Genomic DNA, 72,089 nt, shown 5'->3' on the forward strand with positions numbered 1-72,089 from the left:
AATTAACTGCTTTGTTACAGTTTGAATATATCATTAATGTGTATGTTTTTCTCACGCAAGGAATGAATTGTATGCATCTGCAGGGCAGCGGTGTCTGTAGGCTGTTGGAGAGCAATATTTGCTTAATACTTGAGGGGCGTTCACACTTCTACAAAATTCGGGTGAGCACCGGTCATCTGTCTGGTACCTGGGAAGAGAGAATCTGGTGAATTATTTATCCACGTATGAAAGCCGTCACGGGAGAGTTACGCCTCATGTGATGAGGATGCCCTGGTTGACAGTAGGGGCGATGCACTGGCTGCAGCAGCCCGTGGGGAGCATCGCTGGCTCCCCTGGGAGACCCCATGGGAACTGGGGGAGATGCTCGCACTTCGCGCACCCTGGGCTGCTGGAGGGCTCGGCAGCACGGCTGTGGCCATCTCGGTGCCCTCAGGTGCTGCCTGCTTTCCGCAGCCCCCAGCTGACCCTCGGGAGAGCGGCAGGGCAGAGGGGTGCTTCCAGCAGCAGAGGGTATTGGAAGCCCAGCATCACCTAACCTTGCTCAGGGCTGCCCAGTGGAGAAAACGCTTGTTACACACTGCTTGAAACAAGGACCCGGTGTGGCGGTAAAAATGCCAAAGGCCTTTCTTGCCCCATTTACAGGATCACTCCCACCTGCGCCAGCAACAGAAAGGGGGATTTTTTTCCCTCTCTTTCTTTTAAAAGCCAATAAGGCTTATAATTGCATTTGAAGCTGCTTTTCAAAGCCATTTGTGTCCATGCCCGCTACGACTTTAAGCGATATTATAAGCGTATTAACCAATTAAGTGACATATTACCCAGAGGGACAGTCAAGAGCATGATTTCTGCTTGCACAATTGTTAGAGAAATCCCGGGCTGCAAAGCTGGATAGCAAAACCGTGCCAGGAAAGCTCTGCCGACGGTTCTGAACACGGCACAGCTGCGAGCACGAGCGCGGCTCAAGCTGTAGCTTGGACGGGGCCTCAGAGACTAATAGGGCTGGTTGGAGCCAGACATTGTGCAGTCAAGAGCTGAGCAAAACTCCGCTTTGTAGCTCTCTCCTAACCTGCAACACCACCTGCTGTTTCGATGCACGGTGTCTCCTCGACAGCAGGGATTGCTGCGGGTACGCTGAGAGCAGCAAAGCCACTTTGTCGTCTAACCCCCAGCGTTCAGAAGTAGGTCTTACTCGGGAAATGTGAATAAGGCTGTTAGCTGAAAAGTCGGTAGGGCTGAAAAACAAACAAACACGGAAAAATATGTATAAAATCTTTTCTCCATTCCCTTCTTCTTCTCTCCCCCAGTTCAGACTTGTGAAGTGCTAAACCAAAACCTAAGGGATCCTGCTGGCTACCTACAGGGAGGCTTTAACCATATTATTCTTCATCTCCGGGGTAAAGTGAGATGGCCCTTTTTAAGCCCTTTTCCTGTGAAAGTTCTTGTATCCTCCTAAATCACCCCGCCCCTGACTTTTCCGTCCCTCAGTTCCCACTGCTCCTTCGGTAGATGTTGCGCTGCTGCAGGCCCTCAGCTTGTCGGGAGCAGGTAGGTGGTGAGCTGAGGGAGCGTTGGTTCCGTCCCTTACTTTGCTTGGCGATGCACAGTTAAACAAACAGGAGTCGGGGCAGACTGAGGTGGCATTTTCATCTCCCTCTGCTCCAGCAGCCAGGGACCGTCCCTTTGTGGGCCAGCAGAAAGCCAGCAGGGAGCTCTATCTCAGATGAGCATCCCCATGACTTAATGCCTTCACCGTTCTGCTCCTGGGGTGATACCATTTATGGACTTTTCTCAGGACAGGGTCTAACGTCTCAGCCAAGTGCTAAATAAGTAACAGAAAGATGATTTCATTCTTCTGTTTAATTTAGGTTTCACAATCTGCAAGAATAGCACCCTGAGCCTTCTCCCCCCACTTCCCAAGCTGATTTTTATTGCTCTCCCATCACTTCTTTTTCTCTGGGAAGCTGGGCTATGATCCTACAGGAATAAAAGGGCTCTGCACCCATGCAAAGCCCATTTTCTTGGCACTATCAGGAGCTAAGCTGTTTGTCCACATCCAGCATTAGATTTACATGGGACAAGAGGAGCTGTGTTCTACAAAACAATGTTTTCACCAGAAGTCTGAGGAGTTTCCAACTTTGGGCTTTATTTGTATTTTAAATTTAGCATTTGCAGATGTTTTATAGGCATCCAACTATTTCAACAAAATGATCACTTGACAATATTATATTGCTGAGCCTTGAACTCTGGCCAGATTGCTTTGTTTACATAAGACCACCTGCAGCCATGGTATATTTTGTGACCTTCTATGGAGAAACAAAATTGTGAGTAGGGGAGCATTACTCAGGTCTGTTTCGGTTCATGAATGAAGCCCACTACAACGTGTACAGCGGGGTATGGGAAGGAGATGAATTAATCATGACAGGCTACAGAGAACGAAGTGCTTGCCATTCATTTAACAGTCAATCAAGTATCTGAGAAACTATAGGCCCCTTTGTGGTAGAGGAGCACACAACTCCACCCCAGTCCTACCGGCAGTGACTCAGTGGTGGGAGGCATAATGTCATGGATTATTCCTGTTCATTTGGCCTATTGCAAATTTCTATGAAACACCAAAGAAGAGGGGGGGGAAAAAAAAGGTCAAGTCCTGTGATGAGCAATGGTGAGGTGTGTCTTACCAAATGCTACCTGTAATGTGAACGTGCAAGTACATCTGCCCACCTCATGTTCCTTTACCTTTGTGTGGGAATTAAACACTGTCAAACAGGCAGGGCACTGCAGAATGGAAAGGGTAAGGCAGGAACATTTATTAGAGTTTTGAAGAAAACATCCTCTCTTCCTCCTGCAGAGGTACCAACCAAACTGCCTTGAACTAGTAGTACAAGGTGAAATGTTAAACACCGGTGTTTCTTAGTCAACAATGTATGACCTTGTTTCTGAGCAGCTGAACTATGGGTAGAGTTCAAGTGCCTCTCTCTAAGAGGTGATTGCACTCAGAACCAGCCAAAAAATGTTAAAACACATATAACTTGATGCTGCAAATCCTATTGCCATCTGGCCAGTTCGACCAGTTTACTTCTATTAAAATTCATGAAGAGCAAGGGAAGAAGCTCTTGATTACAGTTCGTTCATAACGAGAATTTATTCGGCAGTTCCAGTCTTGTATTTTTACGGTTCAGATAAAATAGATTATTCCCAACCTAAATTATTCTCAAATTTTGTTTTTCCTTACCAGCTCATAATCACTGAGAAAAACTATAGCCCACCCTGGTTAGCACATTTTTGTGTGAGGCAATGATGAAGCCATTTATCAGAATTTCCACTCATCTTTAGAGGGATGCTTGATAGGCCTGTAAACTCAAACCACAGCAGTTTGTTTATTTTTTGTCAAAACACAATATGTCATCCTTACTGCGTGTCTGATCTTCACTGCTTTAGCACAGTATTGGCCCTCATCCTGCAGTCCTTATGTAGATAAGTAGCTACAAAAGGCATCCAAAGCACCAGGACCCACAGGACTGCTCCTGAGGAGTTGTTTGCTGTGAAAAGCGGTGACAACAGCTCTTGCTCTTGCTTTTACCTCTGCAGAGGACTTGCTGGTACCAATGGGCAACCACAATGTTTGAGTCCAGTTGGGAGAACGTTTCTCCTGCTGTTTCCTTCCAGCCATCTACACCCACGCAGCGGTGTGAGACCCAGGAGCCCTGTGCTCCTTCCAGCCCCATTTTGCGTCTCAAGGAGTTTAGTTGAAGGCTTAGAAAGCATATTTGGAGTTGAAATGTTTCTCTAGGCCTTGAGGGCATTTTAATTCTGAACCCGGTCTGCAGGAATGCCTTGGGTACCACACAGAGAGTCCGGACGGAGTTAATTGGGTGAACCCATTCGAGAGGCTGGACATCACTTGGCAGACACAACGTGTGCCAGTGCCACCCTGTCTTTATCAGTAAAATCATTGGTCCTCAGCCCACTGGCCTCTTTCCCCTGAAATGATTGTTTCTTTGATTCATGACGTCAGTTTACTCTTTACTTGATCTTTTTACAAATATCTTTCTTACACCCCCTTAATTTCCTTTGCCATCTTAGCCTGGAAATGGGCCTTGATTGTTTCAGCTCACACGATCTGAGCAGAGATGAGCTGCAGCCAAATCTCTCGTCTTGGGCTAATTAATGACACAGTAGCACAGTTTCCCCGAACAAAAGTCTGTCACATTCCCCGAGTTCACATGTTAGCCTTTGTACCATTCGAGAAGTGACAAAGCACTACCCCAAACCTGTCTCTCCATCGCTTGCATTTCCCATTTAATCTGTTTCTCCTTCCTCTCCAAACTCTTTTCTCTGTCTTTCAGCAAGTGTGAAACAATTTCCTCTTTTCACAGGGGCCTAGTGGCAAGCAGATTAATGAACCCTTAACACAACACAGAACGCCGCTGCCAAAAAATGTATGAAATGCATTCAGCAGTCCCCACAGTGCACTGTGTGAGGGACAATTACAGAAAACAAAAGCCGCGGAGCAGTTCACTTAGGTTTCCAGCAGTCTGAAAGGTTTGGATCGGACCTAGGGAACTACAAAAATGACCCTGACTTTTCTTTTAATTTTTATTGGTCAGCACCGGGTATCTTTTATGACTTTAAATGTAGCAGAAGTCAGGCGCAGCGATAGGAACCTGCAGGCTCCTTCATTCCTGGTGTAACTGCTCTCCAGTTGATGATTTGACATCGGGGACAAATTTGACTTGCACTAGCCCCTGACATTAATGTGCTTCTGCTTGAGCTCTCTGTATTGTTCTGAACAGGAACTTAACGTTTTATATGTCAGAGGGATTTTAGGGGGGAGATCCTTTGGTTTCTCTCTGGCCTTTGCAGCTCCCTGCTAACCCTGCCCAATAGCTCTGTATACAATATTTGGAAAATAGCTTGCTTTCTGTCTTCCCTTCCTTTTCTTTTTTTCTTTTTTTCCCCTCTCTTTCTTTTTTTCCCTCTTCTTTAATGAGCCTTTGTTGGTCCAGCTTGCTCTCTCGGTCTCTTAACACACTTGTGTGTGGAACACTAACTCCTTGAAATGCGAAACAGATGGATGAAGTGTGGGACTCAGAGATATTTGTTTTGGAACAGCGCTGCACATCAGTGTCTGTGGAAGAATTTCCAGCAGCTGGGTAAGCCCGCTGAGAGTTCCCCAGTTTCAGTACAAAAGAGAGTCCCCCAAAGAACTTTTGGCGGTCCCTAGATCTCCCCCAGGGAGTTTTTGCAGCTCATGAAAAGCAGACTTTGCATTCCCATGTTGACATATGGTACTTCCAAGTTCAAGTGCTAAAGGTGAAGTTATTTTATTTTGGGGCGCTTCAGGCATTTTGTTTGCTTGTTTGCAAAATGCTCAAGAAGCGATGTGATTTAAAAAGCTGTATTAACAACATTTTGGATTTCGACAGCAGCTTCCACCCTAAGAAATAAAATTATGCTTTGTAGCCACTAATGACTGCAGCCTCCCAACGCTCCTGTGAAAAAAGCAGCTTGGTTAATTGCATTTTGTAGGTGGGAACACAGAAGGTGAAATCCAGGTCCCAGCTGAAGTCAAAGGGAAAATTCCCTTGATTTCAGTAGGGCCAGGATTCCACTGGCTGTGATTAGGAGGCTGAGTCTGCAAATCCTTACTCAGAGTCTGGCCATTACACAGACAAGCAGTCCATTGTAGCCGTGCACTCGCATAAACAAGACTTAGTGGGAACGGGTTCCCAGACCTGCGTTTTTATTTTCAAAAGTGGTCACTGATTTGGGATGCCTGGCTTGAGACGCCTGAAAAGGCTTTTTCACTGTCAGGGAACGTTCGTGCCTGAAATCCATCAGAACTAGACGTAAGGCAATACCTCCGAGAAGTCAATGTCAGTTTAGCAATCACTCTCATAAAAATTTGGCTTTTTTTATGTGACTGTGAAAGGCCAAGAATAGTAGATTCAGGATTTGTGATTCTTTGCCTTGGGACTGTATCTAAATTCTTTATGTTTATCATTTAATTTGGGGATATTGGGAGCATGTGTCAGGATTGCTATCCTTATCTACCATGTTTCAGAGTGTTCCCCCACCAAGGTTGGAGCCGGATCCCTAAGCTGGAATATGCCCATAGAAACAAGTCACCATGAAGCAACCCAAGCAGAGATGACTTGAGGTTTCTCAACTCTGCAATCAAAAATGTACCTTGCAGCAGCAATCCTCAGGCACTGTTGTCCCCTCATGGTTCCCAGAGGGATGATGGGAAGTGGCAACAGAGACCTGGGGGTGCAGAGGTGGGCTGAGGTGGGGGCTGTGGGAGCACATGAGTAGGGAAAGGGGCTTTGAAGGTTCATGGCACTGCAGAGGGAGCAGGAGGGTGGCTGCGGGAGGTGGATTTGCTTTCCTTCCACATCAGAGCTCCCCCCGCTCCCCTTCACTACAGCACCTCTGTGGTTTCATCCCTCAATGAGGTCTCCTTTTGGTGGCTGCTGTACTGCATGGGAAACCAATGTCTGGCCCTCAGAGCACAGCAGAAACACCCTAAAAGCTTCAGAGATACCTGGTGGCCCCAATGCAGGAGCCCAAGAGCACACCTATACAGCATGGTCAGATATGTCCATATGGACCTTGGGCTGGGTGAATCCCTGGCCAGATGTGCAACAGCACTGCTGTGCCTTTGGGGCTGGTGCCGGTGAGCCACTTGGCCAGGCAGAGAAGCTCTGTGGTGCACCAAGCTTGTCTGGACACGCCAAGGGACACGCACTGAACGTGCCCCAGGTTTAGCTATTCAGGGCATTGCTGCACTGTAGCAGTTTGCAGAACCACGGGTGGCAGGCAAGGCTTTATGACCTGGAGATCACAGAACTGGTCTTGCTTCCCTCACCGTCTTCATGCCCAGCAGCTCCCTATTTCTAAAGCAAGTTGTGATATATGGTGCGAACTTACAGCACACCAGCTACTCTGCGGTAACTTGTGCTTGCGTTTGGCCCCGTGAGGTAGCTGTGGTAAGCCCTTGCATTACATATGAAGTAGCTTAACTGTCAAAGAGCAAGGGTTGGACTGCCTTGCATCCATCGTGGCTTGCAAGCTCACACACTTTTTGTGGAGCAGCTGACGCGCTGCAAATTTGCACCTTAGCATTTCTTGTGTCGAGCCGTTCATGTGGCTAGAGCCATGGAGAAAGGACATGGGCTAAAGCTGGGCTATTGAAATTCAGTAGGGCAGTAGCTCACTCACACACACACACACACAAACACACACACACAAACACGCATACACACAGGGTTTCTTTCTGTGGATTCTGCTTTCCAGGAGATTAAGGTCAGCTGAACCAAAGCTGACAGAGAAACTCTGCCAAAACTGGCAAATTTTACCTGCTTTAGGGTCGAAGACAGACAAAAGTCAGTTATTGGCTCTGGTTTCTGGATCTCCATGAATAACTGTACTTGTTTCCCTAGCACCTTTACTGTGCAGATATCAGAGGGCCTCACGAACTATTACAAGCGCATTTTACGTGTGAATTCAACAGATTTAACACTTTTGCCTGTAACTCAGACCGCAGTCTGGTCTAGCGTTATTGTAATGTTCTTAAGGCCACACAGAGAGCGAGAACTGATGTCAGGGGGAGATCTTGTGTCCCCTGACCCCGGTCTGTGCTGTCCTGGCAGTCTCCACTGGTTCCAACCTGGAGCTGAACCTGGTTGAAATTTCAGGTCTATTTTTCCTGGTCTGACTTTGCTATGAAAGTACTGCACAGGCAGCGAGGCTGGATTGATAGGGGCCATTTATGATGAACTGGCTAGAGACTGATCAGAAAGTATCAATGGCAAAGGAATGAACAAGGAGCTGATGTAAGCAGCGTGCTGACAAGCAGTGACAGTAACGGACATGGTGGGGAAGGGGTCCTCCATACCAAGGTGCTTAAACTAACCTCTCCCCAGGGAGTGTTTATTTTACATTGAAGCCCATTGGAAAAACAAGGACCCCAAAAGCAGAGGTCTCTGACTGGGACATTGGTATTTCTGTGTCTACCTCTTGACTCCATCACTGTTTCATTTCTCCAACAAAAGCTCGTGGGGACTTGGCCCATCGTGTGCGGTGCTGGGCTCACCTCTAGGGCACAAGGTCTGCACTGTGGCTCCTTGGATGGAGGGAGGCTGAATGTGGGCTAACCAGGGTGCTGCCATCATGCCAACATTGGGCAGCAGCTCTGCTAGCCATTAAATTAAAATAAAGAAGGTGAGCTCAGTAGTTCTCCTCTCAGAGATACTGAGTGCCCCAAACCCTGAGAGGCTCTAAAGATTCTGTGGTTTGAGAGGGTGGTATGGTCTGGGCTAGCCATAGGTCCTTCACTGCCCCATGGCAGGAAGACCTGCCCCACTGTCATGAGGTTTCCAGCTCCCTGGGGCGGGCAGAGGTAGGAAGGGACCATTTTCTGAATGTGTCTACATCCCCTTGCCATCCGTACGGGGAGCCAGAGCTCTGAAGGAAGCTGTGATGGAAACCCAGCTAAAGCCTCCTTTTCTTTTGGCTCTTCAATAGCTAAGCTGGCTTCCTAAAGGAGGCATGCCTGCTCTCACGCAGCGCTCCAGCAGCAGAGTCCTGAGAGGCGAAGCATGTGGGCCCAGCACATTGTCTTTCATGGCTGTCTCGTGGAATCAGGTCAGTTATATTTTCATAGCCTAGTTTAGACTCGTGGAGGTGAGCCACATTGAATAGATGCAGTTCATCTTTTTGCCAGCTTCAAACTGGGCTGTTATTTATGATGTTAGTCTGTTAACATGAACTTATTTATAAGGCCAAAGAATGTGAATCTTTTAACAGGAGATGGAAAAGGTCCTTGGATTGGAATCAGTTTGGATTTGTTGCTTCTTTCTTTCCCTCTCTCTTTTAATAAGAAAAGATAAGAAAAGTTATCCACTTACATGATGAGCCAGGACTGGGATGCTGGAGAGCGCGGAGAATGACACCGAGTGCTTTCGTGAAGCTTCTTGGAGGATGATGAATGCAAAGCACTGCACAGAGCCAGCCCAGCACTCCCATTTTGTTCTTTCTTGAATGTTGTTGGTTTCCACGCCTTTATGGAAACAGTGGACTCGGTGTTTTCACGTTGCATTCTTCTCTGCTCTCTCTGAAATGGTGGGCCTGAGTTAGGGAAGCAGGCATGGGCAGGACCATCAACTTCTCTCCCAACTGCAAAATTATCCCCCAGGCAAAGGGAATAGCTGAAGTCTTTAAACCCTCCAAATGGTGGATTGCATGAGCTGCCGGTGCAATGGTCATAACCACATAACTTATGGCCTTAATAGCCAGGGCTACCTTAATAACAATGCTTTTATTCAAGGATCTTCAAGTATTTAAAAAAAAAAAAAAAAGAGTGAATTAACATCTGGGCACAACAGAGTTGATATCACTCCTTATTCTAGTTGTACGTATTTCATTACAGATGGGTGGCTTTTTCCAGGTTGCCCTGGTTCTGTTTGAGTGCTTAGCAGAAAATAATTGAAGGCCAGAGCACTGTCTCCTTAGATTCATCTTGAATGTTAATGCAGGAAGAGTTTTGTTGTTGACTCATTCAAAGTTGTGCTTCCACCCAGGGCTGTCACAGATGCAAGTCCTCTTGTGATTTCATTACGGAGATTTCTAGCATCAGGCCAAAGCTAAACTCTGAGGCAGAGCTTTTCTGAAAGAACAGCTTCCTATCCAACAAGTGTGGCTTCATCACTATGAAATGTTTTGCAGGGATGTGTCAACTCTTATGATGTTTTCAAAGATAACAAGTTGAAACGAATAATTGTGACACTGTAATTTTATTTTAGTGATGCTGAAACATTTTGTTACAGTAAGACAAAATCTTTCTTACCTTCAAAGATAAAAAGGTTTGCTATGTCACTGGCATTTCAATTAATTTTACTAGGACTCTTAGGTCATATTAACAACTGTTAACACTATGCTGATTGTTTTACATGTAATACTTAACAGACCTATGTTTGGTATCATTCAGATAAAATATCTTAATGGTGTTCATTAATTTTTTAAAAATAATTTCCGTTCTGTGAGAAATATCTGCTTTTGCTTCCAGAAGAGAAAATAATCACAACACCAGGATTTCCCAAAGGATGTGAATTCTGGTCCATCACTATCATCACTATCATCACATGAGGGACCCTCGCTCATGACTAGGACATGTGGAGTTGTTCCAAGTGCACTGCAGGCTCCAAAAGTCCCAAACTCCCAGAAGCCTCAAAAGCCCCAAGAGCTTGCAATCAAAGTAGAAGGCAAGGGTCACCAGATGGACAGAGACAGACAGAGAACTGCAAAGAAACCAGAAGACACAACAAGTCAGCCTGATGGCAGTCGTCTCAATGGTTTCCTCTTCAGCTCAAACTCAGATCTTGCAGACCTGTCTTCCTTATTTTGTCTTTAACACTTTCATGTCTGGTCACGACCAAGAAAACTCTCATCTGACCACTGTGCACCTTATGCCTAGGTCTTCCAACGGTTCTGGATAGGATTTTGATTCACCTTTGCCTTCACTTCTGTGAGGTGAGAAGCTGTTGATAAGAGATACGAGGCCCTGTGTGCAATTTTTCCCCCTCACATGGCTTTTCTATGAGATGTGAGAGGTTAATTCAGAAAAAGTATTACATACGTACAGTAATTAGTAGTAGCTGCTTGAAAAATGCCAGAACAATGTACATTTATTTCAAGTGGAAAGTTTGAACTAAAGATCTGTGTTTTATATAGATGTGGCATGCATGGCTGGCTAGTATCTAACCCATGACCAAAAGTTATGGGCTCTCAGAGAAGAATGAGGATGTAGCGTTGGTCAATACCATTAAACACTTTCATTTTCCTATGACAAATGACCATGGGGAGCTAGAGATTGTGTTGCCTTACAAGACACAAAGGTAATTTTTATGCTTGCAAACTTCTTTCCCTAGAAGGGATTATTATCAAAATTATTTGGCCAACAGTGAACAAAAAAGCTTATGATGGAAGAAAACAAAAATGTGCTTTACAACTGTGAAAGGCTCTATGGAGAGCAACAGGGTTGATGCTGGCAGCATTGCTGACAGCATCGGACGCTTGAACAGCAGGAAAACATGAACTTTCTTACTATGTGGGTGAGCCATGTCAAAAACCAGTACAGACTCTGAGGATTGGAGAATATTCACTGGCATTCTGTGTGTGTGGTTTGATGGCATTTCAAATGATATTTCTGTAGGTAACAGTACATTTCTTTTCCGAAACACTGTGCTACAGGAGCAGCTCCACACAGCTGATAGTTCATCCCCAGGTGGGATCTTCTGAAGGGTGTCCCATGGAAATGAGAGATGAAAACCCTGAATTTCGCTGAGGTTGGCTTTGCTTCTCTGTGCAAGTTTTCCTTACAAGCTGATTTAAGGCTGATGAGGTGGTGACAGTGGATGTATTTCTTCACTATGTCTTAAGCTTTGGCCTAACGCGACTTCGGTGAAAGCTCTATGTATGTGAAGGCTTGAATATCATAATCCAAACAAAATACACCACGGTAAAATCAGTCCTGGGGTTTACCATGCTACCCAGTTAACCATGGGTACAGTCTATTGTGTAAAGAGACAAAGAGAAATGCATCCATCCACAAACTGGAACTGCTGCTGCTTTTTTATTAAACAGCTGAATTCCGAATGCCAGCAGAAGCTGCTGTTTGAGTGTTTTATTGGGATTAAATGTTAAGAATAAATTAAAGATTGCTTCATTTTAAATCTACTACAGGAACTTGGCAGGTTGAAAAAAATCAATTTGTCGCCAGAGACTTTTGTTAAGTCAGTTATGATGAGAAAATGAGGACTTCTGCATCTTTAGATCAACAAAAGGAATAAATTATTGAAATAGCTGGAGTTCAGAGTGCTTAGCCCTTGCAACACTTTTTAGTGGGGCAATAATACGTAGCCATCAGCTGACTTGAAAGTGCATTTTCACCAAGAAACCCAAAGAGCAGTTGAAGTTAATCTTGGCAATAAGGATTTAGTCTTTTTTATTGTACATTGGTGCTTGGCTTGCATGCCATATCGCTCGATCAGGAAAAGCTAGATGAGCTATGTAATTACATGCAAATGTTCCTCAGGACTGACGCTTCATTCTGTCAGACTGAAAAAAAAAAAAAGATATATCTTGCTCTTCAGATGCGTTCATTAGAGAAATAGCAGCTTCTTATTTTTTTAAGGGTTTGTTTTAGGGAACTCTGTCCTCTGAAAACCAAAATCAGCCCTGGAGATTTGCACATTTTCTTTGAACGAGTGCCTTCTCCAAAAAGCGCATACATGCCAGCATTTGAAAGCAATTATCAGAGACATTTTAAGAGGAAATCAGGGATATGTTGTGGGAATGGAGGGAGATATTTCTCATTCCTCTTTACTTCTTGGGTTATGTTGCACAGACAGATCTCATATAGAATGAAATTCACCCCTGTGCAGACAGTCAGCACAAGGCAAATATGTTTTGCTTAAGCCTGAAGGCTTAGATGACAAATAGGTGGTGATCAGGTCCAATGTCAGTCTTCAGCACAAGTGTGAATGTTATTAATTGAAGATGTTGCATTGTTCTGCACCAGCACTATCCCACTAATGCATCCACCGCAACACTCAGACATGTCTGATGGCGTACAGGTTTTGAAATCCAGGAGTGTTAGATGGGAACATCATGTTGTCCCTTGTTATAAAGATAAAGTCTAGTTTTGGAGAAGACTCAGATTTGAGCTCTTCTTAAGTTGGGTTTTACTCAAGCTGAAGTTGTGATTTGAGCTTTTGATTGCACTGCATTAAAAGCTACTTCAGTTCCTGCTCCTCATAGGACGTGTTTCTGCTCTCAGACACGTTTTATTGTTTTTCAGTCAAAACAGACTCTTCTCAGTCAAAACATACTCCTTACAGATATAAGAGGAGGTTAATGGAGTTTTTGTTCTTTGTATTAAATGATTATTTATAGAGGTTCATGCTCTATTTCACTGCTTTATAAGGAAAAAATTCAGGGTTTTAGTTTTCTTCATTTCTTTCTCCTTTCTTCTTATTTGTTACAGACACAAAAGCATGGAGACATGGGTACCAGAATACCTCTGAATGTAACAATAAATCCATTTACAAGTAATACCAGTTGCAGTGAAGGTTACTAGCTCAAACTACCTAATAAGGCTTCAAGTTTGTTTCTTAGTGAGCAATGTTCTCGGTACTAGTGAGGCCTCACCTCGCATACTGTGTCCAGTTTTGGGACCCTCACTACAGGAAAGACATTGACATTCTGGAGTGAGTCCAGAGAAGGACAACGAAGCTTCCTTCTCTGGTGGTGAAGGGTCTAAAGAATAAGGCTTATGAGGAGCAGCTGAGGGAGCTGGGGTTGTTTACCCTGGAGAAAAGGAGGCTGAGGGGAGACCATATCGCTCTCTGTAACTACCTGAAAGGAGGTTGTAGAGTGATGGGGGTCGGTCTCTTCTCCCAAATAATAGGTGACAGGACAAGAGGAAATGGCCAGAGAAGGTTTAGACTGGATATTAGAGAAAATTTCTTCCCCAAAAGGGTTATCAAACAATGGAACAGGCTGCCCATGGAAGTGGTGGAATTGCAATTCCTGGAGTATTTAGAAGACAGATAGACGTGCTGCTTAGCGAGATGGTTTAGTGATAGGTTTTGTCAGTGTTAGGTTGGTGGACTTGATGATCTGAAAGGTCCCTTCTAACCTGGACAGTTCTATGATTCTATGATAACAGTAGACTGTGGTAGACTCTAAAGTTGAAGATGGCTGTAAAGATTTTCTGTGTCCTTAGATTTACCGAGAAACTCCGTAAGGCAGAAGTGCGAGCATCAGCTCTTCTCCGGGAGAAGCCTAAAGGGAATTAAATCAACTACAGAAGATGCAGTGCCAAGCGCCGTCAGAATGCCAGGACTCAGCGTGTCAGCTTGCAGAAGTCTTGGTCAGACACTTTCTAAGCCACCGCCTGCACTGGAGCCTGTTGATGGTGTAACCCTTGTAATTTAAGTGCTCCCAACCAGCCCCTCTGGGATCCAGATGTGACGAGGGAAAAACTCAGCCTTGCAAACCTGCCATGTGGGACAGAAACGTTCCAGACCTCAGACCTGACAGTCAGCCCCATCCCTGCCGGCTCTGCAGCCCCAGGATGCAAAAGTCCCCACTCAACAAGTGAAAGCCTCAGCTGGGACCAGGAGCCTGAGCTGTGCAAGTGCAGCAAGTCAAGCATGTCCCTGCCAGGACCACCTGGCCCCCTGTGCTGCCAGCATCACACAACAGAGGCAGGACATGAATAAATGGGAGGGCAAGGCAGAGGCAGAGTCTTCATGGCTAGGATCCATGGCTGCCATCGCCAGGGAAGCTCTGCCAACTTTAACAGTGGTGGGGACTGTTGCCGCTTGAGGTAAGTCCTAAGCAGGTAAAATTAATGGATAAGAAAGGTTCAAAGGACCTACATCCCACCCAAACTCTGCCCAATGTAGAGGCAACCAGCCATGTGGGGAATCATGGGTTTATCATGCTGATAACACCTACTTTCAGCCATCCCAGGCTGGGCTGGAAGGGCCAAATGTAGTCCAGATAATGCTATTTTAAAAATATCTCCATTAGCTTCAGGAATAATAGCATGTGAATGAAGAAATCAGTTTCCCGTGGTGAAGCAAAGAGTTTTTCTGGGAAGTCAGGGTGAGGAGGAAATAACTTCAACGAACCAATTGATCAGACCTAAGATAACAGGCATTTCAGTCTAGAGGACTTCCATTTGCTTTGTTAATTTGTCCTCATATCCAATAAAGAAATGGATAATTCAGCAATGAGTCATTATTAGGCATAACAAAGCCAAAAATGTATTTGCAGGCAATTTTTAGGCAGTTAACAGTCATTTGGAATAGTCTTCTCCCAGCAGATGCTCTCTCTATTTGTGTAATTTGTAGAAATCCCAGTAGGAAAAGAAAAGAAAAGAAAAGAAAAGAAAAGAAAAGAAAAGAAAAGAAAAGAAAAGAAAAGAAAAGAAAAGAAAAGAAAAGAAAAGAAAAGAAAAGAAAAGAAAAGAAAAGAAAAGAAAAGAAAAATTAGAAGTATTTATGAGGCAAAATCCTCTGTAGGAAGACTATTAGCATTGTTACTTTTTTCTATTGGCTTTTCCAGGTATAAGTGCTGCTTTTAGGACTGAACTTGCTAAAAGGCTGAACTATGTACCTTTAAGATAAACCACGGGGAATTAGTATCTAATCAAGCAATGGATTGTCCGAGCACTGTTTGTCCAAGTATGACACAGACAACACGTAACCTCTCAAGACATTTCTTTTATTTTTTTTCCCTTTAAAAGGTTGTGATTTCTTTCAGTAGTCAAGCCCAAACATTTCATATGATCAAATTAAGAAAATGTGAGATTTTGTGTAACAGGGTGGAATAAAGAAGTATTGCTACACAGACAAATTGTTTTAAAGCTTTCTAGGGACTGCACAATAGCTCTGGGATCCCTTGGGTAAAAATGAAATAGCTACACCTTAGGAATATAATGGAAAGATATTATCAACTGTGGTTTACAGGGGATAGAAAGAGGATCCAGCCGGACTTCCCACAGAATATGTGAATAATCTATGAGAAAGACTGAGCCCATTAAGAGTAACTGCACAGTATATGCTAAACCTTAATAGGTGTTATACCCTATTGGAAGTCATCTACTTTTCTTTTTGGATAGCCTTTTAATTTATGCTTTAATATAATCTTTTAAAAATAATTCTGACTGTACTGGCACTTCTGACACACAGACCGTCATTTCAAATCCTTTTATCAGCACATGTATCATTTTGTCTCATACTAGTAATAGGATGGGAGTCAAGGAATATCCATGATTTCACCTCATGCCTCTTAGCAATAATGGAGTTATGTGTTGCAATGAAATACTGTATAACTTGCTTATTCATTGAATGAGGCCGGGGTACTGAAGAAATTTGCTCAATGACTGTTTCATGTAAAGAACATAAACAGTCTTGGGATCAAGCCAAGGGCTCCCATGGCTCACCAAGCTCCTGAAGCCACAGGCTGCAGTCCTATCTATCTCCCCTGATATTTTCCTTCTGCCCTCATGAGCAGTGAATCTCTGCTATGTGGCTGCAGTTGGAGCACTTCCCCGCACGGGCAACGTGTTCACTGTGCTGCAGGGTGAAGAGGAAACCCAGCAAGGGTGTTCCAGGTCTTGGCCAGGCTCTTTCATTGTTTGCTGTGGTTGCAGATTGTGGTGGGAAGTGGCACTGCAGCTATCACTGCTGCAAGGAGCTGTGCTCAGCTGTCCGTGAGTGCCTCCAGGAAAGACGCCTGCAGTGGTGGGTGCTGTGAGCAAGACATGTAGGATGAGGGTGTCAGACTTACCCCTTTCCCCTTGCTTTCCCTGATAAATCAACTCACAATGGTGCTGGCTAAAGCGCTTCTTGGCTCAATGTGTTGACAGTGCCGAAGCACGTTCTCGCAGTCCCACATCTCCTCAGGCACTGGACAGGGCTTGAAGTGCACAAGAGAGGATTTGACCCAAGGACCTCTCCTGGATTTAGTATTAACTTAGCTAAGATGTTTTGTCTGTGTGTGTTTATTGCTACTTTCTGGCAGTACAGACTACAGAAGCTAAGGACTCCTGTGGCCTATGTCCTCCCAAACACCCAGTCATCCTCCTTTCCTCTTTTTTCTGCGCTCCTTTGAATTTGTACCTGCTTTTCTATCCCTGCCCTTCCCAGTCCAAACTCCCAGAACTTCCTACCAGCCTTTCCCCTGCTCCAGCCCAGCACTGCATGTCCCCTCCTGCTCTTTGATTTTCCAGTACTCCACGTTAATTCCAACTCTCACCATTTCCCAGGGCAGGGGAGATAATAGCCACAGAGCGCAGATGGGGAGATGCTTCTTTATTCTGTAGGACAGTATCTGTATGACCTGGTCAGGATGGGAGGACTGAGGTGAGGAAGAAACCATGTGGTGCGGTGGAATTATTGAGACTCAAACTTCAGCACCTAATGAGTCTCCATGTAAACTTTTGCAAGTTGTAACTTTTCACAGACCCACAACGCTGTCAAATTTGATCGAGTTTCCATCTGCAGTGAAAAAAAAGTAAATCTACCCATCTTTCACCAGTAAGAAAAAGCACGGGGTTATGAGTTCATAACCCCACTTCAGTGTATCTGTTCCCGGGGAGGACCCAGCATAGCTTCCTGCAGGAAAGGTATCCAGCAATCCATTTACTACAAAGGGAAAAACAAGGTATATCCTCCTAAGCCCACTCAGGGAAACGGCTAGGTCATTTTGGTTGACCCTTGACACAAGAAAAGTCAGCGTGAGGTGGGCATTTGTTGAATATAATCCACCCAAACCAGCTACATTTTGGGGAATCTAAAACCTACCAAAATCAAGGGTTTACAGTGAGAAGTTCAACAAACTCTAGCCATTGGCTTTACCAGCTGTACCAGCAGCGTTGTATCTCAGTTCTCACAGATTTCATTAAAAGTCTTTGCTCTAGAAAGTCTTAAATCCAGTTGATCGGACGCAACTAAAAAAAAAAAAAAAAGAAAAAAAAGGCAGTAAAAAATCAGATCCATGCAAGGTATTGAATATTCTCAGTAGGAATTAAAAGCCAGGGGCTTGTGGCCAGCTCCAGGATTTGGTCTTTTTCAATAATCAGAGCTTGATCAAAGGTGACTTTCTAAACCGGTGTTTGAAAACTTTGCCTTTGCCCCATGATGATGCGGAGGTATCTGTGAGGAAACATATTGGTCATGTAATCTTAGCTTGTTCTCATTTCCAACTGACAAAACGTATTGAAAGAGACTAAAAATATGTGGCGCAGTTTCTTAAGGCCTTGTTTCTTGGAGCTGATTGCTGTAATTTCTACAGGCCTATTACAGGGCTATGAATGAAGTCTAAGGGTTTCTTATTTAATCAAATGTAGGGCACCTGATGGTCTGCAGAAATATGCTGGGGGTGGCTAGGTGGGAAACGTAAAGATTTATTGCTTTCAAAACCGATCCATGAAGCCCACCAGATGTGAACATTAGGGCAGAAACCTGCACCAGGGAATACAACATGATGCATTGCAAAAAGAAGTCTCTGTTGAAGTCAGTTGATGGACAGTGTGTTCTGGAGCTCCACGCAAGCTTTAAAACAGGTGCCAGCAAAAAGAAAGGAAAAGCCAGAATCCAGCTGACAAAAGCAACAGCAATTGGGCAATGAGACTACTGGTAACCTACAGGAAGAAAGGCAAAGGGCAGTAGAAAAATATTGATTTATTAGTGTGAAGTGGAAAGTACACAGGCCAGGTCAGAACCACTTGCTTTCCCGAGGAAGTTTTAATTCGATTAGTCAATTATTTGCAGTGGGAGTAAATGTTTTTAGGCAGTGGATGAAAATGCAGAGCCAGTGGTTTCTGATTTTTAACAGTGCTTGCTTGCTAAGCATTCATTTTTTACTTTGATTTCGTGGCACTTGGATAAGAGAGAATGAAGGTAGCCTTTCAGATTTGAGGAAAACCAAATAAATTGTGCTTCCACTTGTTAGGACAAAATTTGTTGAAGCCGTGTGTAATGCACATCCCTTTGGAGCAGGCAGATGCTTGGCAGAAAGAAGGCAGAGCCGAGGAATAGTTTCCTACTGACAGAAACTAGTATCTCCCAGTCAAGTAAGGCCTAAACCAATCAAAAAGTGTGAACCATAGATACCAGTGTATAATTCCAATCTTTGTACAGTAATAAGATTTCATGATTACTGCTTTGAAGGCTGCACTCTGGTCAAGCAAGATAAGTACTGGCAATTTCCCTGAGCCTGAATTCAGTAAGATATCACATGTCACTTTCAACGATGCTCTCTGTGTGCTGTGTCGAGATCAAAACCTGGACTAGAGTGTATCACACAGATCGCACCGCTTGTTAGGTGATGGTGCAGTTAGGATGGCACAGTCTATTTCAATATCAGGAATATTCAGGCCTGGGACTTTTGTGGGTCTGCAGCTATAATTGCAGTGAGGTTTTGAAGAAGTCGCAAAGACTGGATTTTTGCTTGCTGTAAATTGTCACAGGGGGGTGAGGATTCATTCTACTTGCATATGGCAGAAAGGTTTAAGGTCCAAGAGGAAACTGTCATTGCAGTATCAGTAAATACTGATCCCACATGGATGCTACCCTGTGCTCAGTGTCCCGAATGATGCTCGAGTGCCACCGAGGTTGAGGACCATCTCCTCATCTTATTTTCTGTGGGGGCATGATGCATAGCTGGATGAGGTATCAGACTGCTCTGAGTGCTCGAAGAACAAAGTTGTTTTTGAATGGCAACATGGGAGTAAGCATTTCGACAATAATCTGCTTACCCAATTCTGTGTTAAATCTCTGGAACATGACAGAAATCAGCCAGCGTTAACCAGCCTATTACCAGCAATGAGTTTAAAGATATCCTACTATTAAAGAGGAGTCTCTTATAGTTAAAACTCTGTAAAAGTGTGCTCAGTTCCAGACTTTGCCACAGTCTTTCAAGTAAAATGAGACAAGTTGCTTCACCTCTTTGTGTTCCTTGGGTAAAATTGGAGTCTTACGTCTTCCATTCTTGCTTGCTTTGGGGGAAGGGTAGCGGAAGCTTCTCTTGTAACACTGAGAAAAAGGGAATGATCTGAACTGAGATTACTAGTTGTTGCCATGATATAAATAATAAGTACTTAAGCCTTATGAAAATGTTACTGAGTTCAGTTGCAATACATTAACACATTATTGAAACGTTAGGAAGGTTTTTCTTTGCACTACAGTGATTAAAGCAGATAAATAAGAAGCTGGACAATTTTTTGTGTGTGGTTACTGTGTCTTAGGGCTGCCTTTAATAGCTTCAGTGATCTTTCCATCGTTGTTAATAGGTATTTAATTGGGATTTATTTCCATGGAATTTTTGTACCTTCAGATCATTGTAGCACCGAGGGAATTTTATAGCCATGGGGATCAACACGGTCTCTCTAGAGGTTCTGTTTGATGAATGAAGTTGGAAAGACTTGACATATAGTTAGAGACCATTACCATTTAGAAACACTTACAGGAGTGAGAGGAATCCTTTTGAAAAGGACCCTCTTTGTCCTATGTTTTCTGCCAGTCATCTCTTAAGAAACAGTATAAGGAAGGCATCCAATATTTTCTTCTGTTTTTAATTGATCTGTCCTCAAAATCCTATATGCTTTTTTCTATTTCAGAGCAGTAAAGCTGAATGGAACCACCCATCTCTGGAGGAGATAGCTACTGCATTTTGTCCCTGTCTTTCCCCAGCTTATAAGAGAAAACATTGATCACAAAGAGAGAAGAAGAAGAGCTGGGAAATGGCAGCACTCACGTGTAACTCACGAGGGGTGAACGCAATTCTCCACTGTGCCACAGGCTTCCTGTATGACCTTGGCAAGTTACATGTTTCTCAGCACAGAAGTAAAAAAATGGGCTTTTTCTGCTAGGTAGAAGATCAAGTCAATATTTAAGACTCTGAATGAGTGATGTGTGCCATAAAATAACAAAGGCACAATTATCTTGTCCTGTGGCTTCTGCAATACGATTGCCCAAATTAATCTGTGTGGATGGATGGATTATCGCCACCTATGTACAAGTTTGGTGTCTCTAATGTTTCAAAATATTTGAAATTAATAATGCAGCCTTTATGACAAATCTGTATCTTAATAATGCCGTGTTTTCCCCCTCATTTAGCCTTCAGCTATCCCTTGCTAATAGAGTTGCGCCAGCTTGGCTGGGTCAACTTATTTTCTCTTGATTCCTTCCAGTCTTCAGAGGCCTTTCCGTCTGTCTTCTCTAGTGGTTCCTGTCTTATTCACGTGTGCAGGCTTGTGCACGTGTGAAGCCTAGAGGAAGGACCTTGGCATGAGCAGCCACTTTGAAGCATCCCTGTGCTCCTCAGTAAAACTTTGCTTGACATGCAGTTAAATATCAACTTCCACTTGGCAACTGTTCTTCTCTTTTTTTTTTTTTTTTTTCTTTTTTTCTTGGCCCTGTGGGTGAGCACTCAAGGTAGATTTCCTTTCTTTTAATTGTTTCCAACCTGTACCACTCCCTGCAATTGGGCCTGAGGATAGATATTCAAGGTAGCAATCTCCAGGCCTTTAAAATTACCCTTTCTTAAAATTATTTTCATATTAACCCTTGGGTTCTCTGCACTGGGATTATTGCATTGGAAAACCCACCACCTGGTGTGAATTTGGCTATGGCAGAATGGGCTCCGAAGTCACTGTCTGCACTTAGGTTTTAACTCTTAAAATGCTAATGCATTGTTATGGGTCTGGAAATGAGTGTGCTCACTACAGCCTCTTTTCTTACCCTTAGTATCTACGGTATTTCCTTGCTTTTCCTCTGCTTTTAGCAGAGACCCCATCAGGGTCTCTTCCTTTTCAATGTATCCTCCACCAGGACTTACAGTTTCTTTGTATTTCAAAAGCCACCATGCCTCTCCAACCAAATCTAACCCCTGAAGCCTTCATGTGTGTGAAACCACCATGAGAGCAATAAATCTGATTTGGCGTTTCCTCCTTAGGCACAAAGGCACGTCCCACATCAATACGGGGTGTGCTTTAGGCACACAGGGACGCAGGCCGGGCAAGAAACCAGCTCCCTGTAGCAGGAATGCACAAGAACCAGTTTTACCTGGAAATCCTTCCTTAAGGGGAAAAACAAATTCATAGCTTTGCAAAGGGCATGGGAGAGACACCAAAACATTTGGCTCAGGGCACAAGGTGGTAGGAAACATGGAAACTACCTTTTCCATTCTCAGAGACTGCAGTGACAGCTATGAATAGGTTGCAGTGGCAGGTATGTTATATATAGACGTAATTTCACAGCCAGCTTTTAGAGCATACCCATACCACAGCTAAGGCAGACCAGAGAACTGCTCGACTCAGTTACCTCTGTCTCCTCCTTTCTGTAGGAGTAATTTATCTGTAATTCCTCCATGCAGCAGTGCCCATCCCACTGCACCGTGCCCTCCCCAGGTCACAGACTGGAGCATCCAAGAGGCAGCACCCCCTGCAGAGCCGGATCCCGGGCTGAGCAGGACCACACAGTGGAAAGGGAGCCCTTTCTCAAAGTCTCCCAGCAGCCCTGATCTCAGAAGAAAAGATAAAATAAGGGCTAGGCCGCAGGTGGCTGAATTAAATCTGCAAGAAACTAACAACAGTCACTTGGGAAGGCTGCAGGAAGAAGAAATAAACCCAGATTCGTCAACGCCAGTCTTGTGCCTTAAGCACCACCAGAAATTGTCGGTGTTCTTGACCCGGCTCCCCGCAGTTGGACAGGACAGCTGGAAAGCACCCGTATCTTGCTTCACGGGGTGCAAGTTATGTAGTGGAGGAATCATTCACAATGCTTGTTTAGCCACACAGACGTTCGGTGTTCAGGGAGAACTTAGTCACTTGTGATGTGGAGCTCTGGAGGATGCACTGCTTTCGGCTTCCTGGATAGATGAGAGTCTTCTCATGAGGGAAGTCTTCGTTCTTACTCCTGGGACTGAGAAGAAGATAAAAGGGAAAAGAACACTTCATGTCCCTTCTCTGGTGCTGATCAGAAAGGATGCAGAAAACCATCTAGTCAGGTGAATGAAAAACATAAGCTGTACAGGCAGAGATACAAGGAAGAAAGGTTTAAGTGGTTCTTTGCTAAAAATTATGTTCTTGTTTGTGGGATAAAATGGATTTTTAAAGAATCTGTTTACAATTGGATGAATTATATAAGTATCCATTATGTAATTGAATAATAGCATAATCTTCCATAATGACAGGCAGAAGCCTTCTAATGTTTGGGACAGGACTGCTATTTTCTTCTTACTTGGATATCTTTCAGATCCATTGTTATGCAGTTCTTTACATGATGTTTCCTTTCTTCCCTCTTTGAAATTCATCCATGCTAACTGGCTGTATTTACTCTATTATTATGCTTCCTTGAAAATGTCTTTTCTTTATTACTTACGTCTTGATAGCATTCCAAGCGTACCATGCTGCGATGCTCTTTTTTCTTGCTACTGCAAGTTTGAGCCTCTGGATCCAGTTCTTGTACCTCTACACCTGTTAGAGCTTGCTCCAAATACGGGATAAAACTATCCTCTCCATGCAAGGTGAAACAAAGGTCTTTGAAGGACAAAGAAGAACTTTAGTGAGGCTGGTTATAGGCTTACAAGGGATTTTTCCCTTCAGTGGTTTGAAAGGACAAGAAAGGCAACTCACGTGAGTAGGCGTTTGCAAGTTCGGTTCCTGAATCAAATACTCCATTGGTTTTGAGTGTACGTTGCTGCAAAGCTGGTTGTATTTTTCTTTTAAATGTGTTTATGCTGGAAATTTTACTGCTAATATGGGGTTTCTCGTTTCTTTTTTATTTTGTTTGTTCCTTGGTAATGTGGCATAATGTCCAGACAAAAAAAAAATCTCTCAGTGAATTAGCAATATTTTTAACAGTGATGGCTTTTTTCATCCTCGTTTCAAACACTGGTATAAGGAGTTCGTCTGTAGAAGGGCAGTCTTGTGGATGGGATTTATGGGGGGGATGCATCGCTTTTCAAAATTACGAAAAACATCTCATTTTATGAAAAAACCACAAACCCCTTGGGAAGCACAAAGGCTTTCATTTCAAAACTGAACTGCTTCTGTCCACTTTTCTTGGAAAATCTTCAAGGAGTCTCAAGATTCTGAATGTTGATGTTTGCAATCTCCTGTAAAAGAAAATACCCCTCCCCTCATTTTTTTTAAACGTTGAATTATACACGTATTTGAATATTCACATTTCGGTGAGTTGCTGACCACAATGACATTTCTGTGCCCTGGGAGAAACGGTGAGCCTTTTTTTTTTTCAACTTCTATTTCACAAAGCCGCGTTAAACATTTTCTCACAGCATTTGTTAATAACGTAAGCAGGTTTATTCCACGATTGGGGATTTGTTTAGCCATAGGCTAAATTAGATTGGCCACATGTGGTGTTCAGAGTGCCACAGTGGGGTCCGTGTAACACCCTCCACGAGTAACACTGCGCCGCTGAAAAACGAGGGAGGGGGACGAGGGAGGGTTTAGAAGAGCTGATAATTTTGCAGTTTAGCTGGGTTTCTGGTGGCGGCGGTGGTTGTTGTTGTTGTTGTTTTGAGTTGTGTGTACTACGTTTGAAGAGAAAGCTAGGACTGGTTGGAGACTTAATAAGAAATAAAAAAATTGGAGGTGAAAGGGCTCACTGATAAAAGAGCTGCTTTCATTTACTGCTCCAGGCATCTGCTGTAAAGGAGCCAAAGCGAATGTGCAAGCATCAGAGACAGTCGCAGGAGGGAGGAGGCAACAGTCAGAGCTGTGAGTAACTGTACATAAACATAATTTAAATCAAAACAGCTGAATAACAATTTAGGACATAAAAGGAAAGAGAAAAGGTGGAATGAAGTAAAGAAAAACAAACCCCGCAAATCGACCACAGTCAAACGAGAGAGGAACGCAGAGGAGCAGCAAATGGAAGACGAAAAATCAAGCAAAGCCATCAGGGTCCAGTGGTTCATTCCTGTGGTACCCTGCGGTTCCCAGCTCAATTACTCAATAAGGTCTCATGCTTTCCAGGCCAAGAGGAGCCCTGAAGTACCAAATCTCTCCTTCAAGCTTCTCATCTTCAAACACAGGGCTCTTCACAGCTCAGCCTCCCCATACTCGCCTCTTTCAGTGCCACCTCCCACCCCTCTGCTCCCCCAGTGACCCACGGTGCTCACTTCTACCGCTGCCATCGGTCCCACTTGCCTGGAGCCACTCACAGCCTTTCCACACACGTCCTCCTTTCCCCCAGAAGCCCTCCCCAAACATTGCTTGCTCCTGCTCGGCCCCTGCTGGTACCCACCAGCTGGAGGTGGCCAGTCCCAGTGCATTATCACTCGTCATCTTGCCACCTCAGGTCACTGCTGCTGCCTCTTTCCATGTTCACACTGCTCCTTTTACAAAGGAGTTTTCATCCACAATTAAAGCTCCTAAGTCCTAACACAACAGCTGTTGATGCTCTACAGCCACCGAGGCCTTTGTGTCTTCTGCCTTTTCTCAGTCCCGCCCAGTGTCACTGGCTGGTGTCCTGACAAACAAGTAAGTACAAATTTGGATTTTTTAATCCTATGAAATATTTGGCCTTGATGATACCATGTGGCAATGAGTGCTACTGATGACTCAGTTTTAAATGTGTTTTCCTGACATTCTTGTTAAATGGGGAGAGCAAGCAGAACGTTGCCAGGTCGATGTGGCTAGTGGAGAATGCTGTTGATGGGCTTCACAAAGACTAATTGCCCACTCCTTCAAATCCAAGAGACGTTGTTGTGATGGAACAAAGACTCATCTTTGTTCAGTGGCTGGAGAAGAATGGCAAGAGCAGAAGAAAACAGTAGGATAAAAGAGTGTCTCAAGCAGAGGCTGTTACCCCATACTTCTGAGGATGTTATTAAAGGCTCTGCAGTAGACCTTTCGAGAAATGTCTCCCTGACCCCAGTGCTGAAGCCTCCTTTGTGCCTGGGAGAATGAGGGCTTAAGCCCTTTCCAAAATACTTGGGGTTTTGCTTTCTCGTTAGTGCAAACTTAGCTTTGGTTGCGTGGTGGGCATATTTCATTTCTCAGGTTTGTAATATGAGAAAAAGCCAAGAAACAAAATAATCCTCCCTCCTTTATGAGACACGGTGTTATTTCCCTCCCTGATCTATATGTCCAATTAGTCCATAAAAGTTCCTCTCTGCTAATTTGATATCCCGTTTTCCAGCTTTACCAACATCTGAGCCATCTGATTTGTGTGTGAGCATGTAGTAGGATGAGGATGTGTGACAATATTTTTTCCACAGCAGAAATGTGTGTATTTTTTCATGCATACATAATTAAAAACGGTTGAAAGCGACTTTGATTAAGCTTTCTCAAGAATTCAAACTAATGTTAATCACATTTCAGTAGAGATCATGCAATAATACTTTCAGCCAAAAAAAGGGAGACTGCTTAGGGAAAGCCATCATATTAGTAAAAAATAAAACCAGCTCGTGGCTGGAAATATTTTGCTGTCTTTTCTTTAGCCCATACTAACAAGTGACCACTGTCAAGCAGTTACTAGGATAAATAATACATAATAGCGAGGCTAGAGAGAAATGAAGAGTCATAGACAAGGGAGGAGAATATTGTTTCATCTCAGAATTGAAATGAAGCAGAGGCCAAAATCAGCAGGGTGGGAAGTCTGTTCCAGATGGCAGGAGCTGCAGAAGCTATTGCACCAACAGTAGCCAGCTTGTAGGAAGAGGCAGAGAGCAATAATCGCGTTTCGTCCAACAAAGTATCAGGTAATGTAAGAGGGGGACTAACCCGTGCCAAAGCTCTGACTGATGCTTCCTGAAGGGGATAGTCCTGCAGTAATTGGGAGGGTCACTGTGACTCAGAAGCCCTGCGCTGCAGGGGAGGCGGGGGAGGTAAGGGGCTTAACACTTTTTTCCTAGATGCAGCGCTGAGTCATAAAGCCTTTTTCTTTTTTCTTTTTTATTTTTTTTTTCTTTTCCTCCTCCTTTTTTTTTTTTTTAATCTCTTCTGTTAAGTAAAAATGATCTGGCATGTTCTTTTTCCAGAAGATTTCCAAGAGGACATTTTGGAAAGGCGTTTCACAGAACCCAGCAGACAGTCCCATGTCGGCTTGGATCTGCATCCTCAGGCAGCTCTCTCTCTCCCAGCACAGCCTCCCGGTGTCCTCCCTGTCCTGCCGACAGCCACAGGATGCTGTGGTCCTGCCCACAGGCCGATGGGACCAGAATAAAACAAAACAGAGGAGACAGGGTTTATCATTGGCATCCTGTCTTACGGAAGGGATTAAGGGAGATGCCCAAAGTCACCCATGGACTCCATAGGAAGGATGGCAGTGAGGGACCAGTTCCTGCAGCTGCAGTCTGGCGTTCCAACTGTGGGGCCACGTTTCCTCTCCAGTGACCTACTGAGCAGGAGTCACTCTTGCGACCCACTATTAAAGCAGTCAGATCTGTAAAGGAAATTGGAAATAACTTTTTTAAACTAAGAAAAAATTGCTTTATCTGGGTATATGCCCTCTTGTATCCTCTGTTCTTACATAGAAGATACCAAGTGTGATAAGGAAGCTCCCACACATCACACTGGCTTCCAGCACATGGAGAACAACTTCTCATGGTCCCTGACACTGGGGTAAGAAATACATCAAAACTGAGATTTTCCAAGGTTCACACTCCCAGAGAGGCCCCAGCTGACACTGCTGGCTTCTCAGGGTCTGAACCCAGCCTGACATTTTATAGAGCTAGTCATCAACTGGCACTTTATGGCCAACCAACGTGGGAGCAGGGCTGATGCGCAGAGACCTTTCTCCACACTTGCCTCACATTGAGGACCCAGTTGGTCTTAAGGTTCATTTCTGAGGTTGAATTAGGGTAAGGTTTGTGCTTGGAGCTGCTTATCCAGGAGTCCCTGTTGAGTGATTTCAATGGTAAGATGTCAAAATCCTTCGTATTCAGAAAGACCCTTGCTAGTACTTTGCCATGTTTCTGTCTCAGAAACCAGTTCGAATTTTGGAACCAAATCAGTTAATTTGGAACCAAATCATTTGGGGCTTGGTGATGTGACTTTGACTTCACATAATTTTAAAGAAGCTTGGATGGAAACACTAGTTTTTAAAGATGCCAGGCCTAACAGTTGGTTTAAAAACTGAACAATAAACACGCTTATTAACTTGCCACAGAAGATACACACATTGAATCTGCATTAGTTATTTGGCAGCATCACGAATACTTTCCTCAAACTGATTTGATGACTAAACACTGTTTAGAATAGCAACCGATCCTGCTGAGAAAAACGTAACTTTTAGGGCTAGCAGTTTCTTACTGTTCACGTTCCTCCTTGAAATTCTGTTCAGCTTTGGGACAAAATTCTTCATGGCAAAAGAGTTAAGTGAAAAATGCATTTTGGGGTGATGCCAAGGTCTTACAAGGCTCTGCTGGCTTTGTTGTGGTTGTTGTTGTTTTAAAATCTACAAATTATTCTTATTTTTAATTGCAAACTCAAACACCTGATCGAAAACGTCAGTTTTGTCCAATCCAAGCAGCTTTAAGTAGTTCAGGAATAATACTTTTTGACTAATTGGTCAATTAAAAGTATAATTTTTCTTGATGCCCAACAGGAAGAAATAGGACAAAAGTTCAAAATGTTCAATGAGCCGAAAAATCTGTTTTGTACCAGTTCTGTTGATCAACCTTTAAAACCAGTTTCACTCCACTGAACTCAATAGCACACTGTCTTCTTAAAAGTCCAGAAGTTTTCCAAGCAGATTTTTGTGTGTCACTCCCAATTTAGAAAGCAAACAAACATGCAGCTGATACCAGTTTTTGACGAAGGCATCTGTAGGAAAGAAGCCGAAACCTTGTTGCTCTTGATCAGACATATTTTCAAGGCTGCAGTGTGTTTTTCAATAGCTGTGTTGAGTTTAGTGCTGCCATCTCAGGGAAATCTGAGAGGAACAAGGTTAGTTAAAAAAAAATAATATTTGAAACAGCAACCACTGTTTTTTGGCAAAACGTGACGATAAACAAACAGAAAAGGTCAAAAGATAAATCACAGTTGCAGAAGGGACCTCCAAGATTTTACAAGCTTTTCTACTTACCATTTACCTCCTCAGCTCTGCCTTCTTTTGCCAAAAATGATACTTTGCTGATTTATTTTTGTTACTGTTGCGGGCAGGAGGTCTATAAATTGATCTTTATAAATCCTGGTAGAATATCTATATTATATCCTGTAGGTATTTCTAGGTTTGTGTATAATACCAGTATGGTCCACCTTGGCAAACAAACATCCCTGAAACCTACAGGTGATGCCACTGGACTTCTAATCGCTGAATGAGTGACAAATCTTTGAAGAGAAATAGGGCCGATGACACCAGGTGGCACACTGAAAAGGGCTTCTAAGCAGAGCTCTGCACAGAGGCGCTGGGTGCATTTGCTCTTTTTTTTTTTTTTTTTTTGAATCATTGGCTGATTTGAACAACATTTTTTCAGGTTAACCTGAAAGAAACATTTATCCTTCTTGTAAGTAGCCCCAAAATGAATCAGAGAAATCAATCCATAAGAGGAATTCATTTCAGATTGGAAAAAAAAATATATTTCATTCTGTTTTGGCTGTTATTGTTGCTTTTCATCACCTCAAAAGGGAAATTTAATTTGATTTCCAAATTAAATATTCTTTCAAAATGAAAAATCCAAATATTTATTTCAGGAATGTCAAAGGGAAACGTGTTAAACATTCATTTATAAGTTGGCTTAGGACGATCTGCTGAACTTAACCTTGATTCACAAATACCTTTTCTTGGCTTGGAAAGGATCTCTTTTCATCTTTTTGTGCAGAGCATTCCTCTCGGAGCTGCTCTGGCATGGGGAGAGGTGGTGGGGATGCTGAAAGCTCAGGTTGTGCTCAGCCTGACACTCGGTGCCATCTCCAGCTTGCCCGGGAACGGTGATTGATGGCACGTGTCAGGTGTCAGGGGACACAAGCCCGGGGGGAATATTCAGTGACAAGCACTCGGCCAGGCCGTTTTGCTGGTGTGGCAGCCCCGGAGCATTCCTCTGCAGTCACCAACTGCAGCACCTGTTGTGATGCCCCTCCTTGGCTCCTGATGTCCCTCCTTGGCTCTCCTTCACCCTCAATGGTGCCAACAACATTATGCTGGGCCCCAGGAACTCCAGTTTTATAGGAGACCGGTGATGCCATGGCAATACAAGGTCTCTCCATGGGCTGGCTTAACCCCTCATCCTGCAGGATGGCTCTCCTCGCCTGCTCACGGGTGACTCTTTTGCAAGAAGGCTTCTGACTTTTGACCCATACAAAACATGAGAAGAACCACCCGAGAGGAACAAATTTTGCCCTGACCAACTCTTCTAGGATGAAACTCGAGACGATGAGGTGGCTCTGTCTACCCGTCAGCCTCCACCCCCTGCCACACACTTTTTACTGTTGACTCTCCTATTTTTTGTCATGCTCTCTGCTTGTTGTCTGAGACGAGATGAAAGATTTTTAATAGTGATGGCATACAGCTCTAGAGACAAAAGGGTCTATTCTTTTCTTATCTTGGATGTGTTAAAAACACTCTACCTTCATCCTGCTACGTTCAAAAGGAGACAAAAAGTGAAACGAAGTGAACAATTTTTCAGCACCATTAATAAAACAACCCCAAATGATATAAAATAACCTTGTTTCACATGACAAACACTGTACCCACGAGCTTTGGCTTCTCTCATGAAGAGAGAGAGAAAACCTTCAGAACTTTTTCTGGGCTCTCAAACTTCCAGCGTGGTTCGTAGGGGCTGTAATTTAGCCCCAGGCATTTGAGAATCTACTTTGTGTGTTTTGGCAATGACATGAAAATGCAGAGAGAACTGTACATCTTGCAGTTGTACGCTGAGCTGGGCGATCTGAGGGGCCTGTCCATAATAGAGGAATCATCTTTTCTTCAATGAAGTGCTACTATTGTTGTGATCTTCAATAAAGGATATAATGGACGCATTCATGTGGTGGCTGTTGTTTGTGTGACATTCTTTCAGCGTACGGCTAAGCGCACAAGAGTCTTTTAAACTCTTCTCTACTCAGATCCAGTAGTGCTAGCATTTTGTGCCAAACTAGGTTGGTTTTCCCCCTGCAAGCTTCTTTTCCTATTATTTTTGGATAAAGCCAATTGACCGCGAAATACCTCTTTATTGCAAAACGATATCTCCAAGACCTCGCTGTGGGATCACGGGTTAAAACAGCGGCGTAATGCACGTTTGCGTGGACGTGCTCTTGGTTTAAATACCCACCTTTCTAAAAGTCGTCACTTCGGCCCATTGTAGGCATGTTAAGAAACTGATATTCATCAGGGGTCAGAAGTAATATTCAAAGCTGCATTTGCTTCTGGGTACCGTAATCATACCAATAGCCCCTTTTCATATAAGTCTGAACTGAAGTTAGGCCTTTTCATGTGAGTAAACAGCATCCTCAGGCCTTCATAGGGTGACCTGAATAAAGCAATTTCCTTCTTTTTGATTACAGCACGGGGCAGGGGATAGGTTTTCAAAGACACAAGGCGACGGTTGTGCCTGGAAAGGCAGAAATTTGCATAAAGCCACGCAGTAACGGCACAAGCAAAGAACATTTTAGCATGCAACGTGCACGTGCGCTTAACTTATCACAGATGCAGTCAGTGACGTGTGGTCAGATAGCTGGCTCCGAAGGAGGGGCCAGGCGTTGAGGAAGGGTGCTGAGCAAGGGTGCAGCCAGCAGCTGGAATGGCACAGGACGGGCCTCACGTGGGCCGTGAGAGGATGCTCGTTTTTCAACCATACGACACCACCACTTTTAGAAGAAGGGTAGGGGAGGAAATGTTACCTCGAATCTGCTCTAAAGAACTTACTTGAATCAATAGGCCCACATTTAAATAAGTTTAGATGTAATTATCCGTTACAAATCTGGTTTTCTGCCTTGTTAGCTGGAGATCCTAGGCACTTTTATTTAAAATTTGTACCAATCTCAACCTCATTTAACTACACAATGTGAACAGTTTAAGGGAAGAGGGGAAAAAAAAAAAAAAGAAAAAAAGAAAAACATAAAACCTTCGAACATCTTTTCTTTTTAGGCAAGTTGAAAAGGATGAGCACCTAGCAAGGTTTTTTCTCAAGTCACTTTTTAAAGATTGTTATTATCTTTTCATATTAAAGTTAACATTACCATATGCTGTTGAGCTTTTGTTGATGGCAATGCTTAAACTGGGATGTTGTTTCCTTTGGAGATTCTTACTGCCAGTCATTAATTTACATTTTTTTGAAATCGTACAGCGAGTGCTTTGTTGATGCCTGTTTTCATTTTGTTTCTCTCTCTTTTCAGGTCACACATGAGGAGTTTTTTCAAACAGCAAGTTAAGGCGATGGAATGAAATCGGTGACATCTGCCACTCATGCTCTTTCCCTCCATCCTGTTTACCCATAGCCCCCCTTTTTTCCTTTTCTTTTTGTAATGCTCCTGGTTTTCATCCCATTCAACGGCCACCCCCCATTCTGCCCCCCAGTTTCTCCAGTAATTACTCTGGGGAATGCATTTGAATCTGAATCTCTTTCTCTCCTTCATTCTTTGGCCCTTTTTGGCTGTTGGTTTGGGGATGTCTTAATGTTCCCATTTGAACTGAGATGTCTCCCTTCATAAACTTCAGTCATGTCCATTTTTATTTCGTCTCCGAGGAAATCAAAGATCATGTCATGAAAATGAAGTGTCCAGCACTTAACATGATCCCATGCTGATTGTAACAGGCTTCTAGGAATTGTCCTACTCTCTGCTTTTGGTTCCCTATTGTGGTTGACCATCTCCATAACAATCTAAATAAATGAAATCTAATTAAAAGGAAAAAGGACACAACTGCCTCCCCACTCCCTCTTTAAAAGCTGAATGAATAACATTGAATCCTCTCCAGTAGGAAATTTATGAGGCTGAGAGTTAGGGTCCTGATCCTGAAATCTTTACTCATGCACTAATCCTCACACATTTGATTTATCCTTTCAGCTTCAGTTCACACAATGACTCATAAAAATAAGTGATGTAGGATTGGGCCCTTCAGAAACTTGCAATGACGCAGTTTTCCCCAGTGTTTTCTTTCATTATTGTGATTTTTAACTACTGACTATGCAGGCAGGGAAAATACACTCAGCATAGAGATCTTTTTTCAATCTTTACTCCAGCAAGTAAAGAGAGTAACAACTGGTCAGAGAAGGATTTCATCCAACAAGCATATGAGTATATATTTTAGATTTCTTCAGTAATAGACTTGTCACTGTTGTACCGGATTAGGACCACTGCCAAACAGGATCATCCCATTGTATTAGTGTGGATGTTCCCTATTACAATGTTTTAAACTATCTATTTAGGAGAAGCTGCTTCCAAAAAAAAAAAAAAAAAAAAAAGTAAAACAAAAACAAAAAAAGGAAAGGAAAGGAAACCTGGATGCTTGTTTGCTAGTATTGCAAACTGCTTGCAATAAAGATCACCACCAAAAAGGAAACAAAGGAAATTCTAGACTACAGTAAAGCCTGATCTGTTTAGTATATGCCCTTAAAACTTAATGTGCACGGTTAGGATCCAGTTAAGTAAAGTGCTCTGTCGCTAAAACTTGGATTGAAGCAGCCCTGCTGTAAAGTTTCTTTCCTGATGTCATTTTAAAGTGAGAAGAGGAAAGAAGAGAAACAAATTGACACGTACTGTGATAAATTCCTGTAATGGATTAGAAACAGCGCGTTGCTGACACTGAAGTCAGAAGAACAGAACAGTTTGGGAAATGGTTCAGAGATGCTGGCTCTGGTTATTTCTTCCAGTGGAGTAATAAGAATGCTGGAAACTTGCCTTGTGTGTGTGTGATCTGGACTCAAGTCCCTCTGGAAATGCATTAAAAAAAGGGAGGTCTCGTTGCTAAAGGGTATTGTTCGGAAAATTATACAAAACAACAACCAGCAAAAGAAACCGCTTTTGTAGATGATGGGAAATATCAGGAATGGATAAAGTTATTCACACTAGGCTGAATTCTCACGTCTGTCTCCCTATCTGAGAGTGAGTGAGTAGTAAAGAGAACTTAGGATTTGTCCTGCTTCTGCCTCCCCAGGTACTCAGCTCAGGAGGTCCCGTCAGGACTTCACAAAGGCAAATTTTGCAGACCACTGGAGAGGCAGAAGACTGCCTGTTGGCTGGTTGGAATCACATTTATTCCGTTTTCTTCTTCTGTTTTGGGTAGTACATTTTGATATATTTAGGAAGTTACCCTCCGACATCTGGGAATCATTTTCACACCAAATGATGGGAAGACAACCCTCAATTACACCACTGAATCCCACCCCACTGTTGAAAACAGCACATCTGCATGCGTGCGCCCCGCTCGCTGCCTGATCGGGGGCAACCTCCCGAGGGGGTCTCCTTCTTCACGGCCCCTTCTGCCAGGACAGCTCTTCCCCGGGGCTGGAAGCCCACGTGAAGGAATCCAAGCTCCCCGGCTCTCTGCCCCCAAGCAGCTCCTGTTAGACAGGAAAATACACTTTTCTCCCCCATTCCCTGCTCGCCCTGACCTGGGAGGAAGTTTTGGAGGCTCCATCACTGCTCGTGTCCCATTGCTTCCTTCTCACCACCCACCCCCCCAACACCCCACACCCCCCCCCCCGCCACTGCATCGCACTCCCCTCTGTGAGGCGATTAGAAAGAGTTGTTGCTTTGGTTGGATTAAAATACAAACATTTCATCCCAAACTAACAACATGTTGCAAAGCAGGAGGAAGCAATGGGAAGGAGGAAGAGGGGGCTTTTCCAGAGAAAAGTGTGCCTGGTGGGTCTTAATGGAGGTGTAAAACTATACAAGTGTGAAATGTTATTATTTATGAACTACCCTGCACTCTGTCTGACGCTGCCTGAGATATCATTTTACTGGCACATCCAAAGCAATGCAATTCTTTGGCTTCCTTCCCTGCTCTAACTGTACCCACAGCCTCAACAGGGCATTCGGGGACCTGTTTCCCACCGTGTGGATCTCAGCAGACCAAAACGTGCAACAAAAGAGCAGAGGTCTGCTTTGAACAGGGGCAGCATACTATTCCTGGTGAGGGATTTTTTAGGGTGGTTTATAACCAGGGAGAGTCCGGCACGTGGTCTACGCACTAGAACATACACGTGGTAACGATGGAGTGTGATGGAGCACTAAGATACCATCACTGGAAAAACAACACGCATTTTCATACATGTAACACGTCCAATAACAAGCACCCCCTTAAAATAATCCCCTAAGCAATTCGTACCCTCTGCTAACGTGTGCCTCTACATAACCACCAAATTGGCGTTAGAAGAGAAGTGAAAAACCTAAGGCCAGTGGCAGGCAGCAAACAAAACTACTGAGAATCAGAATAGGAGAATATCAGAGCAAAAGCAGGACCGTGGTGAGGGGGGTCTCATGTGGCAGGGGAGAAGGGGGATAGCAGGGTAAAAGCACTCTGGGCTAACCTGCCTTTCGTATTACCCGCGTGCGTGTGTTACCCACACTGCTGCTGAGCTGCGGGAAGCCGGAGCACTCAGGCAACCCATGTGCTCCTCATGGGGCATTTCCAACTGGCAGCGGAAATTCCGGTTGTAAAAAGTGGTATCTCAGGGCTTGCGGCACTGGGTCTCTGGCAGAGACAGCCGAGGTTCTGAACAGCAGCCCCCTTCCACCTATGGCCATATGTCACAGCTTCCGTAAATTAGAAGGGGTTGCCTGCTCCCTGCTGACCTGAGAATGGTTTCCCTCAGATCTGGTGTCTCTAGCAGCAATGACTTAAGTACTTTTAGTGGAGGAACCGCTCTGATGATCCCTACTTTCCCCATTTTGGCAGTATGGAGGAGCTGTCATCAGGATTCATCTATCCTGCTATTGTTCACCCCCTCCCCCTTCAAAATACTAAGATTTCCTGCTGCTTTCCTGTGAGTTAAATACCAGGGATTTAGGATGAGCAGAGCAGCAAATCATCTGTTGGCTCTTGCTTCCTCCCTCCCTCTCTCTGCAAGCAGCATTTCCTCCAGCACTGATTTATACTTGGTTCCGCAGGAAGAGAACCCACCAGGGGAGGTTTCAGCCTTTGACACCACAGTCACCAGAGACCCGGAGCTGAGCTCATGCCTTGCAAGAGCAGCTGCATGGATGCCCAAACAAATCCAGCCTACATTTCCCCCTTCTCACTCCCACCCTGGTTCTCAAGGACTTTGGTGCTTTGCGCCCACTGATTGTCCTGATGGATGGGAAGTAAAGCCATGAATGTCAGCTGGCACGGCATCCTTCTCCCCTGGCATGTTCCCAACCACGGTGTGGGTGAGTGCCCAAGGCACTACCACCATATAGTGGTGCCTACAGAGGTGCAAACCCTTTGCCTCTGACTACAGTGGCTGAATACAGAGCCTGGGAGCTCTGAATTTCCCTCCACACACTGCCATTACCTACAACACTGATCATGCCAAAGTATCTCTGATACTGAGCTTCCCAACGTACCTGTGCTGTGTGAAAAATCCTTTGAAATCTTCTAACAGAAGGTTCTTATGAATATCAAATTGCTCTTAATTGAATGTAGCCTCTTGAATGGAGCACAGGTGAGTTCAGAGTGCATCCCCTAATTTTAGGAGGAACCCTCGGCATTTGGGAGGGGTTGTTGCCTTTTTCATCAGTGGTGACTAATGACCTTGCCACCAAAGAAGCAGTTGGGATTTGCTCATCCAAGCAGATAGCCACAGCACTATATATGTTGATCATGTTCTTTTATTCTGATGAGGTGATGCAAATTGCCAGTGGCAGATTGCTAGCACATCTGCCCAAGGTTTGGGTGGAGCAGGTAAATGATTAACAGGGGTGGGCCATCTACAGCTCTTGGTTTTCACGGAGGACTTGCAGGGGTCCCACCCTGAGGCTATTGCAGGTGACCCACAAGAGGTTGTGCTGGCCCAGGAGATGTTTGTCAGGTGATAAGTGGCTTTGAGATAACATGAAGCAGCTGCTGCCAGCCCAATTGCTCTACAATACTGTTTGGGAGCACCATCATCACCTACCCTTGGGGTTATCTTCCGTCCCTGAAGCGTCATCCCCCCTTGGTGCCCCACCAGCTGTGGGATGTGCCCCACTGCCTTGGCTGTATAGTACGGGATTGCCGAGTAAGCAGCTCAAATTGGCTTTTGTTCATCTTTTTAACCGCTCTCCCCACATATCACACTGCTCAGGAAAAGAGTCCATTGATGAGCTCAACCTTCAAGCTGAAAACCTCCACGCTTTTGACTTCATGGTTTTCAGCCAAGTATTTCACCTAACAGAGCTCTGGGTAGGGTACGTGGATATTTCTGCTTGTCTGTTCCGACAGGTGGTCTTGAAAAAAATAGGTTTCCTAGCTGAACTTTTATTCTGACTTTAAAAAAAAAAAAAAAGTCAGTCTTAACTTGACTCTCCTAGGGTCTGTTTTATTTCAATAGGGAAACAACTTACTAATTAGGGTAAGACTCTTTAAGAAAATATGTTTTCTATTCCACTGATAGTCAGTTACAAGCGATAACACTGTTAAATGTAGTGCCTAATAAATCTAGAAAAACTACCCAATAAATGTAAGTAATAACAATGATTAACAATAAATTAAATGCAGAGAACTAGGAATGTACCACATTATTTTTAACTAGTCTGGTCCATCGGGTTCTTATTATTCAGTTTGTCCTCCACACCTGGAGTTTATTAGAGTGTAATACAAACTAAACAGTCCCTCAGAGAGGCCATTGGAAGGGCTTAGTATAAAACAATATACAAGTTTAATAGTGGTAACTGACCTTTTTTTCTTTTGCAAAAACGTATTTCGGTAACTTGATTCCTAAGGAAATGTAATGCTTTTTTACATAATCCTAATGGGTAATTTTCTTTTTTGTTTAATTTAGATTATTTTTATTCACAAGACAGCAAGACCTATGGCCAACAGTCAGTGGTCTCCTATTCTTCCAGATATAAAATAGTTACTCAAGAGTATTTTTCTTTCTTCACCCGTTTAAAGATCAAGCAAGCAAAAGGGTTAATGCTGTAAGCTCTACAAATGATGAAAGTGTATGGTTAGAAATGGCTAAACTTCACCACATTCATGCCTGGCTAAAGGTTTCAAGCAGCTTAAAGTTCAGGGTTGTTGGGACTCAAGTGGCTTTCTTTTGGCACAGTGCAGAGATAAGGTTCATTTCTGCAATATGAATCCAGGCCTGACCTTTAAACACCTCTAAAGTTAGACTAGAGGCGTTGGCTCAAATCAGTGTAATTTTTTTTTTAATACATACGCATGAATAACAACCAAATATTCAGAAAGATGCATGTTGTGTGTAGCTGGAATTTTTAGTTAGTTTTCCTTCAGGTTTTCATTTTAAAATGTTGGAAAACTGTCATTGTCTTTTTCTTTCTCTCTTCCTTCTCCTCCCTCCCATTTCTCTTTTGAAACCACAAGCTAAGGGCAATAGTAAATCCACAAGACAAAAGATTCTTTTCTAATTTATTTCCCTGAATTTCCATTGTTACACTTATGCCATCTAATGGACTACAGTGTTTTTCTGTCCTGTTACCACTTTTTCAAATAAAATACAGTTTAATGCATCTGAGGTTTTTAACTGCTTTTAAAACTTAAAAATAGCGGTAGGAAAGAGGCGTTTTCCCTACGCAATGACCTGTAATATTCCGCGCTCTGTGTATCCAGTATTGCACTACTGCTACACACATACCAAACCCGTATGTTGTTTCAGACTAAAAATCCCTTTGTTTAGATGCCTTTACATGCTCTAAGCCAGAATTGCAGACATTGACACTGCAAATTAGCCCATAAAAAACACAAAAACCAGCTCAGAAACAATTAAGAGAGAACATTAAATCCAATGTTGTTCAGAGGTGCAAATAAGTCAACTAACATACAGAATTTGGAGCAGGGACAGGAATATTTCTTTATAGTCTACATTATCTTCAGACCTACTCATCTTGCAGGATTGGCTCCAATTCTTACTCACTCAAATAGTGATGCCAAAAACCACATACAGCTTGCTCACTCTAAGCCTTCATTTTATAATCAAAACCATTTTTATTTTGATTCACTCCCCCTTCATTTTAAGGGATGAGAAACTATTCCTCATTTCTGCAAAGATCATCTTTGCTTCAAACACAGACTTGTTCAATTGCTTGATCAAATGACCAAGCAAACATGACAAAAATAACTAATATTTTGAAACAAATAAAGGACAAGTACAATTGCCATTGATTTTTCAGGTGCGTTCTTGTTTTGGTTTAGGTTAGGGGTTTTTTTCCTAAGCATCTCTGGCAGGAAAAAACCTCAGATGGAATAATATTTCTGGATCCTTTTGCAAAAGCAGCCAGGAAAAATGGAATTTGCTGTTGCACCGAGAGGATTTAGCTTAATGGATTATAAAGCCATTGGCCAATAAAGTTGGATCCATGTCTCCAGTTGTTTATATGGGATCTGGTCCATATTCCTAAAAAGTTATAGTTTGAAAACTGAAAAGGCACCACAGACCCGGTGGTGCTGTGTTTCGGTGAAAAGCCAAATCCAAAGTGCCATCACATGGGGAATACACGCTCAGACAGGTTGTGGTCCGGGAAGCCGGCGGTCAAAGGCAGGACTGCCCCTGGCCTCCCAAAAAGGTTTCCATTGCCGGCAGGTTTTCTTGGCTCATGGATGCGCTGCTCTGCTTCTGCTTTTCCACCATGTGAAGTGTTGGGGTTGCCGAGTGTTTTGGGCTGTCCTGGCCATGGGGGAACAGGGGCTCCCCACAATGCACGTGATGCTCATTGCTTTTCGTGGGCTACGAGACAACGTGCGGCCGCAGCTGCCTCTTGCTGAAATGATCCAGTCCACCAGTGCCCTTGGTACCGTGGCTTCAGCCAGGATGCCCGCTGTGGGCCTTACTGACGTTAATGAAAAATTCACCAAAACCACGAGAAACTTGAAGGCTCCTTGTTGCTTTTGCTGTCGCTTCTCCTTCCAACAGGGAAAACATGCTGGTTTTGTAGTACGTGGATCTGCTCTCATTTACACTGATGTACCTTTATTTAAAGAGGAAATCCTGGGTTACTCTGACTTAAGGTCTGCCCCTGGGAGCCGTCCTGCGTTGTTTTAACAAAGCTGTGTTCTCCAGGCTATCATTTACATACCCGGATGTCTGTCCTGCTTGATCCATGCCCTCATCAATATGCTTAATGCGCCTGTTATTTGATTTGATTTATTCTGCTTTCTTTGGAATCATAGATTGATCCCACATAAAAATTCCTGGGGAAATCAGGCAGTTTCTGTGTAGCACTTGATTTTCACTGCACTGCAGCCCCCTAAAAAATGTAGTCTGAGAGCGAAAGGTACAGAGGCTGAGAATCAAAGCAGAAGGCTTCCACAATAAGCTGAGACTCAAATGAAAATGCATAGACACAGGTAATGATGGCTCGGAGAGGAACCGTTCTTTTGCAATTGAATGTATCGAGCATCCAAACATCTTTTTTTTACATAACGTATCTTTTGGGAGTCAAAGCCCTATACATAATTAAGGAAGTTTCTTTTTTAACCAGATGCATTGTGATGTGTGCTCTCTAAACAAAATAAATAACCATTACAATATGAGAACCGCAGGATCATTTTATCCCTCCCCCTCTCCCTCCGCTTTGAATTTTCTCTATGGAAAATCAGACGCCATATCCACTGCCTCCTAAGAGCAGCACTGTGATCTTGCAGACTCCTGCATCATGGGAGCCCAGGCGCTGGCAAACAGGCAGCAGCGTAGACCATCTCTGGAAGGAACAAAGAGTGCACGGAGGCGGGAGGGTGGGCTGGGAACCAGGCAGACGGAGCATCCCTGGGTGCCCTCCTTCCTGGGCCGTGTATTGGCATAGAAATGATTTCTCCTTATTGATTCCTGCCCTCGTTTCACGTGCACGTCCCATGAGAATGTTTTTGCTCTGCTTGTGTTTATCCTTTTATTTGTACAGGGCTTGGGGATCTATTGGAGAAAGGTGATACCCAGGAACGAAACGTCATTATGGTTTGGCTGTATTGGCATTTAAGAGGCATAAGCATGACAGGATCTGTCTCAGAGGCAAAATCCTGCCCAGGTCAAGAACTGCTTGTGCCCTAAGTGCTCCTTGAAATCACTGGCCCTCAGAAAGTATTTTAACAGAGCGAGCAACGGTCTCTGATAATGACAAAGAGTAGCAGGACTCTCACCAGTAAGGAGAAAAAAAAGTCCTACTATGGCCCTAGTTACTTCCAGTGAGTCTAGCCGTGCCTATGAGGAAACTGGCTACTTGTACATTTCTGTTACTCTGCTCCAGAGCAATCAGTAGGTTTGAGAGATGAATATGACATTTTAAAGAAAGGTACGAAATCTGGAAACAAATTGCTGCTCATGTAAATGAACAACAAACCTACATAGGTTGAATGGGGACTGCCTGGAGGCAGAGCAATTCTGAAAACCAAGCTATTTGCTCAGGCATTTTGGTAAACCCTGCTGTCCTTCACACATCACAGGCTGGGATTCCTTTCTCTGTGTAGGCAATGTTGACATGTATTTCTTTTTTTCCTGAGGTATTTACATGGACAGTCCATGTTTAAGGAAGAAAAATCCACTAAAGTTAAAATTCACCCTGGGGCAAAGGCTCTGCTCTTGGACTCACCAGACATCTGGCTCCAGTCCAGGCAGTCTGACTTCCAGGTTGGGCTTTTGGGGAAGAAAGCAACCCTCAGGACCAAGCAGGTAGGAAGACTCCTTGCAGCTTCTCCCACAGGGGAAGGGATGTATGATTTCTGGGCTGGGTTCAGGTGGGCTGACACGTGCTCCTGACAGCCAGGGTGGGCTGCATTAGGGAGGCACTCCTGGCAGGGACTCAGCATGCCTGAAAATCTGCAGAGCACATGGACACCATGTCCTACCAGCTGGGCTGGCTGATGGACATCAGGGAGTAGTCCCTAGGATGGAGAGAGGATGGCCTGCTCTTCCTCCATGGCCTTATTTTTTCAAGATGGATTTTTCACGTCAGGAGTGTTCCTCCCTTGCCATACAGGATATCTGCGTCCTGACATATTGACCCAACCTCTCTACAACTACCTGAAAGGAGGTTCTAGAGAGGTGAGGGTCAGTCTCTTCTCCCAAGTAACAGGTGATAGGACAAGAGGAAATGGCCTCAAGTTGCTCCAGGGGAGGTTTAGACTGGATATTAGGGAAAATTTCTTCCCCAAAAGGGTTATCAAACAATGGAACAGGCTGCCCAGGGAAGTGGTTGAGTCACCATCCCTGGAGGTATTTAAAAGATGGGTAGACGTGGTGCTTAGAGATATGGTTTAGTGGTGGTTTTGGCAGTGTTAGGTTGATGGTTAGACCTGATGATCTGAAAGGTCCCTTTCAACCTAGACAAAAAAAGCCCACACCCCCGAAAAACCCCCAACACTTTCATCCTTCTCTTGGGCTGCAAACAGCAAGACACCCAGCTGCAGTTAGACAAGCCATGGAGAATTCTCCAGTATTTCCCAGTCACAGGAGTGGAAGGAATGCAGAACCAAGGAAGAGTAGTGGTATCAGGGCTTTGGTGTTTCCCATCCTCAGGCTGGTGTTTTGGTAGTCCACCACCACAGGTTGGTGGTTTGAGGCAACCCGGTGAGCTCCAGAGCCCATGCAGCTATAACAGACTTACTAAGGATACCCTTCATCCTTTTTCTGAACCATTTTATAGAATCATAGAATCATAGAATGGTTTGGGTTAGAAGGGATCTTAAAGATCACCTAGTTCCAACTGCCTGCCATGGGCAGGGACACCTCCCACTAGACCAGGCTGCTCAAAGCTCCACCCAGCCTGGCCTTGAACACTTGCAGGGATGGGGCATCGACAACTTGGCTCTCTCTGGAAGCTGTATCCAAGGCCTGTGCCATGGGGCTGGCATGATCTACCAGAAAATGCTTTGAATCTTCCAACATTGGAGCAATGGTGGGCATGAAGGCACATCTCTTTGAACTCTTTTCTCATATTTTTTCATAAATGCGTCAGGGCGACCTCAGGACTAGCTTGAGCCAATCTGTTCTTTCCTACCAAGCCAGGAGATTCTCAGCTTTAATTTACCAACTTGGAGGCTTTTTGAGGGAGAGAGATATCTTCAGATGAAACACTATATTTCAAGATTATTATTGTTATAGTTAATGGGAAAGCAGTTTATATGAAACACTCCGTTCTCTCTATGTCCCACACTTCTACGGGACATGCTGGATAACTGGTACCATAAAAGTGTGCTTTTGGCAGGATTCAGATAGCAATAAAGTTATGCACTTTAGATTACAACTAGGAGAGAGAAGGGGGAGAAAGGAAATTCCTTTGCAAATTATAATTTCAACATGATAAAGTTGGCTGAAGAAGTGCAGCAACAGATAAAAATCAGCCTTGGTAAAAGGCTGTGACCATTCAATAAAACAATGAAACATTGAAATGTGCAGAAAGTGTTTTACCATGAATTAAAAGCGCAGAGAGTCCATCAGTGAGCAGCAGTTAGCTAATGAGAAAAGCAGATGCATGCATTTAGGAAATGTAAAGAAAACTTAAACCTTGTAAATTTTTATGTATTGCCCCTTGCACAAAAATATGAAAACCAGCTTAAAAAACCCCAAAACAACACAAAACCAACCCAAAACAAAAACCCTACTAAGTATGTCTATAAAAGAATTAGACCTAGTCAAAAGAGAAACAAAAAACCATTTTAAAAACCCTTCTATTGACATATTGAGAACAGAAATACTGAGACATAGAAAAATACTCATTTTTGATTCTCCCGAACATATTTTTTATTCCCTAGTTATAAAACAGATTTTTTTTCCAGCTCCTTTTGGCAAGCCCAATCTGCTGGAAATATTGAATAATGGATATGTTCTATAGGTACATCCTCAGAAGGACACCTAGACATGATGAAGACAGTTTTATCAACTGTCTATTGAAGTCTACAGGTAAATGTTTGCCCCAGAGTCAACCAAAAATCCAGAGCGGCTTCTGGAAGAGCAAAACATCTAGGACCCTGGATTTTCATAGCTTGTTCATCATTTTAAGAAAATTCCCGTGGAAGGTACAATACTGGAAAATCCGATCTACAAATATGCCTTCAGGATAGACAAGAGAGTACTTTTAAATCTAAGGCAGCAGTTGGCTAAACTGATTTAAAAGAAAAATACATGTGCTGCATGAAGACAATGTTAATACAATCCAGCTTATGACATATTGGTCTGAGAGGTGATTTTGCAGGATATGAAGATCTTGAAACATTTATCAAATGCTTTCATTGTTTTTTGCTAATCATTAGCACCATTGACATGAAGGAGCAGTCCCTTTGACAGACGAACCTTTTGAGAACTGTAGCAGGCTTCAAGTAGCTATAATTTAGGTGCAAAGTCTTCATCTGGCATAGAAGAACATTTCAGAGCTTCTTCACGCATTGCCTCTGTTGGTATGTTGGCCTTCAAGAAGATGACGTTTGAGGCCCCATCCCTCCTTGCTGCAGGCAAGACCCTCCTTGAGGTTGGCACTCCAACATGCTTGGCAGAGCATGAAGCACCATTCGACTTCAGGTTCTGGCTTGAGTGCTGCTGCCTGCACCATCCTCAAACGTTTGACTGGTTGAAAAGATTTGAACCATGCATTGCCAAACTAAATGTCAGCACATTGCTACCAAGATCTCCCAGATATTAAAGCACATTCATCTCTGAGGAGCAGTTAGCTTGGATCAAATGGAGATTGGCCCAAGGAAACTGCAGGACTGGCTGCATGACTCTCTCTCTTGCTGGCTGTGCAGAGTGCCTTCAAACAGTCCCTTCTCTCTAAAGCAACCATGTAGGATCACAGGATAACTCATGTTGGAAACAGCCTCAGGATGTTTCTAGTCCAAGCTCCTGATCAAAGCAGGTTCAGCGATGAGGTTGAAGTGGATTGCTCAGGGCTTTGTCCAGTGGCATCCCAAAAACTTCAAGGGATGAGGACAGTTCAGCCTCTCTGGTCATCTCACTACTGGGTTTTCCTCATAGTGAAAGAGTTTCTCTTTTCAGCTAATGTCAGTTGTCTCTTGTCATCTTACCATCATAAGAGCCTGGTTTTGTCTTCTCAATAACATCCTCTTAGGTACTAGAGGAGATTAGACAACATTGGAGGATGTAGATTGGTTTTACACAAACGTGTGCAGTTGGGAAAACTGAAAAACTAATCAAAGTCTACTGAGAACCTCTGGAAGGGCATTAAAGCAAACCTGTCCTTTCCAAATGTGCTGCAAACTTCTCTTTCCATTTCCCACCCAGATCCGTTGGTGATCAAGCCTGTGTGTGCATCTCCATGTGCCAGCCTGGCACTGATCTACCTATGGTTCATAAGGACATGCTTGGATCTTCAAGATTCCCTGCAGAGATACTTGTCTGGGCCCTGTCTAAGATACCACAGCTACCAGCCCCTCCCAATCGACCTGCAGATCTTCCCAGGTTGTTTGGGACTGCTGTCTGACCAACTCACTGGTAGCGGGTTGGGTTTCCGGGTCATCTCTCAGGAACCACTCAACAGCCCAGGGATTGCAGAGATCTCAACTTAAAAAGCAGGGACCTACCATGATGAAGATCTCTTTAAACCTGAAGCAGGCATCTGTAAATCACGTAACTCCGTGGATGTCAAATCTGGCCTAGAGGACATACATCTACCCGCCTTCCTATATAATATACGGTAGCAGTTAACTGTAATGAGTGGTAATATAACTCAAGTGCCAAAGGGATTAGACATAGAGGGTTCAGCATAAAACACGATACTCAGGGTTTTATTCTTTTTTGTTTTTTTTTTTCCTTTAATTTTAATGTGGTGGGCCGGGGCATTTACATTTAATCCCATTGTTGTATATACATTGCGTTATTTTCAGTCTATAAAATTTATATTCCTCTTCAATTAGATTACAGCTGAACCAAAAAAGAGGGGATTCTGCTCTGTGAATGCCATTCCAGTTCCTACAGAGCACAGGCAATTGTCACCTCTTTCCTCCCCTCACCCCCCCCCGTCCTCCCTGCCCCGCTCCTTCCCTTAACTCAGCTGTGCTGCAGCACTTGATCAATTGCAACTGCACTAAAAAAAAAAAAAAAAAAGTTAGTCATACATGATCAGCAAAATGGCCCAAATGATGTCATCCATCAAGATGGACATCGCAATTTGCCAACTATTTTCTCATAAATCAAATCATAGTCCCACAAGGAAGAAGAGCAGCTCATGAAGAGCCAACATGGCAGCAGTTATCGGCAGACTGAGAGAAATGCTCCCTCAAGTATACAGTAATTATTTTTACTCGATGGGAAATAAAGAGGGGAGAGATGGTAGTGTAGAACTGGAGAGTGTCTGCCTCACTTCATTACTATTCCCTAGGCAAGGCGCGCAACATATGCTTTTCATTGTGAAGCCAATAATTTTGAATCTTGGGACAGGTGAAAACTTAAATGACATTTGCAAACCTTGATTTATTTCCCTGCTTAACTCTGGAACATGCTTTAGATTTAGCTCTATAAGTTTCCATAGATTAGTGGCCAGTGTCACTGTATTTGCAGTGACCTTTAGCAAGTCTTTCCCTTTTTGTATCAGTTAATTAAATATTTTGGGTGCTGATAATGCCTTACTGAAACCATCCCTGCTTCCTTTTTGTGTACGTGTATGAAACAACAGGGGGATAGCATGAACATTTTAATTTTTTATTGAGATTCTCTCTTGCATTTTTTTCCCCCTCTCTTTTCCTTGCTCTCTGTTTTTCCCCTCCCATGTGCGATTTTACTTGCTGGAAATCTCATTAAAAGTTATTTATGAGCTGCTAGTGATCCCGTAAGGATTACACCTAATTCAGTCTGTAAAGCTTTTGAGTTACATTGCTTCCCAGGAATAGTCCCTACAGCAAGAAGGACCACCTTTCCCATTGTTCAACTTTCGTTATCATTAGTATAAATACTTCATGAGAGGTTCCTTACAAATGCAGAATGGATCACTGACAGGACTTAGGCACCAAGTACCATTTGGTATGTTAAGATTTTGCTTCCTGATTCTGTGGTTCATCCCATTTTACACGTGGGGAAACTAATGATTCATAAAGGTGACATCATTTGCGCAAGACTCACAGAAAGTGTCAAGAAAAGACTGTTTCCTTGAAAACAGACAAAGGTTAATAATATTACGGTCTAGAGTTGTATTTGCTAATCAAATTAAACCTGCTAGTGAAACATCAGAGGGGTTGTGGATCCAAGGCAAACATTCTTCATCTCCCTAGAAGTGAAGAATTCTCTCCTTCTTAGCCCTTAATTTTATTGTCAGGCTATATTTTTAGAATTTTTTCAGAGTGACAGTGAAAAGTGTAACTAATATGTTCAGAATATCACATACAGCATTTCTCTCAAAGACTTGGGACTTCGTGCTCTTCAGTCTTAGTTCACTTTACCACTTGGGCCAGTTATCGTTATAAGAATAATTAGCAGAAAATAAACATAGGTTTCTTATTTTCCTCCAAGAGATGGAAGAGCTTAGGAAAAGAGAGAAGTTAAATCGCCTGCATAGGGTGTGTAGTTAGGAAGCATGATAATTAGGAAAATTCATGAGAATTAATATAATTTCTCACTAGACCACACAGCCACCTTGTTGTGCTGTGACACTGGAAAGGGAACTGGTAACAATCAGTGCAGAAGAGCTTTCCAGGGACTAGGATCTGACCGCAGACACATCAGAGTGTTTGGGCATCTGATTCACTTCATTATGAATAAGCATCTACTAAATTTTAGCATTTCCAGCTCTCAAGCCAAACCGGGCCAGTTTACGGTGCTAGAGACTGTAGGCACAGCAAGAGATGGTCTCTGCTCCAATGAGATAGGGAGCAGGAGCAAAAGGGGAGTATTATCCTCTTCCTTACTGATGTCAAGTGAAGAGGCTATAAATACCCTCACCAAGGTGAGTGAAGTTGTCTGCTGCAGAGCTGAGAACTAAACCTCAGCCTCAAATCCCAGTCCCGACCTGTAGCTACACAAAGCCTGTCCTTCCTTCTGCCTCTGCTAATTGGTTTACCCAGCCCACCTGGTGAACATCAAAACCCCTCCCAGGTCAGCTGCTCAATAAAGGCAGAAATTTCAAGGGGGCAAAAATAGCTCACTTGGGATGAAGCGGGTTTTGTTTCATCAGCTGTCAGGAAGAACTGCTGCTTTTGTTTGAAGGAGGGGTGAAGACAGGAAGAAAGTGAGATAAAACCCAGGTTATTTTCCAGCTGGTCTGGGAGAAGTAGGAGGTGGACAGAGACTGAGATGACCCAGTCCATCCACCTTGCTTTTGAGGGTGGCCCTCTGCTGATCTAGGCTGTGCAGTCCTGGAGCTACCCTCTTGCTCATCCTGACCCAGGCTGATGTCCAAGAAGGCACTGTGGAGTACAAAGTGCAGTATGTAACATCTTATAAAAAAATAAAACACAGGAAGCTCTTCTTTCCTAAAAGCAGTAAAGAAGACAAGTAGGGGAGAAGACAGAAAGTATACCCTAATTGGGGATTCGCAACCCAGACTATAGAAACTATGAAATGATGTTATACCAAGTCACTCTAGGGAATTGCTAATAGAAGAATAAACATTTTTAAACATGTCCTGTGCTTAATTAATTGTATAACTCAAGAACAAAGACTACATTTCTTCAAAGTTCTCAGTTTTCCTTCTCATGTAGTACAAAATCAGCACTAGGATTCGTAGTTCACTCATACTGGAGTACCACTTGGCGCCGTTCCACATGTAATTGGATTTCCAACTTTTCAAAATAATTTGTCTTAAAAAAAATGGTTATTTTCCTCCAGGCTAACAGGAGCTAATAAAAAGAGAATATTTCCCTCGTTCTCTCCAAATTGCTTCAAAATCACATATATTTGATTAAGCAAAGAAGCAAAAACTTTATCTGTATCTCTGCAAAAGCCACTGAACGTTGCCCGTGACAGACTTTATGGTTTAGGTTTAAGGGCAGCAAAACTTTGTTTGTTCTTATCACGATAGAGTCTGTGTTGTATAATTGTTGAGGCAGGACACTGGGAGGTTCTCTGTGGCTCTTGCCTTTGATTTGCCATGGGAAGGCCATTTTGGCATTGACTTTGCAAATCCTTAAGCAAGGTAGCGAGAAGAGACAGTCAGATGGATAAGGCACGGGAGATGCAAGGGTGAGCGGGCTGGGGCAGCCCCGGTGTCTCTCCACCAGGTGTTATGCAATGGGACACATTAGATTGATGCTGGCACCTATGGTGGTCCCCACTATCATCATAGATAAGGTCTTACGTTATATTTTTTCTTACAGGGAAATCTATACGGGGAAGCTGCCTTATTCCATAAATTTGGTAGGCTGTGTAATTACAGCTCAGTGCTACCTCTCCAAGTAACACATACTGACCGGCAGAAAACAATGGTCTTAATTTGAGGAAAGTGACTGATTTTTATGTATTTCTTCATTGCTTCCTTGAATGGGCTCTGGAGACACTAACTGCAGCACAGGAAAGCCACCTCACCCCCCTCTCCCAGTGTCATGTTTCACCTGCCCTGCTAGATACAGAGGGAGAAGCTTCACCTGCCTTGGGACCAGCCACCAGCAAACTCAGATAGCCACCAGCAGTGCTAGGAAGTCACCATGCTGAGACAAGGGAAGGGGCTTGTAAGGCTGAAGAGGAATTGTCACCCATGCAAGCTGCCCACCAGGGGCAGTGTCAAGTAGAGACAAATAAAAACATCACCATTGCTCTAGAAACAGTGCTATTAAAAGAGGGATAATGGCATTTCCATTTTTTTTATCGTGGTTTCAAGGACCTGTCAAATGGTAAGCATTCCTTTGGGTTATGTAGTGTGGCATAAACATTTCACCAGGATTATTATCAACCATAGTTGAACCCATAGTTGATACATGGTTGGCTCCATATCACACTAGACCTCCTTCTTCTTGGTTCTGGGCATATCTACCGCAAGAAAGAGAGAGACAGAGAGCGCTCTTGCTGCAAAACGTCAGTTTAGGGGATCCCACCTACCTCAGAAGCCACTGCTCCAACTGGGTCTGAGGGCTCCCAGAAGTCAGGCAGAAGCCCAAACTCCTCAAATTACGGCCAGATACAATTTGCAGCTGGAAAAAGAGAATATGCCAAGAACTTATAGAGGTGTGGAAGCTACTAAAATAGGGGGAAAAGGATCAAAATGAAAAAAGGTTTCTTTCTGAAAAAAAAAACAATCAGGTAAGAGGTTTTCATTTGAAGAACTTCAGCTACTTGTCCAGCTATGACCATCTCTCCCAGTTTCCTGAGAGCCTTGTGCATAGCCTGGAGCAGATTTGCTGGTTCTGGTCCAGTCAAGCTCCTAATGAGTCAGGCTGAAATCTGCTTAAAATTTCCCTTTTCTCATTTGCTATGACTCCACAAGAGTCTGCTCTCCATAAGACAGAAGAAAGTGTCTTAATTCCAGTCTCTCTTTTCCTGTCTACCCCCAGCACGCTCTGCTCAAATTGATGTGAACGTTGGGGGAGGTAGTGAGCGAGGAGAATTTCCTTCAGTATCTGTAATCCATCTCCTTTTTAGCCAAGAGAAACACAAATGGTAATCCCTTACGTTTCATTTATAGAACGGGTTTCCACAGCTATGGAAAGCTGAAGTTGCTATTGTCGCTGCTTTTCATCTGATTTCCACTAGGTCTGCAGTCTTGCCCTGCCGACATGACACCCTAAAATGAATGTGTAATTTGATTGCAGTCAGGCTAGTCACGGATAAGAACTTCCTTCCAGTGATACGATTTCTTTACATTTATGTTCCCAACATCTATTTGCCCATTTTTTATTCAGTGCCATGTTCTGTGGCAACCATTCTTAGTTTTCTGCCTATTATCACTCCTAAACTTCTTTTATCTCTCTTGGCTTCTTCTTTCCATTAAATATTACTAGCACTGTAATATTTTTTCTTTCTGATCTTGCATTTCTTCTACTTGAATCTAATTTTATTGTGGTTTTAATATTTGGCTTGACAGAAACACAATTTCCTCCGTTCAGGGGATGAAATTGGTTTTGTTTTATTGATAACTCAGTTCCTTTCTACTATCAAATAACCATTATGCATTCTCATTTGGTACAACTGCTCAAACACTTTGCATTGGCAATGACTAACAATGAAAACATTCTCATAAAAAAGTGGAAAAATACTGGTAAAAAAGTCCCTTTGCCAAGCAATTTTCAAAAAATATTCTTTTTTTAAGTTTCAATCTAAACTTCACAGTAATTAAGATGTGCTAAAAGGAAAACTCAAATATGTATTGTTTTAGTTACTTTAGTTTTTTAAAAGCGTGGGAGTTTTGAATACAAATGGTTCCAGCCTTAAACCACTATTTTGGTCAAAAACTTAAATTTTTCACGGGGCAGAAGGAAGAACTTTGGGTTATAAACACAGTTTTCTCTGCACAAGTCTATACCTATAGATATATACACACATGTATTTATTCTGTGAATAGTTTTTTGAGCGCCCGTTCTAGTGCAGCAGGGCCAATTACCCTTCACTTCTGCCTGGGCGGAGGGGGCCTGCTCTCCGTATGTTTTTCCAGTGTCTGTGCCAGTTAACGTGTGCGGGATCCCCCTGCTTTTCTCCTGCCTCTGTGGGTTTTTTATCAAGCTGAACAACAATCGTATTCAGCTGCTGCTTTGCATGTAAAATAATCTTTGCACGGATGACTGCAGGTCAGACTTTTCCTTTCGCTGTAATTTTTGTGTTACATGGTAAGCACTCATTTCATCACCCCGCTGTGTTCCGCTCTCTGAAATGCTTCCATTGGCCCAGGGTGGAGGAGATGAGCCTTGCTGTCATTGTAGGATGTCACTAGTGCATCTCTCTCTGCCACCAGTCTCTGGTTTTGGGGGCTGGGCTCAGATAGATCCTGATGGATCTGCTACGGCCGTTTTCTGGTGAAGATGGGCACTCCTCTTCAGGCAATAGGTGTTCCTGTGGTGGGAGGCATCACCCCAGGCCCCATCTTGGAGGACATGAGTCTCGTACAATCTCACAAGCAATGGCAGGGCAGTCATAGATCGAGGTATTTTGGGGTGGGTGGGTAGAACACAGCAATTTGCATTTGTAAGAGATTAGGGGGCACGCTTGGGACAGCAAGAAGCCTTCGAGATGCTGTATGCCCTTAAAATGGTGGAGACCCAGCTGTGCGTAGCAATGACATGGGAATTGTATGGCATATTCTGAAACGGATTTCTGCCATGGCTGTAACTGGGAAAGTGCAGGGTGGAAGGTCTTCTTCACAGGACTGCACAAGAGGACTGCTCCTGTTCTCTCCTGCCCACTGACTAGTAGGACTTGCCAGAGTGAAGTGGCTCATGTGTGTGAGCACAGCCAGGTGACACCAATGCAGAGCAGGGCAGCAAGCCTTTGGTTTGTCTTCTGCTCCTCCACGTTCTTGCTCTGCTCCTCCTTCTGCCACGGGGGGAAAGCCTTAGTCCCTTGGGGCAGCAGTAAGCTTCCCTCTCTTGCACGACTCACGCTCCAGATCCTTAGAGCACTTAGGAATCTCTAGGCACTATTATAAAATCAATGAAAAAGCAGACCCTTCTGGTTAAGCCAAAGCTCATTCTAAAGAGACAGAGTACAAACAAAAGTTGGGCAATGTGGCAAAGGAAAATGGGCATTTTCAGGTGGGAAACAATTTCTCAATGGCTTCTGTGCCCCCAGCAGCTCCGGTGCTGGCTGAGGTAAACTTGGAGTTTGCCATTGCCACCTCCGCTTATTTTGGATCACTGAACTTGGAATCCAGGCCCAAGGCTGGAGTGTCTCACATGCCAGGACCCTGCCTGCTCCACAGCAGGGGAGACACCAGCAGTGGAGCAGGAGAACTCAAGTGTGGGAAGAACAGCAAAGTTCTCAGAAAAATGTGTAGGGCAGTGGAAACCTCTTAATTCCTTTATTTGCATGACGAATCAGATGGACTTTCTGCTTGCTCCCCGCGCAGCTAGGTTTATACTATTTGTTTTGCACATCTCTGCATTTAAATTCAGGTGCAGGAGAGGGGAATATGGGCATTTTCATTCGTTCAGCGTATTTATAAAAGGCACAGAAAGGAACATGTGGCATCAGATGCACACCTGGCCATCAAAGCAGGGAGAGCCAGCTGTTGCCTTTGTAATCGGAATTACAAATTCACACCATCCATTCTCTTCCCACCATACCCACACCGCTCATGAAAGCGGAGGAGTGAGCTCTGGGTGCATATGCTTGAAAAGAATCAGGCAAAGACAATGCTTGCGCAATCTGGAAAAAAAAAAAAAAAAGAAACTCTCCTTGCCTTTTCCTGTAAGAAGTGGCAGTTTTTAAGCCAGCTGTGCCTGCAACTCCCCGTTGCTACAGAATTCTGTCTGTGCTGGACGAGTCTTTTCTGCAGGGCATGCGACTTTCAACAACTTTGCAGTTTCCAAGTTGAACCCACTTCGTTCCTGACTTCCCCCCAGCTGATCCGCACGGTATCCTTCATGCTCAAGTTCATAGGTCTCTCTTCTTCTCCTCTGGCTTGTTTAGCTGCTGAGTTATTGAAGACCATGGGTAATAAAAGATGCCTGTGTTACCCTCCCTTGCACAGTCTGTACTTGAAGGCATCGGTCAGGAATCCTATACGTTAAAAAAAAATAAAGAAGCAGAGGACCAAAGGCATCTTGAACATACATACTGTACCTAAATGAAAATAAAGACTCAGAGCCACCACTTGAGAATGTGTGAGTCAATAAAGTTTTATAAAAGAAGCCCATAAAGCTGCCATGGAAATTTAACCATTGCATGCATCTAGGGTGAGTGCAATTCATTGGTGCTGGAGGAGGACCTTGAGTAGTGTTCCTTTTATCTCCCATGCTGGGATCCTTTATTTAAAACACATGGAGGAGGCTAAGGTTTGTTCTGAATGACTGCAGTGAAAATAAAAATCTTAAAAAATGCTCACGTGCACACGCACGTGTACGTACCCGAACAGATGTGAAGAAATTAAGACGGACTGACAGACAGGGCTGCGCTCCCGGTAAAGCACATCTCCAGCGGCGGAGGGCAGCGGGGACCGGCTTCTCTGGTGGCAGCTGATAGACACGAGCACTTGAGCAGTTCACAGCCTCTCTGTTGTCCCTGTCATAAGATTTGTAGGTGGCTCTCAGCCAGCCACCGGGCTGACGGGTCAGGGGTCGCGACCTGTTGATTTACCAAAGTATGATCAACTCACACAAATTATCGGCGTCAGAGAGCCCTGACAACTTCAATATGATGAGCGATGAGAGCAATTGTTCGTGACATGTGAAAGCAGCGGGAGAGCGCCGTTCGGCGCAGCGGCAACGGGGCTGCTGGTGGGGCTGCGGGAGAGCTGGGGGCGACCGTGGTCCCCTCGGCCCCCCCAGAGACCTGCCTCCTCTGGCTGGCGACAAACCAAACCTCGGGGTGCCACCAGGCAAAAGCATCTTCTCAGCGCAGGTGGAGGCAGAAAGCAGCAAAAGGGGTTAGAAAGTGTTTCAAGGGTTGTTTTTTTTCTCACCGCTGTTGCACTCAATGCAGAGAGTTGTTGAGGGATGGGGGCTTTAAATCCGACGGGAAGCACTAGGGGATTCAGATCTAGGAGAACCCTGGAGCTGGTGGTGTCTGTGCAGTTTAATCAAATGGATGTACCAGCTTCTTCCAGTTATCTTTGGGGGCTGTTGTCAAAATCTTTTTGGGTTTTTTTTTTTGGTTTGTTTTTTTTTTTCCCTTTTTTCCCAGCTTCATTCACGTAGGAAAAATTTTGCCTGGGGTGGGATGGGAAAATTATAGCTGCTGGGCATTTTGCCTTGATCCATCAATTCCCCTTAATCGACCGTGCTATTCAGATGGGGGCAGAGGATAGCAGAGGCAGTTGAAAGCATGCGGGGACTGCCAAGGGGTTAAGGCAGGGGTGGCAAGTGCGTGTGTGTGCACCCACGCGTGTGCGCAGGGGGGAGGAGGAGAGCCCACACTCCAGGAGCACCTTGGCAGGATTAATCTCAGAGAAAATATGGGGGTTTTTTAAGAAGCTGTAGTACTCTTGCAGAAAATGCTCTTGCAGTGAACGTGCCCACTGGCACAGGAGCACGAGAGATGATGGGGATGGCTGTGCAGGTATCCGAGAACATCTGTCGCGGAGGGAGCGCGACCCAAGCCTGGCTCCCACCCCACCACCTCCCGCTGCTCTGCCCGGTCCCGCATGAGCGGCTCCTCCTCACAATTAACTGAAATAAACAAACAAGAACTATTACCACTTCTCCGGGTGTTTTATTCACGCCGGGCATATTGTGTCCAGCCCATTGCCATGTTTGTTTGAACCCATTCATTTTACTTTGGGGAAGGAGATGCACGAAATGAGTGTAATGATCAAACAAGCTAACGGTTTTTAATTTCTTACTGAAAATTTTCAGAACATTTATTCTGTAGCCAGCAAAGTCTCCACAACATATGAGCTAGCAGAGATGAAAAGTGAAGATTTTTTTCATTTATCTTTACCATAATAACCTTTTAAATATTTTTTATATATATATATATAAGAAAAGGCAGAGGAAGGCAATGCTTTAAAATATATATGTCTAACCTTGGGTTTAAACCAAACAAAATAGTATTTAAAGAAATATTGAATAAATTATTTATTACCCTGGTCAATGGTTGCAGAAATACACTTTATATAAACACATTACAATTCCAGCCATTCTAAGTACTGGGTTTAGAAAAAAACCAAACCCCTTAATGCAATTTTAATAAACCTAGAAAAAGTCATGCTCTTGTTTCAAGCTGAATAGTTTGCTGTTTCTGAATAATAATCATTCAAGACCTAAATCTAACCACAAGAGTTTAGTGCGCAGATGAAATATACTTGCTGGAAAACCCTTAAGAAATAGATGTTTGATTCAGGATCTGAGTCAGTAAAACAAGATGTGATGGTTTTGTGGGACTGATGTTAAATAATAGAAAATGAGGACAACCAAACTAGAGAGAAGAGGTGTGACTTTTTAGGAGGATTAATTAATAAATTAATAGATGTGTGCATGGATGGAGTACAAACAAGTCAACAACAGATCATTATTCCCTTAGACGAATATAATGAGCAGATCCCTCCAAAAGGAAGTTGAGTTATTTGTCCTGGAATAGAAGCCTTGTGTGAGCGGATGGATGGATGGATGGATAAGATATATATGAGGTACACAGGGACACACACACACACGTGCACACACTTACACCCAAACATTTATATAAAGCGGATTCTTCAAGTGTATCTTTTATTGCTCACCAAGGGTCAGGCTGTAATACTCTAGCATTTAATCTTATTTTTGCCTCACATAAAATCTTGGTGTGTTTCAGCGGGTGAGTCACGGTGTATGAATTTGTGCTACGTTCAGTTATGCTACATCAGGAATAGTTAAAGATTACCCCTTTTCCACATCACATTTTTATTACTAGAGATAGTTATGGCTTTTTCTAGAAGGAAAAAAAACCAAAAACACACCAACAAAAAACCCCAAAAGCAAGCCTTTCGTCAAAAAGGGCTGATTTCTTGTCATCAAGCCTTTCTACGGAAAATGTTTATGTTTTTGCATTTTTAATTAAATAGTTTTTTTAATTGTTGGAACATAAGTTTCAAAACAAAAAAATTCCATTTTTTCAGTTCAAAACAACGTTGTTTGAAATGTACGTTAATTAGCATACAAAAATAACAATCCCAGTACTAAAATGAAATGTCTCAGAATGATCAAAACGTAAACAGGTTTCCGCAGCCCTGAAGTGATATAATTTTTTTGCTTTACAGAAGTTTTCAGGCTTTTCATTGTTTGTCAAAATGAGCAAAAAAAAATTTTTTTAAATACACAAGAGATTAGGAGAACAATATTTTGCCCAATTTGAGAGTGCTGCTCAGAATAAGTAGGAGTATCGGAGCCTGGACAGAATAAATGAATAAATACATTAAAAAATAATAGATCAAAGCAATCTGGTGTTGAGCAAGAAAGCACTTCCAATTTAAGGGTCAGCAGTTTTGACACAGATATACAAATATTCATGTGTGCATTAAAATAAAACCAGCGGGATATATAAATCTATACGCACATGCACATCCACCCTCTCTAATCACTTTATTTGATTTTCGTATTTGGCTTTTTCTTTTCCACGCCGATGTGCTGCACGAATTTCATGTGGAAACTTCAGAGCTAAAAACAATCACCGCAAAAAACCTGGATTAATGATTAACTCTGAATCAAGAGTTATAAGCACTCATCAAGGTAATAGATGATACAACTTAGCCATTTCCTTTCTCTTTTCAGTTTTTCAAAAGGGGCAAGGGAGCATGAAGAATAAAGCCAGGCATCCTTATTTGGTTGAAATAATAGCCAGTATACCAGAACTTCAGACAAATCCTTCTTGCTTTCTTTCAGTGGCCTTAACCATTTTGATCTCATTTCATCATTGAATGGACCCCTTAACAGAGAGTGACCCCATATTTTAGGACTGAAAACATACACCTTGTTAGTGTGAGTTTATTTTTTTGTTGTTTGAAAAGTGGGCAAATGTAGTCAAAGCTCTCACAAAACATCACAAGAGGCTCTTTCTTCTTTCATGGCACATTGAACATGTAAAGTAATCATTGTTTACAATACAGAGGCAGATAGCAAAGACGTGTTTGTTGTCTCATGCTGTATCTAATTATGCATTAGATTTTGATTTCAGTTGCTTTGCCTTTCCATGTTATTTTAATTTTGAATGATGATCACTGAAGGGAAAAAAAAAAAAGGGGGAAAGAAAAGACGGGGATGTGTCAGCAAGGCAGCAGTCCCCCCGCGCGGAGCACGCGTAGGCTGGACCTGGAGCACTGCGCTTGGCACTGGGCACCTCATTACTGCAGGCAAATTGGAGGAGTCGGGGCCGGCTGCGAGCGCGATGAAGGGGCTGCTAGGACTGGCTGGGGGAGAAAGATTAAAAGGCTGAAATATGTATGGACTGGGGAAGTGACGAGGCAGCCCCCCTCCCCAGGCAGCCGCTCTGCGCGCTGGAGGGACGGGAGTCCTTTCCAGCAAACCTGAGGGACTCCACTATGGAGAAACGGGGCGATACAGAGCAGAAGGGAGATGCAATCTCAGGAGCTTCTGGTTTTGGCCGTGAAACGACAGTGAGCCCCAGAACAGCCTCCTCGAAGAAGCTGCAGAAGGTCCTTCACTCAGGATGTTTAAGCTGGGCTGAGCTGAGCGTGATGAAGTTCCCAGTGGGAGCAATCCTGGCGATGCCCCGGGTGCATCAGAACGCCATTTGCACTCCTGTCTCTCGTTTCTCTCTCCCTCCTTGTTGGCTATTTGCTTATAATGCTCACATAATTTCAAGCTTCCTAATACTATAATCCTAATGCCTTTTATCTGCTCTGAAGGGCCTTTACACCCAGCCTGGGAGCTCTCAGCCTCCCAGCCCCATCAAATCTGCTCTCGATGCCAAGGGAAAGATCGCAGCAGCCTGAGATAAATGTGGGGAAATTAAGCGCGGGGCGATGAGAGCAGCGCTAACTCACTTTCCGCCTTCCTGTCTCCTCCGGAGGAAGATCTAGTTCAAGCAGGGAAGAATTTGAAAGAGGGTTGCCATGCCTGGCTCCAAGACTGACTTTTGTTTGACCCATAGACAAGACCTTGCCACGGGTTTTCCTGAACGCGCAACACTCAAAGTCCTGCCAGGGATGCTGTCAGGCACGGGCAGCACCGACCAGGATGTGTTTAAATACTCCCGTTGCGTGGGTAATCTTTGGATATGAGACTGAAACTGGCTTCTGCTGGGCAGGAGAAAGGTAAAAATGGATCCTTTTGAGTGAAAAATTGCCTGAAAGGACTTGGAATGTTACAGATTTTTTTTTTTTATAAAAACTTCCAACTTTTTTCAACCATCTCTAGCGAGCATATTAGATGAAGAAGATTAGCATAAGAAATCCAGCTCAGTGCAAAACTTGTAAATATTGAACAAAATCTGACAATTAGCCAGGAATGAAAAGGCAAAATATAACTACAGAGAAAAAAGCAGTTAAAAATTAATTGAAATTACCCCCAAAATAAGGACATTCACTGATGTAAAACCCAAATATTTTGAGATAGCGGAAAGAAGAGATCAGACATCTGCGTACAGACGTTGATAAACAGATAGAAAAATAAATGAGAGCTGTGTGTGAGCGAGCCAGGGGCCTCGCTTCCAAAAATGTCAAAGGAAAGACTCGTATAGACGTCAGCAGACGGTGGATCAGGCCCCAAGCCCTAAGTGGACAATCCCGGGTATTACAAATCACTCTTGGGATCAAGTTACATCCGTGTCATCTAATTACGGATAAAACTACACAGTATTTAACATCTCGTTAATTTAAATACCTGGGGCCATATCACGCCATCAATATTTACGTAGATGTCCCCATTGATATCAAAGATGAGTTCACACAATACGGCCCACGTAGCTGAACCTTAAGGGACAAAGCAGACAAAGAGAGTGAGAGAGAGACGCAACGAAATACTCCCCTTTCTTCCACTCCCTTTTTCAAACTCCTTCCTTCTTCTATTATTGGCCTGGTTGCCTGCACATTTTGTTAGCTGGTCCCCAAGCGTGATTTCTATAGTCATCATTCTGTAAGGATGATGCCGAACCCTGTTCACAAGATGAGAATCCTCAAGTTCAATTTTAAGCTCCCTTACCAAAACGAGGCCTTCAGTAGCGGAAGGGTTACCACGTTTCTCTTTCAAGCTGTCAGAGGGTGTCAGAAAGATTACAGATTTTAACATTTGTTCTGTTTTGTTTGGTTTTGTTTCTGATCCTGACTAGAAAAATGAGAGAAAACGCAGATACTGACATTAGATATGTCAGACAATATTTTACAATTTTCTTGACAAAAAGTGGGTTCTTTATGAAAACATTTTTAAATCGGGTTTTTAATATTTTTCAAATATCTTCTGGGGTTTTTTTCAAAACAGTCTCAAGTGAAACACAACAGAAATAATGTTACTTTTGTTTTTTGAGAATCAGAACATTTCAAATACTTAGGATTTTGATTTTTGCTCCTTTTCTTCTGCTTTCTTTTCTTTCTGACTACCACATAGTACAGATTTATACTATCATTGTTATGATAATGGTTACAGTTTCCCCATCATCTCCCATTTTCCTTTGTATTTTTTTCAGTTGTGGACCTGGTAGAGAAAACTCTTTTAAAAGTTACAAAAGTGTTAAGAGGAAGAAAACAGGATCACTGAATGGTTGGGGTTGGAAGGGACGTCTGGAGGTCATCTTGTCTAACAAAACAGGATGAAATGGGGCTTTTGGAAAGTTAATATCTTTTTTTTTCCAAAACAAGCTTTAAGAAATGAGAACAGCTTCAACAGAATTTGGAGGGATGAAATTACTTTTGCATTTTGTGTCCAGGTCTTGCTTGTAACATTGTGATAACGACAGGGCAGGTGCGCAAATCCCATAAACTCAGTATCTTTGACTTCAGTGGACCAGTGGAAGACCTGCTCTTACGTTATTTAGTGTAATAGCGATGCTGCCTACTGCATCTGAGCCTCTCTTTCAAAATTGTTTGAGGTGTTTGCCCTTTCCTTTGCCCTTAAAAATGCTCATGAATACACATCAGATTGTGACCATGAGTTTCCCTGCTGAGTTCAATGACTGTTCACAGACATAAAATTAAACCCAGGTTGAAACACCTTGCTAATCAAACCTTAAAATCAATACACCAACATAGACTTGATTCGCCTCCCACTTTAGCTGGAAACAGACACTGAAATGTGCTGTGTAAGGCTCAGATTGTTATAAAATAAGGAGTTTGGTCTTTGTCAAGAAATACAACTTTTTTGTTATTTAGTTCTACATTTTAGAAGAACAAAATAAAGAAAGCTCCGTTAGGTGTAACACGTCCTGTTCTTCAAGAATCTCTTCCTAAGAGCTTGAGGAGGTTAAGATACCGTATGCTGAAACACCCTTTCTCTCCAAATGGGAATTTATTCCAGGGCCTTCATTAAAGTTCAAGGATTCAGTTCTTATCACATAATAATACAGGTGTCACTAACAAAGTAGTCAACGGAGAAGACGGTGGCAGAAAGGCCACACTGCAAGACGATGACATTTCTTTTGACTCGCTCGACTTCTGCTTTGCAAGTAAAATTTCCACAGTAACTCAGAGGCCACATTCTTTTTCTTTTTTTTATATTAAGAATGTTTCACTATTACTATGACAAAACTCACTGCCTCTACCAGGTAGTTAGCAGGAATAAGCTTTCTCTGGCTATTTTAAGGGAGCTTCACGTTCTCAAGCTGCTGTGCTTCATCGATTTTGGACTTTTACTTTCTGCAAAGACCAAAATGATGAGCATGAACCAAAGCTACTCTAAGGGTCAACCAGAACTGCTGGTCTGCAATGAGGCACCAAGTGACTTTGTCACCCCAGACTGAAGTGGTTTTGCCTTTCTCAAATGTTTCTGAAGCTATTTTGGAAACTTTAACCATGAGAATATTTATCAGTTTCATAACATCATCGCTACTTTTGAGCTAAAGAACAAAATGCACTGGTGTGAAGATTCAAAAGCAATTAGGGATTTGGGTACTTTTAGTCTAGGGCATCAAGATATTCACCACGTTAGGAGTTTTTCATAAGTGCTCAGCACCTGCAGAAATCATACCCCTTTCAGCAGTCACTAGGGATGCTTCCAAATTTGTTAGGAATGTGAAAAATAAATTAACAATGCCGTTAAATTTGGAAGACGAAACACCCAAGGGCGGAAGCCTCTGAACCTAGACTGTCCTCCAGGACAAAAACACTTACATCCAAAGTTAAATTCTTGGTTAACAATTCCATTCTGGTTCTGGTTCAGATTTTAATTTTGATCCTAAAAAATTCCCCCCCCCTTTTTTTTCCGCTCTTCATAATTCTCCAAGGTTTGAAAACGGAGTCCCAAATATTTTGCAATGTGAAATCCACAGTTTATAAATAGCAACTGTGCGACTATGCACAAGAAAGAATCAAAAAGTTGCGTAAATCAGACCAAATCTTTGGAATCTGATGGAGTCTTTCCATTGACTTCATCATCTTTGGAGCAGGACCTAACGTAGGAGGTTTTTACTTTTATTGGACATTTAGGGCTTATTTTGGAACATGTCGGTAAGAGGTAGGATGGAATTAATTTGAAAAGAAAGAAAACTAAGTACCACCAGAAACAGCTCCATAGAGAAAGTGAAGTGTTTAAAGAAACAGGCCGAAGGGCCAGGCCAGGATTACGGTTTAGCAGGGACAGAGACCACGAGAGAGGAAGGGGCTGCTGAAGTAAATACTTGGACAACAGAGGAAAAAAACTGAAGTGATGATACAGATGATGCAAGATCTACAGAGAAGAAAAAAACTGCAGAGAGAACATTAAGTGAAAAACTCAGGAAATGGAACAAAGGAAGAAAGGCAGAGATTCAAAGGTCACCCAGGAAAGTTTCTAAGTTGTCTGTATACAAATGCAAGAAGCGTAACAAAGGAACCAGGGGAAACAGAGAGACCAAGAGGTAACTCAGATGGGATTCGATTGATCACTCCTTCCGTGAACTTTTGGAAGCATTTGTTGTATGGCACTTAAGCGCACGAGTAGCTACAGACGGATAAAATAGTATCAAGTGTTCTAAAATTACACACCTGTTTGCATCATCTGCTGGGTGTCCCTCTGCCACGGCCTGCAGCAATACGGTGGTAGAAAATGATGTTTGAGTACCTGAAACTGGGAAGATCTGGAGGACCTTGTCATTAAGGATCTCTGAGCGGGAGATGCACTGAGGAGCAATCTCTGCTCCGGTGACCTCCCTCTGGGACCTCCAGCACCCCAGATAGCACAGCATTGTTGATGGAAACGCTCCTACCCCTTCCCCACTAAATTAACTATTTTTGAGGTAGAAGCACTCTCAGGCTCCCTGCTCTGAGTGGAGAAAACAAAGTCCAACTATTAGGAACTCTCCTTCAAAGCCTTCACTTACTGCTTCCTCCCCAGATGTCATTAGCTATGAAAATGAGGTAACTGGGCACAGCTGGGCTGGATGCAGCTGTAGGGGATTGCAGGGGGCCCTGTGGCTCCTGTATATGAAGAGAGGCAGCTTTTCCTTGGGACTGTGGTGCTAGGAAGTTTGCAGCCCTGTGGGAAAAGGTATCTCAACTCTACTTGAATGACACACCAGTAAGTGAAGGACGGGTAATGGAGTACCACGCTTCACTGTGCCCTTTGCCAGCAGCAGTCATGTAGCTTCCCTGGCCAGAAATAGGGTTACAATCAAAAGGAAAGTTTGTGGCTTAATCTTCTTCCATTGTAACCATGAGAGACCATACGGCTTAGAATCATTTCTACTCATCTATATGTCGATAGCTATGTTTGAACATCAACGTCCTCTGTCTTCCCTCTTCCAAAGGGAAATATTTATTATAGGGGTACTTCTAAACAGGGTACCTGTGTATCTGGCACTGTCTCGGCTCTCTGTATTTCAGGAGAAGCTGCATTTTGAGCTCATGGTAGTAGTTAAGCACGGCATATCCAAAAAATAACAGGGCTTTCTTAGTTATACTGTTTTTCACAGCTTCTCTGCTAGAAGGTTTTTTTGCCGGAAGGCGTTGGTGCAAAGTCTTAGATAACTATGTATTAATAATGTAAATAATGCACAGAGACTCCACTGTAGGCTTAATTCCCATCACACCTTCAGAACTGTGGAGCTTTAGAGGGAAAAGATGGGTTGAACAAATAGGACAGGGAGCCTTGTAACACGGAAAGAAGATGCACAGCCTGAGGAGCTGTTGCCAGTTCTCTAGCTAACCACTCACAAATCTTTCAAAGGCCAGGAGAAAGGTTGAGTCAAGCCTCTAACATTGTCCACAAAATTTCAACACTTTAGATATAAACAAGTCTGATTCTCAGCCGTCCTGCTTGCAGTGAAAACAGGATTTTATAAGGGTGATTCTGGTAGGGATAAGGTTTGGGCCAGGATATGTCTCATCTCACAGAACACTTGTTATTGAGGGTCCTTACCCTGTTTCTCCATCCTGCCTAACCATGCTATTTCTATGTCAAACATACTATCATTACATTATGAATATGGTCACACACGCACACCCCCACCCAGTCCTTTTTATGCACTTTGGTTGATGTCACGCCACGTTGAGTTGCTTGTTCTCAGCAGCAACAGCCAAGTGCAGGAGTCTGCCAAAACACTGCCAAAGGGCTCCAGGAAGCGAGTGTGGTAATTCAGGGGTGGTACGTTCCCTCTGCATCAATACCGTGCGACTGTCTGCTTAGAGGTGGAAGAATTTGTGCTGGAGGCAACCCTGGATTGACACAGAAAACCAAAATCTTATAGTTTCACCTGGGAGTTTCAACAGTGCTTACCGTTGGCTTCGCTTTTGTTACCTTTCCCATTAATGTGAGCAGAAGCGGATTAATATATAGGGCTTTGAAAACATTACTATTTAAATATTTAAGGTCTTTGTGCCACTTTCTGCAAAATTGAAGACATAGCGACCAAAGTCCTATTTAGGGTATTACATTTTGCTTAGGTAAACTCCTCCTGTGCTTTCAATAATATGGTGAATTATTTATTTCCTAAAAAGTGGTAGACTATTAAGGCATTGCTATCTTTCATCCTAAAGTGATGTAATTCGGGCAGAAAATAGATACCCATTACTAAAACAATGGAGATGTGAGGCCTTATGTGGCTCTGAGTTTCTTGCTCTGTTTTACCACAATGAGTAAGAAGGCAATGGGGAATCGCTGCCGTAACTGCTGGAGCATCACCCCAGCTTTGCTTCCCGGCACGGCCCCGTCAGATTGCGGGACAGTATGGAAGGGATGCTTTCTCGTGCTGCCATTCAGTCCATGCTGTCACTAGACGTGCTCACCCAGCTACGGGAAGATCTCAGGGCTGCCTGCGACGTCTGATGGAAAACAGTATCAAAAATGCTCAGCTTTCCGTTGGGCGCTGCAGGTATCAGTCTCCCCAGCACAGCCAGCTCTGCTGGAAATTGTTCAGCCTATGTTTTTGCATGTATATTAAAGACGTTTAACCTCGGTACCTAATTCTCAGGATGCCAAAATGAAATCTCTAGTTCCTGAAGCACCGGCAGCTCTTAGCACTGTTGATTTGAATCCCAGATTCCTTCACCCTGTCTAGAAAGCAACAAACTTCCTACTGGAGGAAATCTTTCAGCTTTTATCAAGCTTCTCTGGCTTTTTAAATCTAAGAAGCAGAAGCATGTTACTTAAAGGAATTGGTCTGCATCTGATAACTGCACCTCCCTTTCCTGGCTGGAGCTCAAATACTTAAAGTTTTGCTCTTTTGTTTCCTCAAGAGATGGTGCACACACGCCCTAACTTAGTGATTGTCAGTAATTTTGGAGCAAGATTTGTTGCTGACCTACAGACTGCTCATTCTGAGTATGATAGTCACCCCTAATTTGAAAGAGACTCCTCCGCAGCTAATGACTTTGATCCTGACTCTCTGTAGTTCATGAAAAGTAACTGGGGTCCAAGCAACTGGCTATTTCTGTTCTACTTTGTTTTGGTCTTGAACCCTGCTGAGCCTTGTTTTTAATGGACCGTATTTTTAACATTTCCCAGAGTGTCTGGAACTTGGGATAGATTTTTTAAATGTATGTTGAATTCTGAATATGCAAATATAGAATTAGATTCCTTATTCACTCTTAAATACTATGTTTTTTTAAATCAGAGGAAGTGAGAGTGGGCGCTGACATGGATATGCATATGTGAGCTCTCTCCTGCAATGTAATTAAGAGTAAATGTGTTGCACACAGTAGTTCAATTTTCAAAAACTACATTTAAAAGGCACTGCATTCTTTCTGTACAATATCTTTTTGAGAGCAACAATGAATGTATTTGGGGATAGAGGTTTGGCAGTCGTCCACATTGATCTGTGGAATATCATCCCTTGATTTTTTTCTAACAGGTCCTGGAAGCAAAAAAGTAAAATCTTTTAAATGGGTCAAATACAAGAGAAGCGAGACTCACCCAGCAACCCACCCCAAGGAAAAAAACACATCAGAATCACTGAGATGAGGCGATTCTGACCTCTTGATGTTGGGATATTAACTATAGACAGACTCAGCTAGCACTAAGGCATTTGAAACACCACACTGAGGCTGTTCAAATTCATGATGATTCAGACACACATCAGTGAACTCTGATTACAATCACCAAGTGCAGAAACCCACCAGCCATCAGCTGACAAGGACCCTAACACTTCCCATGCCTTGCCTGCAAGAAGCTTTATCACCGAGCAAGGGAGCTGCTAATGACTTTAATGACGAGTCTGGCTAAACACATTTTATGCTCAAAAGAAGGATTGGAGCTGGAAGGATCCACTTGATTCAGATGTTCTTCAAAAACACTTCACGGCAAGGGAATCTTTCCAGAAGAGGAATGAGAAAGCAAAGGTATTTGATCCACCCCTTTAAAAGGAGGTTGTCTAAGGAGGGAGCGTGCAAGGGGAGGGAGAGGGGCTGGTTGAGGCAGCACTAGGGGGAGTTGGCTTTGGAGCAGAAGGTATAAACTGGAGAAATGGAGCATTATATTTCCTTGTCAGCAAAGGGGAGGAATCATCATCTTGATGGCCTGGGAAGAGGTTTCATGCCTGCAAGTGTTGAGTTTCCACTTGGCAGCTGGTGAACTGTGACTGCTAGCGGAGCAGTGCACCTGGTAGGGGAAGTTCCATGGCCTTCTTCATGTCCAACACTGGAGACAGTGCTTCTCTGTGCGTTACCCGCAAGAAAATGCCACCAATCTCTTGTACCTCAAACCAGTTGTGAACACTTCAACTCTCCTCCTTCTAAAGCCGTCTTAACTGAATTGAAACAAATTTTGTTTCTGTCTTCCTTGATGTGTGTAAGGCAGGTAGAGCTTTGGAGAGATCCCAGGAAACAGCTTTGTGTTCCTAATGTTGCTGCTTCTTCGACCCACTGATAATCTCCATTCAAATTTATCAATCCAACAAGAGTTTCTTGGTGGTAATGACAGCACTTCTCAGAGGCACGGCTTAGCCTGGGGGGGCTCCATTGCTACCTGAGCAAAATGGACACTGTGCCTGTGTGTCCCCACCATGGACTGGCATGGCTCCTTTTCACCCCACGGAAGTGCAGGAATATTTCTCAGTTTATCACCTTTCTTTGTGTAAAATCCTCTCACGATGCCGAAACTTGTTCTTTTCATACTTGTATAAGGGTTTGATAGGGTACTAGATTTCAGTGAAAGTTCATTTGCTTTTGTTTTTTTGCTATTGTGTTTGTTTCAAAAATCCCTTTGTCATCATTTTCACATTCTGTTTCCATTCAAACAAAGAGCAGCTTTACATGGGGAAAGAAAAGGTCAGAGGTTACTTAGAGCATGCCAAAGAAAATAAAAGGGTAGCACATATACAAATGTTTTCATCATTCTGGCCTGATTTTGCAATCTGGGACTATGCTCAGCTTTCACTAAGATCACATCTTAGGGCATGCGTCCCACTCGCAATTGCTTTCAATAGAAGGCAAGGGCAGCTAGTTCCTTGAGATACTCAATCCTTTACAGATACTTTATAGGACCACAGTAACCACAGAAAGTCCACATCCAAGCTCCAAGCTATGTTCTCTCACAGATCCGAGCAGATTTGTTACCGATTTCAACAGGAACTGTGCAAACTATCCGAGGGAGTATTTAATTCTTCATAACATAACAGCGTGTTGCCATGAAACCCCTTACTGGGGCAGAACCCCACTCCCACACACCGAAACAGAGATCTGCTGTTGCATACTTCACCCCTGATTAACTGGTGGAGTTTCCCAGATGTTCAGCACCGTGTACCAGTAAAAATCGTGCCACTGCCGCTAAACTTAAGAACTCTACTTTCAAGGACCAGTGATTTTCACAAGCAATAAAGCTGAATGTATTTAAACAACATCTACATACAAGGTCAAATATGTTCAATATCCCCTTTGGCAGTGACTGAACAGCCTATGTCTGTGTTTAGGGACTGAAAAAGACCTTTGGAAAGATATGGAGAAGTTCCTTTAGTTTAGGAAAAAGGCAAAATATTTTCTCCACAAAACTGATATTTTGAGCCCCCTTACCTCTGCATGCTGAGGTTTTCTTTTGCTTCATTTTACAAAGTGCGACTGCCTATAGAGGTGCAGGATCACGGGAGGATGCTGGGAAACGCTTGCTCTTTCCCTCAGACCCAGCGATATTCCCAGTTCATTATTTGACCCGGCAAGATCCTGTTTAGGAAGCTGCCAAATTAGCGCACCTGAACCCCACGGCTCTGTATGCTCATTTAAAATGCTTTTTGCTAGATACTTCAGTATTAAATACAAGATCCAGAACAAAGAACTCTTACGTATGTCCCGAGAAATTATATTCTTGAAAGCTGTGCGTGGTCCTAGATCCGTATTAAATTCCTCCTAAGGCTTACCACCCAGATCTCATGAAATCCAATCTAAAAAAGTTCTTAAGTCCTGTGAGAGGGTCCCATACATAATCACTCACGGCGAATTACTCACCGTGCAAATGTATGCAAATGCACTTCCACCAGTTAATCCAGGGCCAAAGATAAGGCTGAACAAGGAATAAAAAAGAAGTGGTGGCTATCTTGCTTAGAGTAACCATACATGCCAAACACAGTTTGGTTTTTGGATTAATATCATTCTGCGAGAAAAAAAATGAGTGGGTCGTGGAGCATCCATGATCCCTCCTTTATTTATTTATTTTCCAAGGTCCCATAGTTTCTGCTTCTTTCATTTGCTAGTATTTTTAGTGTGCTCAGGAATTATTTGGTAAGATATTCAAGATTTCTAGTGGGATTTCTTGATAATGGACAGATTCTTTCTCTTCATAATGATAGCTGAGCTTCTTGAGAGCAAAGAGACACTTTGTTCTTTGTTCTCAAGGAGACAAACTGTTATTTCTTTCCCTGAAGAAGCTTCTAATATGATGGGTGAAATATCAGGAATAATTAGACCAAATGGTGATGTAAATCCCACTAGAAATAATGCATCCGTTATTTCATTTTATGCCTATCGCTCTAGTTTCTGCCTGATTTAAGTCCACGTGAAGAAAGCTGTGGGTATTCCCTTTATAAGAACTACAATAAATTTCTTCATCGAATATTTACTAGTCCTGAGTTGCTCCTTTTTTGTTGGACCATCATTACACAATTAAAAAATAAGAAGGTAATTTAGCCGTTTCGAGGGCTGGTATTGCTTAATTTCAGGGGAGGGGGGCTGACAGTTGAAAGGTTAATGTATTTCACTGATTGGGCCCCTGGGGTTCATTTTCTGGGAAGAAAAAAAAAAAAAGCTCTTTCAGTTTTTATTAAGAAACCCATGTATTGAAAAGGGGAAAAGCATCTCTTACTTGGCGCATACGAGGCAGCGGCTGCGGGAGCCCACGTTTCTCTCCCTGGCTCGGCACGAAGCCACCCCCTTTGCCTCGCTCCCCTGGATCTGGGGCAGGAGGACGCGGTTTGGGTCTGGCGTGGGCTTTGCCGGGTCCTGACCCATCAGCACAGCATCCCTGTGGAGGGACAAATCCTGCTGGGAGTGACACGGGGACCACGTGGTGTCTTTGCCATAAGTCTGGCGGTGAGGAATGAGGGGTCCTGAACGCCGCGTGGGTTACGAAAGTTCCAGAAGCAAACTTGCTTGTAGGGTGCCCACCTCGTAGGGCTGGGTGCCATGGGCACCCTGTGGTCACCCAGCGGCGGCCGTTGACGCAAAGCCCAGTTCTTTTGGCCCCAGCAGGCAGCACCCCAGCTCCACAACCCAGCCAGGCTGCAATGTCAAGTGCTGGTTGGCCAACACCATGTTGATGACCACGAGGAACCTCTTCTTTCCACCCATGGCTTGAAGGCTTTCTGGCCTCCGGCCTCAGATCGGCAACTTAAAACAACTGGAGCACTGTAGGGAACGAAAAATTAAACCACAGGAAAACACTGCCGGCATTTTTCCTGAAGTTTTACCATTGAACTGGTACCCCAGACCCTTTCCCAGGGATATTCCCCTCCTGTGCTCCTGCCCACTGTTCATTGAACAACAACCGACAAGTGAAGAGCTGTTTTTCTAAGGTTTAAGCAAACGCTGTGAAATACCCTCTTCACGCAATTAAATGCATTCATGCTAACACAGCCTTACGTTTCACAGGCTGACTGAAAAGCTGATAGCTCCACGGCATTTTAAGAGATAGCAATGCTCGTACCAGCTTGGCATACACGTGCTAACTATTAGTAGGGAGAAGAGATACTGGTCGTACAAATTACTCGGTGTCGGTAATTTCTCACTGCAGTTAGCAAGCGAAGTTTCTTGAGCTGAGATATTTTTGGCAAGAGGGCACTAAGCCTTTGCCGTTAGGTAAGTTAGCACGCAAGGGACGTTGCTTGACATAATTTAACTTGCTTGATTTTAATGTCTGCATCAGAAGATTTTAATCCATTATTAAAAGAATTTTGCAAAACTTCCACAGTGCTGGTGTCTGTGGCTGATATTGTTATTATTATGAAATCCCTGAAACTCAACATTTACAGGCACAACGAGGCAGTAAAAAATATAAAATAGCAATAAAATAATTTTCTTGGGCTAGAAAATTCTGAACATTGGAGAAAAGGTTAACAAAATAAACCAGAAATGTCTCAGTCTTCAAGCATCTAGAAGAATTGTAAGAATGTCCCTTTATTGTCTTTTTTTGTACCCCCTATAAAAATCGTTTCCCTCTCAGCCCTTAATGAGATGTTTTTAAGCATGTGTTTGTCTATCCCAAATTACCATGTGAGATGAGCGTTGGAAGTAATGTGGTTTTAGTTTGGGGAGTTGTGCCGGGGATGGAGCCTGCGTGCGCACTGCGAGGCGAGGAGGGTCGGGAGCGCTGCCTGCGCTGCCGGGGACTGTCTCGCTGCTGGCTTCTGCTCTGCTTATCAATACGCTTTCTAGATTGAAATGACTCGAGAAAAGGGGGAGAAAAAGTTCTGCCTCTCACCGCAGTGAAGAATTTGTATTCATTTATTTTAACAAAATTAAGCTGCTCAGAAATGAATGAGAAAAATGATATTTTATTGAAGAGACAGAAAAAACCCCCAATGAGTTAAATATAATACTAATGAAGAAAATAGAAGAATGGGCATTTCTACACATCTGGTTGAAAATCAGTTTCAAAATTCACGCAGATATTTTGAAGTAAAATACCTTTCTGACTCCTAGTTTGGCTGTACTAGATTCACGGAAAGAAAATGCCTTTGTTTTCTGTAGCTGGAGCTTCGGAAAAGGATTGCAGCTACCAGGAGAAATTCCGTATCCTGCTTATCTCCCTTCTCTTAGATGTGATGCGCCGCTAAAAATAAATATGTAAAATTCAACATAACCATAATCCTGGAAAAATTGGTTGTAACTAACAGATAATGATGACTTGGTTAATTAATGGAATAAACAGAGGAGGACCAAGATAAAGCTGTGGTAAATTTTGGTAATGAGCCACACTCAGAGAAACCAGATGTATATGCATCGTGTAATACAAGCGAGTGTTTTTTTATAGTTGTTGGTGTTAATTTTAGAAACTGTTAAACGCAGTGAATCGGCTGGCTGAAGAAATGCTCGTTCCCAGTGGTTAGCAGCCGTCCCCTGCTCTCATCTCCATATCCACAGATCAGAACATAGGACGAAACTCGGTTTTAAAATCAAACCGAAGATATTCCACCTTCTCCTGCAAGCCCTCCACTCGCAGGCTCGGTGCGGCAGTATTTTTGCACAGCTGTAGAAAAGCTTGTTTTTCAAGATATCATAAACCCATTTTTCTGAAACAGAAACAGTTTGGGGTTTTTTGGTTAAAAAAGCTCCAGCTTCAAGGGTTTGAAATGAATGTACAGGAAAAATATAGCTTTCATTTGTATTTTTAAATATAGTCTAAATAATGTCTGAAGAAATAGTTACTTCAGCTTTAAATATCGGTTGCCAAATGGTAATTATATTGTTTAATTTTAAATCATACGATAGAGTTATACCATCTGACACTGCAAACATTACACACAAACACTTTTTGTTATCGTGAGGGAATGATATTTTAAAATGCACAAAAGCATCTTTAAAAGCAAAGTAAAAATCTATTTTTATTACGAATGTGAACTTTTCCTATCTCCTTTTCCGAAAATTACAGAGCTCTGGATTGTGTTGCCAACTCGTCGTGGTGAACAACCCCTAAATTTAGCCTTACATTGTAAAATACATTTATATAAACATTTCGCTCTATTGACACAAAGCTGAAAATTTTCTTATGGATATTACACTTAAATCAGCCACCACTTCTCTTCTAGGGAACTTCTGGTAGGAAAGGAGCTTCACAAGGAACGATCTTCCTGTAAACCTGCAAAAGCAGCAATTAGGTAAGACAGCAACATTACTTCAGAATGGTAAACATTAGCTTAAAATAAAATGAAAATCCCCAATAATCTAAAAGGCTGGCATGTTAATAGTGCTTGAA

The sequence above is a fragment of the Larus michahellis genome, chromosome 6 (assembly GCF_964199755.1).
Source record: "Larus michahellis chromosome 6, bLarMic1.1, whole genome shotgun sequence".
In the NCBI taxonomy this organism is placed as follows: Eukaryota; Metazoa; Chordata; class Aves; order Charadriiformes; family Laridae; genus Larus; species Larus michahellis.